This window comes from Amblyomma mixtum, chromosome 3 (assembly GCF_055824585.1).
Source record: "Amblyomma mixtum isolate Tamu chromosome 3, ASM5582458v1, whole genome shotgun sequence".
Lineage (NCBI taxonomy): Eukaryota > Metazoa > Arthropoda > Arachnida > Ixodida > Ixodidae > Amblyomma > Amblyomma mixtum.
The window spans coordinates 311192955-311264520 of NC_143014.1; the positions used below are offsets into that span (position 1 = coordinate 311192955).

General features: G+C 48.9%; 2 protein-coding genes and 1 long non-coding RNA gene across 3 annotated transcripts; 1 reads left to right on the plus strand and 2 right to left on the minus strand.

The window, feature by feature from the left end:
• Positions 1–24786: 24786 nt before the first annotated feature.
• Positions 24787–39460, minus strand: LOC149355600 (uncharacterized). The gene is made up of 2 exons (XM_089583940.1): positions 38269–39460; positions 24787–31179 (listed from the first exon to the last, which is right to left on the minus strand). The coding sequence occupies exons 1-2, from the start codon at positions 38578–38580 to the stop codon at positions 29137–29139; spliced, it is 2355 nt and encodes a 784-aa protein (XP_089440066.1). The 5' UTR covers positions 38581–39460; the 3' UTR covers positions 24787–29136.
• A 4931-nt stretch (positions 39461–44391) lies between these two features.
• Positions 44392–55792, minus strand: LOC149355601 (leucine-rich repeat-containing protein 20-like). The gene is made up of 4 exons (XM_089583941.1): positions 55628–55792; positions 49014–49157; positions 48127–48294; positions 44392–47105 (listed from the first exon to the last, which is right to left on the minus strand). The coding sequence occupies exons 1-4, from the start codon at positions 55731–55733 to the stop codon at positions 46924–46926; spliced, it is 600 nt and encodes a 199-aa protein (XP_089440067.1). The 5' UTR covers positions 55734–55792; the 3' UTR covers positions 44392–46923.
• Positions 55793–58542: 2750 nt separating this feature from the next.
• LOC149355602 (uncharacterized) lies at positions 58543–69024 on the plus strand. The gene is made up of 3 exons (XR_016291544.1): positions 58543–58763; positions 63879–64165; positions 64747–69024. It is a non-coding gene; the product is annotated as an uncharacterized LOC149355602 (long non-coding RNA).
• Positions 69025–71566: the final 2542 nt, after the last annotated feature.

The window sequence follows — 71566 nt, forward strand, 5'->3', positions numbered from 1 at the left end:
TATCGGGCCCAGGTAGCCAATGCGTGACCTTTATTATATGCAGGCATGTCGCTTGGCTCGTTTCAATGTTTCGTGCTTTAGCTCGCCAAAATGCCGCAGTTTTCCGTTGCTCCGGGTCCCGCCGCGTGGCGTATACCCCTTTTGTCCCCGATAGTGCGTATATAAGCGTCAAAATATGCATCCAGTCTTCAGGTGGAAAGAAGTACAAGGCGTGCAATCGATGTGTAGAGAATGCGCAACGTAGAAACACGACTTCACGATACCATTCCTGGTGGAGGTCATCGAACCAGCCTTCACGTAGAAGAAAACTGGACCGACTCTAAACCTACCTTTAATTATGTCATAGCAGTCATCATTGCTAAACCAAACAGCAGCGCACCAAGGCATGATACGAAATTCCGGTGTTTAAATGGCGAGAAAAAACAATTGTTAAGGCAGGCGAAGAAAAATGGCCTTCCGTGTGCATTCCGGAAATAAAAAGCACACTGCAAAGAATATCGAGGCTGCTCAAATCCACTCGTCATTTGTTTGCTCTCGACTTGTCATCCACATACCAAATAACACTCGCAGATTTTGGAATGTCATAAACCTCAACATTCACCCTTGCGTATATATTTCTAATGGCGACAGTGTCCCAGCTGCGGAACCTGTATGACCTGTTCACCATTAAGGTATCAAGTCAACACCTACTACAGGCACAATAAACAATATGAGAATTTAGCATGCTGGAACTCAATGTGAGGAGAGTTCGTATTGGAAGCATTTGTCTGATGCGCGTGGCGCCTTCAGACGCAAGAAGAATATATATAGCGAATCTTTAATCCAGCTTTAACGTGCTCACTGCGTAAACACTTTATCGAGAGTATAGAGGAGGGAATATATGGTATCCCTTTAGGTATCTATTCGAGATGGCAGTGAAATTTTATTTGTTCCGTGTGCAAAAGGTTATAGAGACGGTCTTGAGTCAACAATGCACGTCGGAAACGCCCTCGGTGCTCCTATTTCTGTTGTATGTGCTCAAATGTTTTTCGCGGACATTCTACCAGCCGCTGCCGATGGCTCTTTCTATAGCGGTCAGAACAAGGTGTGTAACAGTGTACGGATCCATGCTTATTGGAATCAGCTGTTTTTGGATGCAGTGCAACATTAGATTGGAACCGGATTCAAGAGCGAACACGCATAGAGTTTAGGAGGGGCAAACACACTTGAGCAAGAAAAAAAAAATCTATTTCCGTAAACACCTGCAGACTTGCCTTGTTTTCTACAAATACTCCCTTTTATTTCTGCGGCCATGTTGTACGTGAATATCGGCGCTTTTAGGCAAACGTTTACGTTGAACCAGAAACTTTTGAAGCAATCGCTTCACTAAGCCATGTAAAGACAAGGTCGCCGTGCTTTCAGTTTTGACCTTGGAGCAAAAGAAAGTGAAAAACAACAAGCTCCCCGCCGGGGAATCGAACCCTGGTCTCCAGCGTGACAGGCCGGGATACTGACCACTATACTAACGAGGAGTTTTTTTCCTTTATTGCATGGAAGAACTTCCGTAAAAAGGGGGAAAACTTCAATCAAACTGGTTCGCGTCTCAAGTTACCGGGCTGCTCAATACGAGCTCGCCATAGCCCTAACTCAACACTGCATCCACATCAAAACCTCAAAATTCAGGGAGGCACACACATGCATCTAGGTACGGCTGCCAGCTTGGAGGTTCTTCGCGTGCAGCATATACACTCCTCACCAAAGCACACTGTTCACGATACACAGATTTGGACGATCTTGGTGGCTCGGCATGTCTGTCCATCACACGGCTTTTCCAAAGACTGAACAGTCCCATCAACACAAACAGATCATAAGGCACAACAAAGTTTTTGCCAACAGGCAGAAATCTAATAGTGTATGGTGTAATTTCAATGTCCTTCTTAAGAGTTCGTGTGGCTACTGCGAGTCTGCGACGATTAAAACCCAAAACATTCATGACGGCATATTAAGAGAGAGAGAGAGAGCACTTTAATGAAAAATTACTTTGCGCAGGGGAGGGAATAGGGGAGTAAAGATGGAAGGAGGGTGGTAGAAAAGTGTGCAGTCATTACTGGGACCATGAGAGCCTATTTTCGCGCATACCGTGCTTATTGCATATAATTCCCAACACGTTAAACTACAGTTACCCGAAGTTTCAGTCTATTCTAAGCGGTAGATATTTTCATAACGAATTTTCTTCGTTTGTCTTGCGACCTGCTTGCTGGTCTGGCAACCTCTGATCGTTGACGCCACAAGGGCATACTCGCCCCGCGTCGTCTGCTGCAGGCTGTTCGCTTCGTTGAGGGGCTTGCTCGCACAACGTGGACGGCGGTTGCCCGAAAAGTTTTTGTTTCTTTTAACTTAGCAAAATAAGATGCATTTTCCGTGCTTTCTGTTCGGAAGCCTTCAGCTTAGTGCATGAGCTTAGTGATCCTTGGGAAAACGGACTTGCTCGTGGCGCCAGTTTTCTGGTTACTGAGGAAACAGAAATCGGTGCACCCCTGCTTTATTATTTACACTTAGAAGGGGTGAAGCAGTGCAGTGAAAAACGCCTATACGGAAGTGTCCCGCACTCGTTATTGCGTAAAACATAGGGCGCCTCGATGCCAGCGCTGCTTTTCAGGGTGGGGACAGCCTTTGTATCACCCTGCGCCGCCTCTCGGAGCCATGTTGGTTCTTTCCGACCGGCCGTCGACCTGAACGGACCTGTGTGCGTGCGTTCTGTTCACTGTCCTGGTGGGGTTGTGGAGCGATAGCTCGTGTTTTGTGTAGTGTCTTGTGATGTGCGTGCTTGTTAACACAACATGACTGGCTGTTGTGTCCCTCTGTGCACTGGATCGAGCGCGAAAGGGCAACATCTATCTGCGATGGCTTAACACTCCTGAAAAACCATCCCAGTGTTACGCTAGCAAGACTGTAGCAAGTATGAGCCTACAGTAAGGCAAGCACATTTTAACCAGATAACCTTCCCGAGAACTTATAATCTTGTTTCTTATTATGGATTTGTAATCATATTTATGTAACTAGAAGAAAAATGACACGTTGCATGAGTAGGCTGACAGAAGCGCCTATTGAAGAGGAAAAAATTGCTAAGAACATTTTCAGCAATTTATTCACAATGTTAAGCAGTCAATTCACTTTATAAGATCTCAGGAAGGTTATCTGGATAAAATGTGCTTCCCTTACTGTAGGCTCGTACCTGCTACAGTCGTACTAGCGTAACACTCGACCTCGCATATTTTCGTTGTGTCCGTCGGTGCCCAGTTGTCGCGTATTACTTGCCGCAACCTTCCTGAGAGCTTATAAAGTGAAATAACTACTTAATATTATAAATAAATTGTGTTTGATTAATGAAAAATGTTCTTAGTAATTGTTTACTCAACTAAAACATAATGTGCAAGGTGACAGAAATTTAATTTATGCAAGCAGACAAGTGCTGGACTTTGTCTTTCAGTGTGAGAGGGCTTTCAAGTCCTTTGCTGAAGCCCAAGATCTGACCCGTCTGAGAACGCCTTTGAAAGCACTGAAGAAATTTATTGGAAAGCATGTAACCTTGCCAGAAAACCCATGTTGCCTCCACAAAGATGTGATTGGAAAACTTCTTGAGCGCTTTGTCTCCACACGGCTTCGCATCTATCTGCGATGGCTTAACACTCCCGAAAAACCAGCCGAGTGTTACGCTAGCAAAACTGTAGCAGGTACGAGCCTACAGTAAGGCAAGCACATTTTAACCAGATAACCGCCTGAGAGCTTATAAAGTGAAATGACTACTTAATATTGCAAATAAATTGTGTTTGATTGCTGAAAAATGTTCTTAGTAATTTTTTTCCTCTTCAATAGGCACTTTAACTGCTGTCGGCCTACGTATACAGCGTGTCATTTTTCTTCTAGTCACATAAATATGATTAGAAATCTATAATAAGAAACTAAATTATTATTAAAAGTGCTGCGAACACGAAATTCCATCCAAGTGTAATAATAATTGTAATAATAATTCCAGTGATGCTTGTGGGGAGCATACGTGTGAAAAATGTTCATAAAAAGGGGGTAACCCCGCAAGAAAATATTGCCACCTTCAGATTACGGTACACGGGACATGTGTCGCACACCCTCTTTGGAAACCAACTGTTTATGTAAGCAGACTGCTAACCAGACGGCAGAGAAGAAAATTTACATTTACATCACGGTGGTATTGGCTTTACACGCCCGTCCCCTTCTCTCTGACCGATAGATAACCTGCCGCCGCAACAGACCCAGCGCATTCGAAAGAACCAGGATGGCGCCGAAAGGAGTGGGTGTCCCCACCCTGAAAAGCAGCGCTGGCACCGAGGCACTCTAACACAACACACCTGATAGCGCCCTCTGGTAGTCTGTTAGTATTGTTAATCGTGTTAGTGTCGCTACATCGCGACATCATTACAGGTGGCACTATAGTAAGCTTGCGGCATGAAAGGAGCAGAGAAAAGTGCTAAATGCGACTGCCTCCCCTTTGCATGTGTGCGTGTGTGTAAGTCGAGCATACATTTCTTTCGGCAAGTAGAACCCTTTTGCAGAACCAAGCCGCTAGCAGAAGCCAACACGACTCGAATGTTTCACTGCCCGTAACGACGAATAGTTGCGGCCACCTAAACGAGTGCTTCATGATAATAGCACATCATTTAGCATTTACTCTGCGTTCGCTAAATCCACCAGGAATGCGACGATTACGATTACTGCAGCCCCGCGCTGAGGTTATTTACATAGCTGTGCTCAAACAGTACCGATCGTCTGCTTGGCATGACGCAAGGTGGGCTCTCCATATCTTAAATATTGTCTACTCTTGCCTAGAAAATGTATATTGACTGGTTTAAACACTACGATACCATTGCAATAAGAGCCGATGCTGCTATCGCCTGCATGGGAAACGCTTCGCGTACGTGAGCCCCTTCTTGTAAATTGTATCTGCTTCCTCCGATGTCACCAATACTTGTTTTTAAATCACTTTACCTGAAAATACGTTTGGACTACACTCGCATTAATGAAAACAGCCAAATTTGTTGTCCACAGTCGACGCCGACGACTGCTGCCGGCTGCCGACCTTCAACACGCATGCTCTGCAGACCGGGTCACATCGGCACTTCTCCCTTAGAGCGTCCTGCGACATAGGCAGTCGTCGCTTTGAAGTCACTGTAGCCGAAACTACGCTCGACGGCTATTTGCATGCGCTAAGAGCTGTGAATTCCCTCTCCGCAATCGCCGAAATCGCACACACGAATCCTGCGGGGACTCGCTATGCCTCGTCACAAAAGGGACAGGGGGCCGGCGGTCTGCCATCCACCGAAATTTAAGAATCTGGCAAAAGTTCACCGAAGCTCACTCTTCACACTACTACGATACGCGGTCGTTGGTCGTGTTGGCGTCTTTGTCTGTTCCCGCGTCACATACCGGTGCGTCAGCGACGGCATCTGCATACCGACCAGCCCACCGACCGTCGATCGACGTCGCATTGGCTTAGTGTGATCGGACCCTACCGGAAAACTACGTTACTGTTATCGCTTTTGCGACACTAGTCACTGATATATGAGGGACGGCTGCTACTGCAATCGCCCGCGAAAGTACAGGGGACAAGAGACCTCGCTACCCACATTGCATCAACGATAGCAGACGACGTTGCACCGTGTATGCCCTAGTGACACGAGAGCATTCAATATGGTGGCCGCTGCCGGTGAGAGGAGTTTCCTGGTCTCAATTTCGATCGCAGTGTTTCGAATATACAGTGCGCACCGGGCATCCAAATTTTGGATATTGAATCATAGGCTCTTGTATTAATTGCTGAAGTACAAAATTGCTATATGAAGAACGACCCTGTCGTGGCCCGTTGCAACGCAATACTTCTATGCATGATGGCTTCCTTGGATGAGACCGAAGTCAAGTTCCATGCATGGACAGCGGGGTGATCAAGTGTTCGGCAATTTAGAGTTAGTCTAAAACACGCAAAAAACAATAACATTGCACGTCGCTACTGTCTGTAGCAGCCTGAAGGACCTAATATAGAGTCCACTGTGAGTGGCACTTGGGTGACGAACTGCATGCATTGTTCATAGTGCACACGTTAGTTGGCGTACGCTGGTCATGTGAAGAGAATATGAAGCTCAGACTCAATTGTTGCCGCAGTTGTCACAATACGGACTGCTTGATTCCTTGAAGCGGTATCGTAGACTGTTCGTAAACGCAACATTAAGCCGAAGGCGATGATAAACTGTTTCTAGATGACGCGGAAGCACCAGTAGTGATTTCAGCTGTGGGTCGATGGAATGGAGAAAGGTGTAATGATGACCTGGCGAGTTCCAGAGGCGGTTCTTTTCATCCTGGGTATATCGTTTGGCAAGTTGGGACGCATCTGGTTTTGTGAAGAAGATGTGCTTGTAGTTACGGTGCTGCAGACCCTTGCGGACCGCTTCGTCTGCACTCTCATTGGCCAGAATGCCGCAGTGAGCTGGAATCCTCTGAAAAATTATGCAGTGTCCTTCAGCAAGAGCCAGGTGGTGCAAGTATCCAATGTCATGAGAAATTGGCTGGTGATTTGTTCTCTTCAGTAGGTTGGACAAGGTTTGTAGCGCTCCTTGAGAGTCCGTGAAGGTTACCCAGCGTCCTGGGTTATGGCGCAGGATATAGGAGACAGCTTCTTTTATTACGTATAGCTCTGCTGTGGTCGAGGATGTCCTACGCTATAGCCGCCATGAATTCATTTGGCCTGACGAGGGCACATAAAGGCCGCATGATGAGGAGTCGCGAAAAGTTGAGCCTGCAGCGAAGATGCGCGTGTCTTGCGAATACTGCTCAGCTTAGTAGTTCAGAGCAGCTTGCAGCAGCGCTGCCTGCGGCACGCCGTTCTTCTCAGTGACACCCGGTATGAACTGTTTGATTACAAGAGGTGAGAGAGTCCAAGGAGGAAAAGTTGGCGCCAGTAGTTTACGTGGCTGAGTATGGCAGGACGATGCAATCGTTGCATAGCTCGACCAAAACCGGAATTGCTGTGGGTTGTATGGACTCGGTGCAAGAAATGTTTATTCCCTTGAAGTACATGACGTAGATAGGTTAGAATAGTTGCCTGCGCGACGATGACCTCGAGCGGTAGAGACCCTGCTTCCGCAACTGTTCCCGAGGAGGAGGAGCTGTTCGGGAGGCCGAGACAGATCCGTTTCGCGCTGCTTCCAGCGTCCTCTTATTTGTAGGTGACATTTTCTGCAAAATCGGTAAACTATGCTGCAAAAGACCATCAACATAGGCCTTATGAAAGAGAACCATAGAGCGACAATTGCAGCCCCAGCGTTTTCCTGCCATGAACTTGAAGATTTGTGATGCTGCTGCTATTCTCACACGGAGTTTTTTAACATAAGGTATCCAAGAGAGGTTTCGGTCGATGACAGTGCCAAGGAATCGTTGGGCCTGTACGTAGGGTTCCAGCTTCCCACGGAGAAGGAGCGGATATTTGGTAATTTTTTTCCTGGTGAATACCATGGCAACACATTTTTTGCGTGGAAAGATGCAGTCCTCGAGGAACCAAGTGCGTGTAGATGTTTAGTAATGCTTTCTGAAGGCGTCGTTGCGTGGAGTGGTGCAATCTGAATTCGCTCCAGATGCAGATATCGTGTGCATAAAGCGTGATGTGTGCCCCCTGTGGTAAGTTTCGTGTTATTTGTAGCAGGGTCATATAAAACAACAGAGGACTGAGCACAGCACCCGGTGGTACGCCCTTCTCTACTGCGTGAGACAGTGTTGGTCACGGCATATTGTGTGCTTAGTTTCTTGATCGCTTTTACGTGTTTTGAAGCGATGGCTTCACCTTAGCTATATAAAGCATCGCCATGCTTTCAGTTTCAGTTTGGCTGAATAAAGAGATTTACCAAGCTTACCATGTGAAGCGATAGCCTCTTACTAGGTTGAACCGGAGCTAAACCACCAGCAATTTTTTAACTGGAGCGTATCCGTTTAGAGGGCTCCGAAACCCTCATTCGGGTTAACTACCTCATTCTAGTCTTTTACATTGTATTCTAAAAGAGGTACGCCGATTCACGCCCTGCTGTCGTTACCGCTCCTCGTTTCTCGAATCTCCTCCCTTCCGCCGCCAACACAATGCTGCAGGCGAAACTTGAGGCATACAGCATGGTGCAGTGGTGACCGAACGGGTAAAACTTAACAGACACCTGTACAGACACCTGAAAGAACCGTCGATACCACGCTCACGCAATGAACAAGTAAAATATGGCCGCAGTCTGCTGTATTCGCCATGGAATTGCAATCACCACTTCACCGCGAGTCAGCAGCCGAGCACCACAACCACTGAGCCACCGCGGCCAGGCCCAAATGAGAAGTGTTGCATACAGGCGCAGTAAACTCTGCGTTCGCTATAGGTTTCGGAAGTCATTTTTTTACGACCAATGATGTCTGCATATTAAAACATCGTGGAAGCCGTAGCAGCAATTATTCTCTCTCTGTATTTTTAATGAGAACGATTTCGAAAGTTTAATTCATGGCCGCATTGGCCGCGTTTCTGTGAAGACGAAAAGCCGAAGCGCGTTTTTTTTTTTGCGTAGTATAGGTTTGAAGAACTCACATATCCTAAACCAATACGCCCTTCTCCAAAGGAGTTTCTCGTAGTGTAGAGAAATGTTTTTGGGAGGCGAAGGCAGACAGCCAGAGACTATCGTGGAATATACGGCTACCCTTCGGTCAGTCGAACGAAGGACCTTTTCCAGCGGTTCTTATACGAAACTTCAATTGTCGAGTCGGGATCTGCAAGACTAAACCGAGCAGAAGCGGAGCGCCTTCTAGAAGATACAGCTGCGTGTGCTCGCGATTGCTGAAACCGCCCAAGCCAGCGGTGCTGTGTAGTTTGGTAGGCGAACGCACTCGTTCCACTGAGTCGTCTGTATGGCTTTACAACCCTCCAATAAGAACGCCGAGGTAGAGCAGCCCGCTGCTGGATATCGCGCTTTTTCTTTTCGACTTCTTCTTTTATATCGTTAAACGCGGCCAGGCGTGCGCATTCGAAGTTACTTGGGCATACCAGTGTGAGTAACGTTGATTAAGCTCGGCCTACAAACGAGCTTTATCACATTCCTCGTCAACAGAAAAGTAGTGGTAGGGGTTTATTAATACAGCACCGGAAATAAGTTAACACCAGGATTCCTTCATCTCCGATACGCTCCGGGCAACACCTCCCCCCCCCTCCAAAAAAATAAAAAAATAAAAATAAAAAAGAAACAGAGTATTGTTTGTTATTTCTGCCGCGTCAGGAAAATGCAACTACAGCAGACACCAAAATATAAGCGTTGTGTATTTTTTTTCTCAGTCATAGAGCTTTTTTCATCCGGGTCACGGCTAGAACGGCACAAGTTTATTTTACCCTGAAATAATGAGTACACAGCCCTACTGTGTATGAGCCCAAGGCTGACCCGGACCCACAACTTGAAGCCCGAGCTGGCTCAGGTCCACAACTTCAAGACTACGCCCGGCCCAGGCCCAGTGAAACAGCACATTTTCGGGACCAAGGTTTCGGCTCGGCGCGAGCCCGTGCAGTGATCTAAGCGGCACCCGTGTGCTGCATCATGTCAGTGCACGTTAAAGAACTCCAGGTGGCCTAAGTTAACCGGTAGCCCTCCACTACAGGAACTCACTCTTTCTCTCCTTTAACCGCCTACTATACCCCTCCCTCACGGCGCGGTCCAGGCCCTCAACCACGCCGTTTGTTAACCTCGCATGGTTCGCAAAATTAGTTCCCCGACATTGTGGCATGCAAGCCCCAGAACGCATTACTGCTTTAAAATGCGCGTCTTTAGGATTGCATCTTCGTTCCTATCAGGCACGTATCCAAGGGGGACCTAAGGCGGCCCGGGTCTTCCCACTCACCCGAATATTATTCGCGGGGTTCATGTCGGGCATCTACCACCCAGAAGTGCCCTCCCCCCCCTCCCCCTCTCCTTTCCCACCCAGCTCGATATGCAAGAAATTACCTTGGGCTCCGACCTGCCGCGGTGCTTTGCCGTTCAGCTGATGGTCCCAAGATCGCAGGTTATTCGATCCCGGCGGCACCATTTCGATGGAGGCAAAAGACGCGGTATAGTGTGTTCGGTCACCGTTCCCATGCGGAGACGTGTCGGCTGCGCGGCCCTGGGCACCTGCTGGCAGCGCTGGCACTGTGAATCCGCGCGTCGAGGTGAACGAGGGGTGTGCTTGAGGGCGGCCTTCGGCCTCTTCTACCCATTTTCACGCCACATCGCTGTCATGAGACGATGACAACGTAACTACAGGCTAGCGGAGGCCCCCGCCTGACGTGCTTTGCTCGCTTCGCTGCCAGAGACGTGGCGGCAACTACTGCACCTTAATTTCAATGACCGAATCAGAATTGGACATTTTAGGCAGTGGTCGAAACAACTCTCCGCTACGGCTTCGATGCGAAGCACGTGAGGAACGTTATAACGAACAGTTCGCTGCCAGCACGCCGGTGGGCGGCATGTCGCTGCGAAAAGCACATGACTGGCCTGGGTGCGACGCATTCTGGCTTCTAGATTGCAGATAAGCTTACGTATTGCCATTTTCTATATATAAAACTATTTCGAAACCACCTTCGAGTTTGATATATCCGAGCTCGACTGTTATGCTACTGGCGTAGCGCACGGTGCACATGGAAGGTGCATACAAAAAAAAAAAAGAAATATCTTTGACATCGCAGCAGAAAATACATCTGGTTTCATGTTCCTGTCAGTAAAAAAAAAACATGACAGTGGTGGCGCTATGTGCGTAATGCATCTAAGCAGAGAGGAAGCTAACACGCAGGAGTGGATGTGCGCCATGTGTATTGCGGCTGCTGGTGCACAGCAAATGGGCGAGAAATTTCGCTGCAGCTTAGTGGTTATAAATTTTTAATGGCGTAAAAGCAACTTGGCCAAAGGCCACCCTGGTGCAGTGTGTTTTGGTCTACACAAAGTGAGGTCAGAGAAGCATTTTACATCACCTTTTGTGCTGTCAAATCGGTCTCGGCCCTTTCTGCTGCGAGAAAGCTGTTCATTAGGTGCCGCACGAAGAGAGAGCGTGCGGATAAAGGTTTCTTATCCTATTTAGCTACTCTCTGTGATGCATCTCTCACGCTTGGGACCTAACATTCTTGAAGACGGAAACGCCGACATTCGTACAGGCGCGGCCATAAGTAAACGGAGCGCGATATTGCGTTCGAAATGCAATCATGCTTTCTCCATTGGTAATGGAGAAGCGTTGTTTGTGTACAAGAAAACCCACCAACCTCCTCTACCAGCATGCGCGTGCCATTGCTGGAAATTTCAATTAGGTGACGCGTGAAAAATGTTCGAAGACAGTTGCGTGCTCCATTTACTTTTGTCCGCGCCTGTACATTAATGGGCGCAGCTACTGTCGGGTTTCTGGCACGGCTGGGACCCTGTGCTCACAGTCAAAACCACATCGCTAGCTAGAACTACAGCTGTGGACTCGAAGAACGGCACACCGAGGCATAGCATGAAGGTTTATTGGGTACCGTTTGTGGGGCAGTCCCAATTGTGCATATGACGGCCTTCCTCGGTCGTGCGCAGGCAGCAGCAGTCGGGCAGGCAGTGGGCACGAGGTAGGCCAGTGTCACCTGTGCAGCAGGGGTTGGCGCTTCCTCTCCGGCCGCCATCGCTCTCACAAGTCCCGACCTCAAGCTTTCGCTCCGTGCACGGCCCGCACAGCCGCCGAAGACTCGATGGGGAAAGGAGGGCCACCCACGCGACGAGGCGGGCGCCTCTTCCTGGCTTCCTCCGCTGCCGCTCAGAGGGCGCCGAGAAGAGAGGGGCCGCGGTAGGCCACGAGCGAGAGGGGGAGAGATTCCTCGGGCGAGAGAAGGACAAAGTGGGTCCCCACACTACGAAGGACGAAAAAGTCGCGATCGAACAGAGAGGACGTTTAAAAAAAAAAAAAACTTTTAATGAAACACACCACAAATACAGTACAAAAATCTCTCAGAAGAACACATCGAAGTGAAACTCTCAGAAGAGGAAAAAGAAAAAGAGAAAAAAAATGAAAGTTTGCAAAAATATTACAAGGAAAAGAGGTTACAAAACCACGAAGACGCGGTAAAAACAAAAAGTAAAGAAAGTAATGAGCGAAGAAGCTCATTATAAGCGGCGCCTCATCTTAGCGTTGGGTGCAGGTTCATCCTGACAGCCCGTGCTGCTATGTGTGCCACCATATAGTCACCACCACCCTTTGGCAAAATCTGCTCTCTGCTGCTGCTGCTGCTCTGCTGCTCTGCTGCTGCATGTCCCTACCTGCTTCAACTCTCTCTGCTCCACTCTCTCCACAAAAATTAGAAAGCGTTGCCACAAAGTTCCACAGGCAAAAAAAAAAAAGAAGCGCTGCTCAGTTCACACATCTCCTTCGCGTCTTCCGCCGAGGCGCTCAGTGCCGCTCACTTGAGGCCCACATCTGGGGGAGACGGGAGAAGGTATTGAGCGAAGGCGCTGATAATGAATGGAGCCTCATGTTTTGGTTCCTGGGCGCAGGTTCATCCTGGCACCCCTTGTCGATGTCCATCTCCAGATAACCGTCTCCACTTCTGCAATTGTGTGCCACCGCATCCCTCCTCTCCTCCGCCTCATCTTGCTGCTGGCAAATGTGGGCCTTGTCATCGTCTGTTCTCGATGGCGTATGTTTCTGTCTGCATGCTGTCCCAGTGGCGTACAAGACAAAAAAAAATCAAATGCCGACAATGTCAGTACAAAATAAGGAGAGGTATACACCTCAGTTTTTGGTCTGTGCCAAAGTCCGAAACACACACACAAGGCACTCACATCACAAGGCAACTAACTGTCTGTTGTGATAACTGTAGGCAGAAAGTTCCGCCGTCACACGCAGTCAGCGCAAAAGAAAAAAAAAAGCTGCTCTTATCCTTGCTTGTGCTGAAAGCGTCCGCTGGGGCGTGTATATCTAGATGCGCTAGCGTCGCCGTGGAAGAAGCCGCAGCTGCCGCCGTGGCAGCTGCACAACGCCGGAGACATGTCCCCGTAGTCTTGAAATCACTTAGTGGCTGTGAATCTGCCGTACTACCGCTGTGAAGTCGTCGTTGTGGCCTGTGCACGGAGCTCCACGCATCAATCCTATAGCCTCGTATCCGGTGGCACAGGGCTTTCGGAGCGGACGAACGGGCGTTGGAGGCATGCCTCCAAACGACGTCGCAGCACTGCAGGTCCACCGCAATGCTCGGTGCGCGGAGAATTCGAAGCGTACTTGCTTGGCGTTGTTCCACTTGGGCTGTGAAGCTTGCGGAGACGCTCACGCATGGCGGAATGCACCGCGTTGGTCCTGGACAGATCCTTGCAGCCCTGTGTCTCCGCGCCTGGCTGCACGACGCCTCTGCTTGCGACGCCGGCGAGCCCAGACGTACGGCGCCGCCATTGCACCGCACCGAACGACGGCTGCAGGGCAGGGGCAGATGGGTGCAGACGCTTAAACCACCCCGGCTTGGAAGGCCGCGTCAGCTTCCGGGGCTGCGATGGTTCGGCGCTGCGCGTGTCATCCCCTTGTTCGGCAACTTCGTCGTCGCTTCGCTGCCACTGCCGACCAAGATCTGAAAATGGCTCTGATGGGCCTTGTGCGGTACACCTCGTCGATGAGCGCTTTCTCATTCTTTTAGCAGGTGCTGAAGTTGTTGCGGGCGCAACGTTATTCTGATGGAGCGGCTAAAATGTCCTTTTTTCGAATATATCGTTTCCTCTTCGCATTTGGGAGATAACAGCGCCGCGCAGCGATTACAGCTACACATGTGTACGCTCTGGACTGGTTTGATCTTTTGTCGCGTGTGGTTTTCACCTATGGTCGGTTTCCATGTCAGTGGCAAGACGAATGGCATATATCGGCGTTCTTACTGCATAACCAAGGGTTGTGCGAATGGTACTTTTTGTAAACCGAATCGAATACGAATAGTGCAGCTTTACTATCGAACCGAACACGAATTGTTTAGCTCAAAACCGAATCGAATACGGATCGAATATTTTTACAAATATTCGCTGCTTGTGCGAATATCGGATGAGAAATCGTGAGAAACAGCGAAGCGCTGCTTTCGCAGTTGTAGCTGTATCTGCTAAAATACGCAGCAATGATCTCCATTTGGGGGGTCGCAATACCAAGTGAGTGTATTAAGTTTATCGTTGCCATGTTATGCACATATGAAAAGTACCTTTTGCTGTTGATAATGGAAGATAATAAACTAGCGCTACATCTTATTGCGTAAGACGGGTGAGAGGCATGGCCTCCGAGATCAAGCATAAAGGCGGAGTTTGCTGAACCCACCTGGGCACTGCCGCATCGTCGAATCTCTGAGGCCATGTATGAGGATTATGAACACCGCCACTCGAAGGTGCCGCACCGCGGCGCTGAACTAAGGTTCCCTTTAGCTGAATATCCTCCATCCCACGGATACCGATCGCGGCAGCATAATACGCAGCGTGCATATACCTGGTGTCATAGGGAAGACTAAGTAATTTTAAAACATAGGCGCAGGTAAAATTGTTTTTCTTGCGAGAAGTGATCAGGGGCCGTAGCGGGCGCTATAAAACGGGTTCAAAGTGCTATTTAGGGAAATAACTGAAATTTGTTAATTGCCTCTTCAGTTATTGCATTAGATGCCTGTTTGTAATTTTATTTATTTGGAATTTGGAATACTCCAAGGCGATTGTAGAGGATCATTAGTTAACCTGATAACCGTCGTTAGATTTACGAAAATGTAATTGTGCGCAGAACTACAGCGCTCAGAATCTCCGCTCTCCAAGACGTGCGCAACGGGTTCCGTGCGGCAGCTGAGCGCCGCAAAGTCACGCCTCCGTGTTGGGGTCACTCAGAGCTGGACACGCCACACGCACGCCGCGCTTTATCTTCGGCTCGAACTTAAAGTGGCTCGCATGGCCGCGTCTGCGTGCAGCCTTCTCGCCCGCCAAATGAGACTTTTCAGTACTCGAGCCCAGTGCGCGCGGCCGTGACTTCCGCAAAAACAACAGTGAGAAATGTGTAGTCCAGAGACCCGCAATATCGAATTCTTCTTCAGCGCATTAGCATCACCTGTTTTATCATTTCCGCCACTCAACATGGCTGCAGCTCTGTATGGCCATTTTTCGACGGCTGAGAGAGTCGACATGGCTATTGCATGCGTGGACGCGCATGGAAACCTCACTTTAGCCGCACGGCTGTACACTGCACGACACCCCGGTCATCGCGTACCATCACTTCCTTCGTTCACAGCGGTGTTCAACCGTTTTCGCACCACCGGAGCACTGCATCCTCAAAGAAGTAGGCGGCACCATGTCCTGAGCGAAGATTTTGAGACCGGCGTCTTGGTCTACGTTAACTGGAAACCACAGGCGAACGTGAGAGAACTCGCTGATGCATGTCAAAGCAATGTCGCTTCAGTTTGGAGGGTGTTGTCTAAACATCAGTCATACCCGCATCACCTATCTCTACATGAGGGACTTACGGACACAGACTTCCGGTGGAGGATGGACTTCTGCAACTGGTGTCTTATACATTGTGACCAGGATGAAAATTTTCTGAATAGTGAGCTTTGGACAGACGAGGAGCACTTCGATAGAGATGCGGGAGTTAATTTATACAACGCGCACTACGGGTCAATAGAAAACCCACACTGGCTGCGAGAACACAGGCACCAGTGGCAATTTTCTGTAATTGTGTGCTGGGAAATTTTTCGCGGCTGCATCTTTGGGCCATACTTTGTTGAAGGAAACATGACAGCCAGGCGTTCCACAGACTGTATTCTAAAGGATGCGGTTGCGGACTTGGTATCGGAACTTCCACTCAGCCTTGTGCGTTCGATATGGCACAAACACGATGGAGCCCCACCGCATTCGTCTTCTTGTGCTGTGCATTTTCTTTACGTGAACTTCCCTTCGCAATAGATTGGGCGCGGCGGGCCCATTCCATGGCCACCGAGGTAACCAGATTTCACCACACTGGACTCTTTTTTTTTTTTGGGGGGGGGGGGGGGGGGGGGCATGTAAAAAGCGAAGTGTATCAAACAGCTGCAGCAAGCCCCCAGCATCTCAAAGGCAGAATCACCGCAGCGCTGACCAACGTCCTAGAGGACATGATTGTTCGTTCTGTGGGCTCAGTGAAGGATCGCGCGCAGGTATGTATTGGCATGCAATGCCACCATTTTGAACATTTGCTCTGAGCCCCTGAGCGTTCCTGCAGAAATAAATGCTTCTTGACTGCCACCGCAGCGTATGTTTGGCTGTGTTTTGCGAAGTCATTGCCTACATTCCGGAGCGCAGAAGCCATAAAAACCTTTTCAAAAGCGACCTCGGCGGTATCACAAATCAAAACTATTCCCCAACGGGCAATGCATTCACGGGATCGCAGCTCGCGGCCGCACTCTGCGCTCGTGATGACTAGTCACACTTGGGCTTGCGAGGAGGCCCCAGCGGATGATGAACACGACGCCGATAGCCGCTGTTCGGGCCGAAGGTAAAGCGTGGCGTGCGAGTGAAGCGTTCACCTGTGAGTGACGTCAACACGGGGGCGTGACTTTGCGGCGCTCAGCTGCCTCACGGAGCCCGTTGCGCGCGTCTGGAGAGCGGAGATTCTGATCGCTGTAGTTCTGCGCGCAAGTACATTTTCGTAATTCTAACGACGGATATCGGGTTGACTGACGATCCTCTACAATTTCCTAATTACAAAGACACCTAACTGCAATCACTAAAAAGTTAATTAGCACATTTTAGTCAATTATTCCCTTAAATAGCACTTTGAGCCCAGTTTCACAGCGCCCGCTACGGCCCTTATCACTTCGCTCCAGAAAAACAATTTCATTTCCGCAAGCCTATAAAGTCTTCCCTGTCACACCCCGTATATCAGACGAGCGATCTGTTAGCGCATGACGTCCAAGCTTGTTTCTGCCGTGCTGGCCAATGAGTCGCCCGTTTTGGTCGGGTTCAGCTTCGCCTGGAAGCAAATTTTTGTCACAGTGACCAGCTTTTTACCAAGCACATTGAAAGGCAGTGAGAATCCACGCCGTGTCAAGTCATTGGCCGTCGGTCAGTGCTGCTTGGGATGGCCCTTGTTTATGGAATAGTCGTGGGAGAAAAATACAATAGGCCTTGTTCGAACTTCGCGCCAGTTATTCGAAACGTACTCGAAAACAACAGGACATATTCGATTCGTTCGAATAATCTGATAGGAGGATACTTGATTGGGTATTCGAAATTCCGAATTTCGCACACCTCTAACTAATAAACCAACAGCTATGACTAGATGCTCTTTTCGGTTTATGCTGGGCATCAAATTTTCCAGGGTGGATGTTTCGTGTAGGGACGGAACTGGCTACAGCGAGAGGCATCACTTTCTATAAAAGGCCAGCAATTCGTTCGGCGTGTTCATCGGTCAGGTACAGTCGCGGTCAGAAATACGCGGCCCACGGCGCAATGAGCGGCTGTCGGGCCGCATCGCGGCGCTGCTATCTCCGTCGGGCTCTTGCGGCCAGGGTGCGTCGGGTGGCGATAAAACTTCACCCTCACTCTCTTCTGGGCGCGTCACACGACTGATGAACTTCAAGTTCGCCATTCAGCTGTTTCGCGGCTGACGGTCAGTGCGAAGGAGCGCGCCTCCACTTTGCCTCGTTTGCCGCGCGGCCGTACTGAAGGGGAGTGCTCGCGGTTCACCGTTGCCGCCTCGATACTGCTTCGCTCTCGTATGTGCTACGCGCCCATGAATGGCGAGCCTTGGTGCACGGTGCATGGGCATTAGGGCGCTCAAGAAACAGGGCAGAACAAGTTATTGTTGAGTCAAGACACCCGTCTGTGAACTCGGCGAAGCCCTGTATTGTTCCTGGTCGTGTATTAGTACATTCTATAACAGCCGGAGCGTGCTTCGATTTTTGTAAATTCCAATAGACGTTTTTAAAGGAACGAGTTCTTAGCTTCCAGCTGTCAATAAGGGCTAGCCACACTCTACTGCGCACTAATTTGAATGTCTATTTTATGCGGGATCACGTGCAGAAAAGTGAGTGCGAAACACTGTTAGTAAATTAACATTAAATGGTTCTGCTGCTTTCTCAGCAACACCCTGGAACTAACGACGGTGATTCGTGTCAAAAACCACCATAGTCAGCCTGACTATGCCCACCGTTAAACAAATGTCCCTTCCATAATTCTCTAATTACCCGGTCTTGTGCCAGCTCCAGCCGCCTTGTATCTATAAACCTCCTCAACTCATCCGCCCAACAAACATTTTGCCGCCGTGAGAGAAATATGGTAGGCTATAACCCGCTCTCTAATTATAGCAACAGGTGAAGGCCGCAGGGGTCCTTGACGGTGGACTGCTATCACGTTTCTCAGCACTTATCACCCTTTGTCAATAAACGTTTATTCACTCACTCACTTGAGAGCCTGAACGCACGCGTGCCAACCGCCCAAGCGCCGGCCACTGGAGCGCGGCGCACACGGACGCGAGACGCACGGAAATATGGAATGCGAACTGAACTCGGACACTTCGCAGGAGCACGCGCCGCGCGTTCTGTCGAATGCGCGCCTGCCGTAGCTGGTCTGCACATAGGGAAAACGAGATATTCGAGCAGGCGCTGGCGCGGCGCCGAAAGTCATACGCAGATCGAATTGCAGAGCCCTCTTTCGTACTGAGCTCAGCCGTGAAACAGCTGAACGGCGCACTCGAAATTTATCAGTCGTGTGGCGTGCCCAGGAGAGAGTGAGGGCGAAGCTTTGTCGTCACTCTGTGCACCCTCGCAGCGGTGCGTCCCTGCAGCCGATCCTTGCGCAGGAGCCGTGTGCCGCTTATTTTATGCGAAGCATACTAGCCGCACAACCGAGCTCTTCCTTGCTGCGCCGCGCGCGGCCGCGTAGCTACCACTTGACCCAAGGTAGATATACCATGGTAGCGAAGGCTCCATAGACGACCATTGGTCCAAAAAATGGCGGCTCATGGGGGCACCCCAGCGCCCCTATTTTGGGGGGCAAACTACGTATGACCGACGTTGAATGACGCCACGCATACGTATGCTTTTGGCGCGAATTATAAAGTGGTCTTTTTATAGAGCCCGCATTTTCGAGCCGGTATCACTTGAAGGTTGCCTTTCAGTGGGCACCAACTTTTGCCAGTCAAATGTGCTCGATTTCCTGCCAGTTATGGCCTTGTTAATGTGCAATTGGGAACCCAATGAAAGTGTCTGGCAAAGAAGGCAGCATAGTAAGGCAGCAACACTTTCAGACGCTGGCTAAGCATGCATGATTCGTAATGGAAACCTTGGTGGAAATACTGGTGCTAGTACTTTTGTGTATATCAAGGTATGATGCACAAAGCACTGGCTCAAGTGCACAGTTTGCAATACAGTGTACGCCAAGTATGGTTTTCATGTTCATGGTTTATTACAGCAACCAAACAAATACAGTGATAAAGCACACCAACAAAAAATGCGCGTCACAGGCAGCTCAAGCAGTAGTTTTTTTAAGCTGGCTATTCATCTCAATGGTCACAGTGTGGATAGGAAAAAGCTTTGAATTTCCACGAACGTTGCCAAGTAGGAAATTGAATAGTATAGAAAACAATGCTACGACAGCTTCCATTGAGGCAAACATGACATGACATAAGTAGGCGCATCAACACATAGGCCATGCAGCACACAGGGATTACTCTTCACATTTCATCTCTTCAACTGAAAGAATATCGCAGCGATGTTTACACCTGCATGACAATATTAAAACAAGTTTTAGCATCAACAAACTTGCTCAACGCTAGAGCATTACACCATACATAGGGCCTGCGCACAACCTCGAGACCTCCTTGTCGCTAACCGAAGTAATTTGAAGCAGTTCTAATCAAACTAAAACATACATGAAGTGCAGTTTAAAGTGAAGTGCAAGGACATTCAATACAGCCACTTCTTCCTCGAGTAGGCACAACATCGAGACGCAGCCATCCTGGCCGCAGATCCGCAGATACGTATGTAGAAAACCAGCGAAAAGGACGCATTCATGCGTCCTTTTCGCTGGTTTTCTACATACCATGCACCAACTGGCCCAACAAGCTACGCTTCTTCAATAATACGCAGATACGTTTGGCTGCGCTCGGGTGGATGCCAATGAGTAATTACTCCCTTATTACAAATCTACTCCACCTTGGGGGATTCCCCTAAATATTTGACCAACACTGTTCCCACTTCGAGTTATTGATCAATTCGCTCTCGCCTTAACATAAGCTTGCCGTCCCGGTTAGCTCAATTGGTAGAGCGACTGCTCCGGTGAAGCGGTGGTGCCGGGTTCGATCCCCGGACCAGGACAAATTTTTCTTTAACTACGAAGTTTCTGAGAAAGCTGTATAGCTTTCCTTTGTAGCCGTATGGCTGCGCTCGGGTGGATGCCAATGAGTAATTACTCCCTTATTACAAATCTACTCCACCTTGGGGGATTCCCCTAAATATTTGACCAGATACGTAGACAGTTCGAAGTGCTTGGAAGAAATCATCAGGTTTCGCAGCTGGCACGGAGTCTTCTCCAGGCTGAGGTCGTGGCAGAACTGCATCCACGTTTTGCACCTGGACATGATGCAGCGTCCACGTTATACGACCGCACGTCAATACGCCAAGATTTATTTCACCTAAATGCAGTACGTTATAACTATGGCAGAAAATGCTCGCGCCAAGCCTCCGCGCCTCAGAGTGCGGTTACGCTCGCCTGATACCACGCGGCTAGCTGCTTTTCTATGCTCAAAGAGTGACGAGAGCGATGCAGCGAAATAAGTTTAAAACTACATTGACGGTCATGCACACGTAGAACGGCAATAACTACTGCTGGCCGAATTCAGTTAGGGCACAGTCAATGCGGCGCACATACACATGGTTGAGTTTCGATACTGTCAGTTGCGAGGGGATCCTATAATTTGCTTCACGGTGCTGCAAAACCCATTAATGCCATGCTCAGAGCTGTTAGGCAGCGCAGTTGGTTTTCAATTGACCATACGGCAAGTAGAGGGCACGTGGTTGCTCATGAGAGCCCGGTATCAAGTTCACGTTGGTGACAGTCGGCTGCACGAAACTAGCTATAAATAAGACAAATGATGGGTGTCTTTTGTACACCCTATGACTGCAAGTGCGTGCCCTGCAATTTACTTACATATCCCGATAACATGAAAACAAGTGCGTATGAAACGGTTAAAGCTACGAATAGGAGCGAAAAGCCCGACAAAAGCATATCTAGGGCAGACGACAACGGCAAGAGCTCACCTGCGAAAGTCCAGAGGGAAGCGGTGTAATATTGGTAAGACACCCACGGTACAACCCGCGCTGTCACAATGTGCCACGGAGCAAGGTTTCTTCACATGCCGCAACCTCATCTTGTAATACAGAGCTAAGCGCTTGAAACGATGAGCGCGAAGCCTCGGGAAAAGGTTTCGCACTGGCCGTACACCGAAGGAAACGCTGCAGCGGTGCAGCAGGGTGCAGATCTTGCCAAACGGTGACAGAGAAGCGACGGGCAAGGACTACAAAAACTTTTTAAAGGGGACATTTCGAGACCGGCGAGCTTAATTGACACGCTTTCCAAGGCGCGCCATAGCAGGCAGCTGGAGATAAGAAATCGCCTCGTAAGCTCCTGCAGCCATGGAGGAAAAAAAACTAAGGAGGGAGCGTGACGTCACGCGGCCAGCGTTCGCAAGCCGAGTTGTTTTGAAGTCGTTTTCTCCCTCAGTTTTTCGCTCTCCGAGTCTGTCCTTTATGTTTTGATTCTGGTATGTTTTAGTGCGCGCGTATGCGGGACCCGCGGCGCGGGCGTCTACAGCAAGGAAGTTGATCTACAGTTAGTCTGCCGCGCTAATCGGCGCATGCGCGCGCTCAGCAGGGCTAGACTTTACCGCACGCTATCACGTGGTGCGATCACGGGGGGACACACTCTCTTTTTTTGCTATATCTTTACTTGTTTAGACTAGGCTTCAAGGTTGTCGCCGGACGCTCCCTCCTTAGTTTTTTTTCCTCCATGCCTGCAGCCACTGTGGCCGGGTACCGAAACAAGGCCTGCAAAGTCGCGCTGCAAATGCACCGTACACTCATCAACAGAGAGCGCAACAAGAGCGTTGCAAAAAATTACGAAATTCGGCGTAATGTTTTGCTAATATAGTTTACCTATTTTATAAAACGTGGCATTAAAATATTCATTTTTTTGTTGTTTTATTGCATTTTTATTTGTGCTTTTGAATTTAATTATATAAGTGTTTTGGCCGCCCAAAGTGGCTGTGCTGCAGTCGCGCTAAACCGTTTTTGGGCCCAGCCTTCGCCACCATTCTACATCCACCTTGCTTGACCTACGTCGGCGCACCACGTGATATGACGTCACAACAGCTGTGAAAGTTGGGGCTCAACTCGTACGCTCGCTTGCGGACGCGCAGCCTCCGCCGGCGGCCTAACTCCCGCTCCTTCCGCTAGGGGCGCTGACGTCACAACAGCTGTGAAAGCTGGGGCTCAACTCGTGCGCTCGCTTGCGGACGCGCAGCCTCCGCCGGCGGCCTATGCTTCGCATCCTAGGCTTAACCATAAGCTAAGCCAGGCCATTTTTTGACCGCGACTGTACATAATGGCATCGTACTGAGGCCCATCTCGCTTCCTTATAATTTGGAGGTTGGCTGCTATAGAGTCGAATTTTCATATATCTATCTCGAAGGGGTCCGAAAATTTGTTCGAATTATTTATAGTTCGAGCTAAAGGGAGCCTCATCGAAACGAGTATGTCATGCGCTGGATTGTGCTAGTAACTGCAATGAAGATGCATCACTGCTTGCTGGGCGTTTTCGTACGTATGCCGCAGCTCAGCAGCCATGGCAAGTGTTGGGCCTGGAACAGCCTGTGACGTAGGCCAGCACCGCGTCGGGGTTGGTGAGCTTATACCAAGACGACAGGGGCCGGAAATTCTACAACGGCAAAAAAGAAAAAGAATGGTGTTATACCCCTGTCAAGCGCACAAGTTAAGTGCACTTACGGGGAGTGCGCTTCGGCATCCTGAGTGACGCTTTGGGCTACGCAGTGCTAAACGGGAAAGCAAAGTGCACTCTTAGTAAAAAAAATGGCGGCAGAAAATGAGCGGAGTTTCTGAACAGGACGATGGAAAAGAAATAAATACTCATAATATTCAGTTGCTTAACGTGATAGCGCAAATAAAACGAGGTTCAACAGTTTTTAACGATGAAAACGAAATGAAAACAGAAGAAAAGCCAAGACCAGCCAAGACTATCCAGAATTTCGACAACAAACAAGATGGCGGCGGGCATCGATGTCGCATCTGATCACGTTTACTTGTTTTGTTGCTTCGTTTGTAGCTATAACCAGCGAACTATTTTCTGAAAACAGTGTTATAGCACGTAAAATAAAGTTGTAAGTACTTTTTATGCACTATAAATTTTGTACCATTGGAACCACTGGCGTCGAGGCTACGCACTCGGCCAGCAAAGTGTGGTCCGTGAACGCACTCATAGCGAAGTGCACTCTTCCGCGAGTGACACTCACTTGCGTCGTTTAGATGCGGCAAAGTGTACTTACAGCGTAGTGCACTCTCCGTAAGTGCACTTAACTTGCCCGCTTGACAGGGGTGTGAACATACATAACTTCATTTGTTTCGACTGGGCGTGTACAGAAAGCGAAAAAAAAAAGGGACGCACGTAGTACGTTGCGGAATTTTCCAGATTCTCTCTCTGTCGAATGAGTTCTTTGCCTGTGAGCTGTTTCTACAGTGGCTCAGATTTAATTGTCGGAATCTCGCCTAAATAACGACCAATACTTCAAGAGCTAGGACTGTGACATCTGTCAGTTTTCCACTCGCCGCAGAGCTGGCAAGAGCCACCCACTACGGGAGATGCCACCGTAGATAGGAGGTCAGAAATCAGCCGTCCTGCCAGCTGCCATCATAGTGCAGCCAGGATTTTTTTTTATACTGGACAGAGAGCGGTCAGTGTCTGAAAATTAAGCACCAATTGTTGCATCTTCGTAGAAGCAGTAGCGTCTTTTCTTTCCAATTCCCCGAAGTGCCGCTTGTACTTCGACTGCCTTCAATGATTCAGCTATTAAGAGTCCAGCCTTTTCCAACTTTGTCATCCTTTCCGTCAGTGTTCAGAAGTTTGCACTGATGTATGTCAGGTCTCTTTTCAAACTCGCGTGTTCGAACAGCTCTTAAAATGATCACACATGCAACGTCATCCTTGATTTCCTCAAAACAGATTTGGCCACTTCAAAGTGCCGTGCATATTATACTGCTGCGATTATTTATGTTCCCGATCGAGTCAAAACAGGCTTTGGCGGCAGAGGAATGTCAGGTGCTGTGGCACGGAAAAACAGCAATTCTTGACGGAGATTTAAGAAACACCTGTTTTGTGCTAGAGACTAACGCGTCCACTTGAGGAAAAGAGAGCCGGGCACATTCGGCTACATGATGTATTGCATGAACAACGCAGGTCAAGTGAACTGTCTTGTTGTATAAAAGCGTGAGTCCCTTTCCTGACTTGCACATGCAGGATGCCCCATCCCAGACGAACGAAAGTACCTTCTCATACTGAATATTTCCTGGCCATAGATGCTCCACAGATGTAGTGAAAAAAAAAACGCGCTATAGTCGAATGGCTCACCTTTTCAAGAACATCTGCGTTGAGCAGGATTGCTTCGAAGAACTTCTTGCTGGCCTAGATGGTGCATGTTAACAAAATAACTATAGCGCAATGTCGAACACAAGAAAGGACCACACAGGACTAGCGCTAAACTTCATCTAACTTTATTCCCTGATAGCGCAGAAAATATAACGAAAAACCAGGACATGCGCAGATACCAGATCCCACACAGCACTATCAACAGAACCGTTCAAGATATGCCATTTCCGATTTGAAGAGGGTCACATACGCATTGCTAGCCCAAAGTACACCGCTGTTTTTCATATGAAATGCCTCCAATAGTTCCTTTGCCCTTGTATCTTTGCTTGTATCTAAAATCTTTATCTCAAGAAACCGTGGTTGGCACTTTTTGCAGTAACCCTCTAACCCGTGCATTTAACCCGTGCCGAATGTTCCGCCGCACGAGGACACTCATAATTTGTACCATAATATATTCAGAAATAGCAAATACTTCTGTTATATTTGAGATACTTTGAATTGATGTGAAAAAAATTGAAAGATCGTCTCTTTTTTTCACTACTCCAGTTTAACGCCAGTGCTCAGAAAAGAATACATGTTAACTTATAAGCCGGTCAACATGTGATTCTAATAGTTAACTTTTTAACCGTTACAGTTGGACGCCTCGTTGCACTTATCGATTTGCTGCTGACTGCTATTATTAGCCACATCAATATTTAGAGCTCCTAGAATGTGATTAGGCATCGGCGATATATGGCGCAATGAACTGTGGATATCGCGCCTATGTCGTGAGAAAACCGCATGGCAGTGGAGCGCGCACGGGAACGCCCACCAGTACACGTCATTCAAAAGCGTGAACTTTTTTGTTCCGCTCGAGCAGCGGCAGAGTCGCCCGTGGCCAGAGAGAAGCACCAGTGGCATGTTATGTAAAGCGGATGTTTTGCACAGCTTCAACGCTCGATCACTGCACTACACCCAGAGCGGTCGTGCCTCACAAACATTAGCCAAGCTGTCGACGCGAGCCGCGTTGTGCGTGGCCAGACGCACTGGTGACCCTTTCGACGTCCGCGACGACACCTGCACACGTTACAGGGTAACGACAACTGCACACGTTACTAGGTAATGGGAATGTCCATTTTGGGCAAAAAAGGTACCGGACCTGCGGATACATAATGGTCCAAAGAACGAGCCCATAGGGACCGGGCAGCTGGAGGGGTAGCGCCCCCTCTCGACGCTTCCCTCGACGCCGGCGGCACATTGGAGTGCGCAGTTTGTCGTTGGTTTCTGGGGAGTTTATTTCGGTGTTGTGCGTGAATATGCCCGGTGAAACGAAGTCCAGGCAGATGTGTTGTGTTGTTGGCGGCACTAGCAGCTACTCAAACTCGTCGGACGCTTCTAAGCAGATAAATTTTTTTTCCATTTTGGCAAGCTCTTTCAGGGTACGAATTATCTGATCAAGAAACGCCGAAGCTTGAAAGTTAAAACCCCACAGACCGAACAGAACTAGCAGAGCTATCAAATTTTACCAATAGGCGCAAGGTAACCAACGTAAGGAAGTTTAAAATGGAGAGAATGGAGCACGCACTAAAGAACGGAGGCGGCCTAAAAGCGGTGAACAATAAACTAGGCATAGGCAAAATATCAGATGTATGCTTCAAGAGACAAAGGGGGCAATGCCATTAGCAATATGGATAAGGTAGTTAAAATAGTCGAAGAGTTCTACACACATCGGTACAGTAGCCGATGCAATCAGAAAGTTAATGAGAGACACAAAAGCGGACAGCAATGGGACCTCCCGCCAGTAACAAAAGAGGAAGTACAGAAAGCCTAAGGAGCAATGCCAAGGGGGAAAAGCAGCTAGTGCGGATCAGGTAACAGCAGATTTGTTGAAGGACGAAGGAGAGATTATGCTATAAATATTAGCCACCCTGTATACGCAACTCCTTATGACCTCGAGCGCACAAGAAGCTTGGAATAACGCTAACATCATGTTAATCCATCAGACAGGAGACGCCAAGGACATTTAAAATTACATACCGATCAGCTTACTGTCTGTTGTCTATAAGGTATTTATTAATGTAATCGCTGATAGAGTCACAAAAACTTCAATTAACTTCAATTAACCAAATAGACCATAGACAATAGACCATAGTCACACCATACAGATATGCACACTATCAACCAGGTGATAGAGAAATGGGCAGAATATAAACAACTCCTATATAGCGATTATATAGATTACGATAAAGCATTTGACACAGTTGAAACCTCAGCAGTCAGGCAGTCATTGCGGAATCGGGGTGTAGAAGAGCCTGTTATAAAGATACTGGAAGATATCTATAATGCCTCCACGGCTACTATAGTCCCCCATAAAGTCAGCAATCAAATCCCAAAAAAGAAAGGGCGAAAGGCACGGAAACATGATCTCGCCAATGGTATTTACTGCCTTTTTAGAGGAGGGAACGAACGCGTGTTAATGACAGCCTAGTGGAAATCAAGAGGAAGAAATGGGTTTGGGCAGGGCATATAATGCGTAGGCAAGATAACTGATGGTCCTTAAGGGTAACGCATTGGATTATATACAGCAATGCAAGCGTAGCAGGGGGTTGAAGAAAGTCAGGTGGGCGGATGAGGTTCAGAAGTTTGCGGGGACCGGGTTGACGCAGCTGGCATAGGACGGGGTTAATTAGAGAGATATAGGAGGGACCTTTGCCCTGCAGTGGATGTAGTCAGGTTGGTGATTATAAATGGCCGTTGCTTGCAACCGTAGAGCCCTGGTGGTGTCAGAATGGCACATGTATAAGCCGTGGTGCAGCGGGGCCTCTAGGCATACAACTCAATAATTTTTGCTACGCGGATTTGAGCTTGGAAAGGAGTCTCAAAAAACATGCAAAGATCTGAGCGAAGAAGGAGGAATGATTAGTAAGATAGAAAATCAACCATTTTGCTACACCTCGGCTTCTTCAGGCATGCCTACCATGCTGCTGCTGCTTCTTGCTTAGATCACAGAGTTCAGTGGAAATGCGAGAACAGTGATACCGATAGAAATAGGAATCAGTGAGGAACTATCCTAGCAGAAATAAGAGCCTTTTTTGTCCTTAAGTGAGGCTCTAGCGGTACATTAGTGTTGTGGAGTCAAATTACGCGACAAGGGCCGAAATGTTTATGTCGTATTTCATTGCCACACAAGTAGCATGGCGGAAGGTGCAAGAATATCTGGATCTGGACAGACCGGTATTGGAAACTGGGCCTGCTACGTTTAACGTAAGGACTTTTTTCGGTTAGGTTAGCCTAGCTGATCTCTTTGTGAAGCTCTTAGACATTACTTAATGTGCTAAAGTAACCAGTCGGGATAGTTGGTATGTGTATTCATGGTCATTTAGCGCCAAAAGCTACTCTACTACGGGAGTATGCGAGAACGCGTTGGTAACAGAGACGTTCTCCTTAGTCCAGTCACTGAGAAGTCTTGCGTGCAGCTTTCTGAAGAGACAGCTGTATTTTCAAGCGTCGTGACTTGTTGCCACGAGAAACACTAATTCGGGTGAGGTGTGCTAGGAACCTTTCTCGTGTTGTCAAGCAAAGAAGTTGCTTTCGTGGATAACACGTGACGTGTGCGTGTGTTTTCTGCGTAGCTTATTAAATTTCTGATGAAAACCTAAGTTTAGTGTCAGTGCTTGTGTAGTCTGTGCTTTGAATTTTGTAAAGCACTTGAGCCCCAAATTAAATGTGGTGTCAGAGGGCTCCGAGAACGTGACGAGGCGTATAGTGTTATAAGGCGCGGATACGTGTTACTGCGGCTAACCAGGAAAGGAGTGATGTATTCAGACATAACTAGAGGGAGGAATCTCAGCAAATTACTGATGCCCTAAACAAGACAAGTACTAGCGGCAAGCGCAAACTTTGCAGACTGCAGAGGGTGGTACACTCTTAAGGTGAACACGAGAATCCATGGCCGCGCACTTCGAAGCGCCAGTGCGTTCGAAACGGCCGCCCATCGAAGGAAAGTTGAACTCGCTCAAATGGACACGAAAGTGCTGCTTCGCGTAGTCTACGACGTCAACGTGTGGCTGTGACGGACGCACTTGCGCTCCGAAGACCATGTCCGCGCACACACGAGTTCACGCTAAACGCGGATCACTCATGCTGTACAGCCGGCAGCTACTGTACAGCATGTGAGAAACCGCTACACGTTTCACTTGGAAAGCGCGTTGGGAGAGCTAGAAGTTCCCATGGGTGGAATACCCTCGCCGGCCGCTGTCCGCTTCACCTGCAGCATTCACACCCACATTTCACGACGGGCCGTGCACATGTCCACAAGGCAGTTTTTGCGCGTACACGAAACTGCAGAAGTTTCCGAGCACTCAAGCTATACATGTACAAATCATGAAGCAAAAAAAAAAAACATCGATGTGTGCTTGCAATAACACCAAACAGCTGCCCGCTGCAAAAAAAAAAAAACAGACAGTGTCAGCGGCTAACCCCTATCACCGTAACACTCGAAGGCTCTCCTGAACTCCACGAGTGCCCTGGCAGCGATGTTGCAACGTTGCTCCGCATCCCCATAGAACTCGCCAATGTGGTGTCCGCTTGTGCACAGGGCATAGCAGGAGGCCAAGAAAAAGAGCCTGTCAGCCATGGGGCTCGATTTCGCGGAATGACTGTCAGCGGAGCGTCGGATTAAACCAAGCCTGTAGGCCTTCAAGGCGCCTAGAAGGGCTTTAATGTCCACGTAATGAGGGGACCACTCCTGCAGGTCACCGTCAGTCTCGTTGGCTTCACTGAGGAAATAGTCACGAGCCACTTGCGGCTGGTCTTTGGGGGGTGCGAAGAAGAGCTCCCTAAGAACTTCATCAGCAAGCAGCCTGCCTGCACCGCCGTAGTTGACTGCCGGCGGCAGGTCCGGATGATACAGAGGGAACACGAAGTATTCTTCAGAGGCTGTTAGTGCCCCATGCACACTCCATTTGTGGCTCCGCACGGACCTCGGCTTCACGATGTTGCTCAAGTCATGCTGTTGCAGCCGCCACTGAACTTTCATCAGTTGCACCCAGGTAGTGAAGAAGCTAGTGCCGGGGGTGGGCTCTGGCAGTACGGTGAAAAGATATTTTTGGACGTCCGACTGAGAGGTTTCATTCCTGGCGGTCATGCGGAGCATAGCACCGCTGCGACGCATCACGACACCAAGCAGAACGTCTCGGATATCTTTAATCAGTGTGTCGGCTCCTAGATCTTTGGAGAAAAGGTTGAACCAGGCCACGCCTGTCCTGCTTTCAACCTCCATTAGGCAGCGGCGAGAGTGCGATGACCAAGGAAGACCAAGGAGTTGAAGTGTAGCCTCAGCGATTTCCCGATGCGCCATCCAGCCTAGCTCAGTGACTACGCGGAGCCCCAGGCTGAGGGTCAGTGCTTCCCGCGTCTCGGACTTGAGCCGCAGAAGGTACCCAACAGCCCTGAGCAGGCTGGGCTTCTCCGCATGTACCTCGATGTTAGCGGAATAGCGGCGAGCCCAAGGGAAGTGCGCGTCGACAAGGAGGGCCCAGCGGTCGTTGGAGAAACCGGGAGTAACGGCATCACTCAAGTTCATAATCGACAGCCGCAAAATTTTCTGTTCTGGGTCTGCAGTGGCAGGTGCCAACGCTTCTAGAGTAAGCATATCCATTTCTTGGATTGTAGAGGCCAATTCCGAGGTTCGCAACTCGCTAACGCCGAAAAGAGCCAGCATGTTCTGGAGGTACTTTTGGTAGCGGAGGGACGGCTCGGTTCCCCTTCGCTTACCGGCGAATGTCCGCATTAACGCCATCCAGGCTCCAAACATGGCGCTGCTTCCGATCTTCAGTAAGGGGTTCCCCGTCCCGGCTTGATAAGGGGTGAGATCGAGGGTCACCTGGAACCATAGGTGGATGTTCCAATTTCCGGAGAGGTCAAACAATATATCCAGCAGGTCTTTAGTTGATGTCATCGGCCATGGTAGGTGGTGTTCGGCCATAAACGTTTTCAGTTCGTCCAAACCGCTGTTAGAATGCCTCATGCATGACCTCACCAAAGCGGCTACCTTTTCTTGGGTGTTCCGTGCTGACCTTGTTGAGATGCCGCGACTTGTGGCGAACCGCGGAGCCCAATTGACGGAATTTAATGCGTCGGTGTACATTCCGTCTTCGGCGACATCGAGAACGGAGGCCATGTGGTTGTTCTGCCTCCAGCCGTCACACACAAATCGGTATAAGTTGTCACATGGGTCTATAGACCAGTTCAGGGAAGATTGTATGCCAGCCTTGTACATCTGGCACGCCGTACTGCTGCAACCAGGGAAAGTGGACAGATCCGCGGGGTTGGTGTGCATCCTTGGGGTAGTTGGGCGGTAAAAGTCGCCGTGCTGAACGATAATCCACTGCGTAACCATCAGATAGACGACTGGAGTGGCGATGAAGACAAGTGCGGTTCCTAGTATTGCCACCTTAATCCACAAGCTTACACCGCAGTTTCCTTGGCTGGCGAATACTTCAAGACGGCCGTCATCCTGCGCACGAGAAAAACAAAAAGGGTAAATTTTTACTGCCTTATCAGAGCACCCACGATACAGTAGTGGTACGGGTGAGGCAGTTTATCTGATTTATTAAAACTCCGCAAATTATGTTCCGCCATGTCTCATCAGAGCTTGGAACTAATCGAATATCCTCTTGGAACTAATCGAATATCTTCTTATTTGATTCGTCGAATGAATCAAATAGCGCACGTTCAAGATTATTTAAAAGAGCCGAAAAAATTGGAAATTTTTTCAATACTTTCCAACTAATTGGCATGAAGGTGAAATAAGGCATGTCGCAGTTTTTTCCGTCGACTGTTTTAAGGGAAGAGCCCACTCCTACGCCTCACAGCGCTCTGCCGCCATCTTTCTGCGCGGGAGGCAGAGTTATCGCGACATGGTCCATTTGATTCGCGGTTTCCTAATGCTCATAACTGCCTCCAAGATTGGGTGATGCAGCAGGGCTCAGGCAGGTTTAGCAAACCCTGCAATGACCCCCGACCTCGGAGGACATGGCTCAAGCGTCGCTCCAGCTCCTCTCATCTACTGGGTTGTGGTGCTGTCATCAGTAGCAGAAGGTAATTTTCCCATATGTATAACATCACGATCAGTTATTATATTGGATTCGTGCAGTCTATCCCTCAGTGGAGATCAGCTATGGCTATGGCTACTCCACTGAGCTATGGCTATGGGCAGCTATGGCTACTCCACAAGTTGTAGAGCAGTACCGCAACTGCCGTTAGCAGTTTGGTGTTTCGCACGATTATTCGCAGTAGTAACGAATATTTTAATATTCGAATCGCATTCCATTAGGGTCTATCACAATTCGATTCATTTTCTGTCCAGCTTTTAGTAGTAATATTCGTATTCGATTCGGTTCTGAAAAGTACTATTTGCACCCCCCCCCCCCCCCCATATTTGGATACAACTTGGAAAAAAAAACAGCGGTTGCTGACACTGGGCCCAGGTACGAGGCGTCCTGTATGTCAACCGGAAATGAAATCAGGTTTTTAATCTTTGATTCTATTAAAGAAGCTAGGTATTGGAATTCTAGAGCTTGATAATTTTTTTGTGATTAGCTTCTTATCTAGGTGACAAGAAAAACTTTGAAAACGGACTTTTTTTCGTCGTGGAGGAATTCATTGCACGGAGGCTGAATGTGGGCGGAGCTTCACTGCAGACTTAAGTTGTATCCGACTATAGCGACCTTGTTTAGACCTTTGTGCAAAATTTGAAATATAATAATAGGGCGAAGGGGAAATTGGGGAGTCTATGATCCTATTTTCACAAAGCATTATTTAAATAATATTTCCCCGGAAATGGCGCATAGTGTTATTTTATCATCTAGAGAATTTCGCGCTTCGGAAAAGGGGAAGGGAAGCGTTCATCCTCGTCAGCACCGTGTTCTTAATTCCACCCCTAGCGTTTGCTAAAGCCAGACTCAATGGGAGTCAAAAGGCTATGCGTTTTTTGACGTCCTCTCTTCCGGGTTCAAAAAAAGCTGGTGAAACTCAGAAAGTTTGGTTGGTTAGGTTTATTGTGGTTTAACGTCCCAAAGCAACTCAGGCTATGAGGGACGCCGTAGTGAAAGGCTCTGGAAATTTCGACCACCTGGGGTTCTTTAACGTGCACTGACATCGCACAGTACACGGGCCTCTAGAATTTCGCCTTCATTGAAATTCAGCCACCGCGGCCGGGATCGAACCCGCGTCTTTCGGGACAGCAGCCGAGCGCCGTAACCACTGAGCCACCACGGCGGGGCTAAACTCGGAAAGTAGTCTAGGAATAAGCATTCTCTGTCCTGGACAGTAAAGTGCTCATTCAACAAAACCTGAATGCTTATATGGACAGCACAAGATTTTGGCACTCCGGGGCATTCCGACGGCGTCCCTATAGTCGGCAACTTTGTTTCGAACATAAAGCATACACGACTGCACTGTGGCGATGATATGGTTACTTCGCCTCCCGCCTTTTCGTCGATATGGTTCCCTACCAAACGAAGGCTTAAAATGGCATCCGCTGCCGGGCGTCGCCGAGCATGCTTTCTTGTTCGGAAATCTCCAACTCGCACCGTCTTGTAATCCCTACACGGGCGAAGTGACGCGTCACTTATTCGTGGTCAACCGTTCAAAGAACGCCGGAGGAGCCAGAAATAAAAACTCTTAGGCGAACCTCGGTGCATCGTTATATTCGAGGTTGACACATTAAAGTTCGTTATATCCGAGGTCAGCACATTAAGGTTCGTTATATCCGAGGTTAGCACACGAAAGGTCGTTATATCACCCTGCCCACCCGGTTGTGGGCAACCTGCTTTCCCCAGGTTACCGAGAGACAGCGGTCGCCATTTCCGCTCGCACAGAATCGTCTAATGCTCACGCATTAACAGTCTTCAGTGCCCTGACACGTGAGAAGAAATGCTGCCGCCCCGAAAACACCCACTGGCAACACCACGTGTTCGTTATTATCGGCACCTGCAGGTGAATATTATATTTGGCCAGTGAGAGCGCGGGAGTTTTCGAAGTCATACAATGCCGTCAACGACGCCTATTACTACGGATAAAACCCCTCACACAGCTGACTTATAAGAAGTTAAAGGGTCCCTGAAAGGGGTGTCTGAGGTTGGCAAACAAATACTTGCATTATGTAGAGCGTAGGCCACTGAACGTTCATGCCGCGTACAATACATCAAAGGCGAGTAGATAATTTACAATACATTTTCAAAAACTACCTCTCCCGAGCCTCGCGGCGACCAGCGGCGGTGAACTTCCGCCCGAATCCGTACTCATTACGTCAGTTTGTACTCTTTACGTCACAAGTGCTGGGCTATGATTGGTTCGCGGTGCCAACGTGAAATCACGCATTTAACAAACTAGAAGCTCTAGATACTTCACACTCTTACTCTTTTCGGAAACATTTCGCATTTCAGCAAGCAGAGTTGTCGTTTATATGCATGTTTACGCAGTTATTGTGTGTTCGGTGTCAGAAATTAGTACTGCACTTCCGGTTTACAATGTTTTCGTCTGCTCGTGCCGCTTGTGTCACTCCGCCGGCGCCGACGTCGAACCGAATCGAGAATCGAGGTGCGATTTGGAGTCACCGCACTACTGATTTCTGTCGCGACCTCCGTCGCATGCGCAATCAAAATGGACCGGCCGTGCTGTGTCGTTGGTTGCAAAGCCAGGGTTCGGCAAGATGTTGCCCTTCGGTACTGTCTGCCGAAAGATGGAAGTGAGCGAGCCGTCGTCGTCGTCAGGATTCAGCGCTCGATTTCTGAACGGCGTGTCCTTAAAAGCTTGGCCGACGCGCTGCACCGATCGTCGCTTGCGAACTGCCGCCCCACTACAAGCAGGGAGACACGGGGCGGTGAGCATCGCTGCGCCGCCCTACCCAAGCTCCGCTCACAACCGGTGTCGCACTTCGCCGCCGTGCAGCAACGCCTGAGCGCTGCTTGGGATGGTGTACAAATATCACAAGGCAAGATCGCCTTGTTATCAGAAATACTTCTCGAGCAGCGACAAAGCACGCCTGCTTATGTTGCGAGCTTTCGGCAACGGCACCGCTCGCGGGCGCTCAGGGCGACGAGCTCTGCTGCTGCCTGGCTGCCGTGGTCGTCGCTAGGCCTATTGCCTCTTCGGCATCGAAGCTGCAGCGGCCGGCGCTTCGGAAGTCGCCTGAGCTATAATACAAGGCTTACTCTACACATCGCTTTTCAGTCAACAGCATCATCTCACAATAAAATAATAGTATGGTCACTTTCCGCGACTCCTTCTGCAGCGAAGCGAGCGGGCGCCAGGCGAGTCGGAGCCCACGTCGGGCCAGCGGCAGCTGCGAGACGGTTGTGGCAAGAAATTTGCTCGTATCACAGTCGTTACCTTTACCAGCAGCTCAGTATTGGTCAGCGATCCTCAAAAATGACACATTTTTCACATTTCTTATCCCAGGGTTTATTATTTACGTCAAGAACACACTTTAGCTCGTTTTTATGTCGCCGGCAGACGGGATCCAGGCTGGCCGGCCGGCCGGCATGCTCGGCGTACATCACGTTCGCACAAGAAAATGCAAAACAGCCATGATACCAGCGAGGATGCTTCCTAGATTCGAGCAACGAAAATATGTCTGTGCAAAAGTGGATCTTTCGGCAACGACACCGCCTGCGGCAACGCCGCGCGACGAACTGCGCGCTGGTCCCAGGCTGCCCTAGTCGTCGCTAGGCCTATCTGGTTTCGCATTGAAACCGCAGCTGACGGCGCTTCGGAAGTTGCCTGCGCTATAATAAAAGGCCTACTATTCACATCGCTTTACTGCGAACTCGTCCCATAATAAAAGATATGTTCGATTTCCACGATGCCTTCAGCAACGGAGCTAGCAGACGGTAGGCGAACCGCACCAAGTAGCAGCAGCACCAAATCGGCTGTTGGATGAAATTTGCTTGTATCGCAGTCATCACTTTTACCAGCAACTCGGTATTGGCCAACGATCGTCAGAAATTATGCATTTTTGACATGCATCTATCCAAGGGCTTGCTATGGACGAGAACAAACAATACTAGCGCGTTTTTCAGTCGCCGGTGGCCGGCATCAAGGCTGGCAGGCCGGTCCGGCGTGGCTCGGCCCCGAGCGCCCTGAGCAGCGCGCTGTACGGCATCATGACGCTGCCGCTCTCCGCACTCGTATTGGCTCCCGCTTCCCGTCGTTGCGTTTTCCGCGCGCGGCTTGTCGTAGACATCCAGCAGGTTGGACGCAGGCGACGAGCTGCGATCGGTTGTTACGACGTCGTTCACAACGGCGCGCCGCAGCGAATCGCACACACTTTTCGCACATGTGTCCCCGCCTTAAGGCTGAAATCCCATTTCGGCACTCATCCGCAAAAGTCGTTCCTTCAGCTCGGGGTCTATAGTACGAGAGAAGCCGCAGCGAGGGTTGCGAGACACAGGTGAACATAGCAGACAGCGGGAAAGCGAGCGAGCGATCGAGCGAAAGAGCGCGTCAACCGGAAGTAAACAAACCGATCTCGTCGATGACGTATTTGTGGGCGGAGCATGGTCCCGGCCTGTAATCTTTATTTTTTTATGGTTTGCTCCGGTGTACGAGTTGAGAGGGAAAAGGCTGGTGGTCATTTTTAATAGCCATTATCTCTGGTTCCGCACAAGGTAGATCAAAAATTTTTGCGGTAGGATGATGGATCGTTCAATGTCTATCAATACTTCGACTTCTCTTTGCCTACATGGACACCGTTTCAGGGACCCTTTAAAGCAGGCGACGCTATAAAGACTCTCGACCCAGCGGCGATTTTCTCTTTGTAGAGAAGGACGGCTGACCGAACAGGCGTACCGGCCGCCGATTCGTCAACTGCGGTCTGTACAGCCATGAGGTCCCAAGCGGTATATTAATTAAAACGAAGCAAACTCATAAGTACTTCAAGAGCTGCCCTATAATAGATAACACACCCAATTAAGAGAAACAGTTAAATTGAATCGCATGGGGAAATTCTGAGCCCAAAAAACAATACTGTATACGCGAACTCAAAAGGAGAGACCGCAGAAAGATGGCACCTCAGAGCTTCTTTATTAGCGTAAGGGGCGTTTCAGCATATTACCTAAATGACGCAACCAGGGTCGATTTTAAGTAAAAAAAAAAGAACGGTAAGGTTACTATCAGAAATCTCCCTCCAAATGGTGACCAAGAAACGTTGCTGATCCACAACAACTTGGCCCCCACTACTGCACGACATCGAAGCGAACGCTTCCTTCTGCGAGTGCTGGCAACCATTAGGCTGAAACGGCTGCCACCCGCGTGGTACTGCCACCTCTTCCTACACCGGCCGCATTTTGGCAAACAGGCATACGAATACAGAACTGGTAGCACTACAGATGTGCTACATTTTGGCATGACTGCTCACGACGCTGATTGCGAATACTACCAGAAATAAAAACTCAGCGCAGCAGGTGGAATAGATCCAGTAGTACCGCGAGCACTGTAGATGCGCACCCTTTGTCAAAAGAAGAGTCCAGAAGGGTCGCTTACCTTCAAAAGATTTAGAACGCTTGCGATGCATAACAAGCCACACAGCATGGCTCAAAACGAAATTTCTTGAGCTCCAGACTTTTGAGAAGGGCCATAGGTGTACTGTACGCGACGCCTGGCACATGACATGAAAGCAATCGTAGATTGTGTATTCGATCGACAACGTGAACACATGAGCCACAAGATGCCATTTGTTAATCAGGCCCGATAAGGTGCCGTATTGGAGGCAATATTGACCAAGGATATTTAAAAAAAAACGAAACGATCTTAGACCACCACGTCCTTAAGCTCTCTCTCTCTCGCGCACACACACACACACACACACACACACACACACACACACACACACACACACACACACACACACACACACACACACACGCACACGCACACACACACACACACGCACGCACGCACGCAAAAGGAGCTTTAACCAAACAGTGCACCCCACCGACCTATCCCACACTGTAAGAGAATAGTTGCATCTCACTGACGCAAGAGAAACAAACATTTGCTTTCATGAGCGAAGCAAAGGCGCACGAAGCAGATAATCGGCTTCTATCTTCTGGCTTCGACCGATCGGTTATTACCACTTCTGCTCAGAAATCCTATTCGTCGAGGGAAAACTGTCTTCGCATGCTTTCCGGACGGAACTGACAGGGCCCGGACAAATGAGAAGTGTACATCTGAATAATGCGTTGGAAAATTTTGCGCTCGGGAAGTCTGTAAAACTTACGCTACGCAGGTCTGGATAAGGTGTCCTGAGTAATCGCGCATGATGTTAAGCAAGAGGTAGATTTTGCATACTACGGCAGGCTTTGTAACCGGCAGTTCGTTGCGGTTAGAAATGAAGGTTTGCCAGCATTACACGCGTACAGCATCGGCAGTGCTGAAGCGAAGTTTTCTCGAGCCTAGTCGCGTCCATAGCGCACTTGTTGCCTCCAGCGCGCTCGTAATGCGTCTAGCCGGCCTCCCGTCCGTATGAGCACAGACAACGGAGCCAACACCAGCAGCAGTCCTAGCCTAGACTTATCGAGAGCAGCGACGACCTGTTTCATACCTCGTCTGCCGTTGGGAGCTCTGGCTGGTGACGTGCCGCGGATGAAGAGGCTCCGGCGGCGACGGGGACGTCTCCCTGGACAACGTCCCGGGCCACAGGCAGCCAAGACTTCCACCGGAGACGGATGAGCTCCCGGATGCTGCGACGAGGGGGCAGGTACTCCTGCGACATCACGATGCCCCGGCCACCAGAGAATGCCTCAAAGTCGGAGTCCGAGGAAGCGGTCGTGGTTCCACTGCGTGCAACGCTCGGCACTTCGTTGCCTGGCGCGACGTTGCAGGATCCACTCGTTCCGACGGTGGGCATGGCCATGGCTGTCGCTGTGTTGCTCGAACTCGAGTGTGCTGGCTCGCAAGAAGTGGATGTCAAGCCTCCGCTGCTCTTGCCCTGACTCGGTCAGTTGCCGTCACCGTTGCTGCTGCTGCTGCCACCGCTGCTGCGTGCGCCAGGTACGGGATGCAGCGCGTGGCGCCTGCGCTCTAGCGACCACCTTATTTTCTTCGGAGTGAATGAAGAATACTCCTGGCGACAAATTCAGCCGTCATAGTTACCTTGAAACCACAAGGTTTAAAAATGATGCCCCTTGTAAGCACAAATCTTCAAAAACAAGATAGAAGACAATAAAATTAAATGAAATCGAAACCAAAACTTAATCCAAAGCCTTTTTTCGAAAATTTTAGAAATGTAGTCGCACTGGCAAAGGCCAGACCAATCAGTGCAAATACCAGACCGAAAAGAAAAAAAGTTATAACAAAAGAAGAGAAGGACCGAGGGCGGTGTAAAATAATCCGTTTGCAAAGGTCGGGAAACATAGGCATTTTCATACAGATATGAAAATGAATGCAGGAAAGCACTAATTCCTAGAGTATAATTCACAGCGCTTTACCGTTTCCTTGCTCCAGATAGCTTCTAAAATTTGCGGTTATACGCTCATTATGATGCCAACACAAGCATCTGCGTGTGACAAACTAACGTACCAGCAATAACAAGGGTCGAATTCATACCAGTTTATTTGCGCAGCTAAAAGGCATCGCGATGTTTCGGCCGGATTGTAAGTGCACAGGAAGATTTTACTCTGAACCAGTGGTTGAAAACACTGAGCAATAAAGGAAAGCTGTATAGCTTTCCTTTGTTGCCGTATGGCTGCGCTCGGGTTGACGTCAATGAGTAATTACTCCCTTAGAAGAACTTGTTGTTGGGCTAGTTGGTAGTTATTCATAATTAAATTCAAAGGCGCCAAACCATAAGCACACACACACACAGGAGAAGGCGCTCTGTCTCGTCTTTCTTCTCCTGTGTGTGTGTGTGCTTATGGTTTGGCGCCTTTGAATTTAATTATGAATTACTCCCTTATTACAAATCTACTCCACCTTGGGGGATTCCCCTAAATATTTGGTCAAACACTGTTCCCACTTCGAGTTATAGATCAATTCGCTCTCGCCCTAACATAAGCTTGCCGTCCCGGTTAGCTCAATTGGTAGAGCGACTGCTCCGGTGTAGCGGTGGTCCCGGGTTCGAACCCCGGACCAGGACGAATTTTTCTTTAACTACGAGGTTTCTGTGAAAGCTGTATAGCTTTCCTTTGTGGCCGTATGGCTGCGCTCGGGTGGACGTCAATGAGTAATTACTCCCTTATTACTGAGCAATATGTTTGAACCGTCCCTCTGGAATGTCGGCTTGTGTTTACTGCACGCCACGAGACGGGCCTGGACTGCATGTGCACGATAAACAACTGTTGTCTGAGCTGAAGGGGGATATTTGACACACCTTAACACACACATGTAGACCGGATGAAATTTTCTTGACTGTCGGATATCTAATTGATTATTCCTGCTTAATATGAGGGCCTGAAATGGAATGTTGGGTATTCGCAAATTATTTCCCGAAATAGTTTTTACTTTACGTTGTGCCTTCTAAAAGCATACATGGCTTGAATCATTCGGAAATGGTTTGCTTGGGTTTAATGGACTTTGACGTCCCAAAGCGACTCAGGCTGTGAGGGACGCCGTAGAGGAGGACTCGGGAAATTTCGACCTCCTAGGGTTCTTTGACCTGGTGCTCTCACGGGCGCTGACATCGCACAGTACACTGGCCTCTAGCATTTTGCCTCCATCGAAATGCACTGTTAGCTGATAGCTACGAAGATTTGCAAACTCTGGTTAATTGTTTTGAAGACGAAGGAGACGCTCTTGGTATCAGTTTTAGAGCAACTAAGTCAGGTGCGATGATTTTCAACGACTCAACTGATTAGGCGCTTACAATGCAAGACCATGAAATACCCAGAGTGGCTGAATGAAAATATCTCGGGATATTGCTAAACAAAGGGCAGATATACACGGAAAAGCACGAACAGTCTCTTGGGGCGAAAGGGCAAAGGGATGTCGGGGTAATGAAATATAGGGCATTAGGGGGGTACAATAAATATGAAGTACTGAGAGGTATTTGGAAAGGAATAATGGTGCCGGTGCTTACTTTCGAGAATGAGGTTCTGGGCTTAAGGGCGGAAATTCAGTCGAGATTAGAAGTTAATCAGAGAGCTGTTGGAAGATTAGCATTAGGTGCCCTCGGCAAAACCACAAACGAGGCAGTACAAGGAGATATGGGCTGGGCATCGTTCGAAGCACGGGAAGCTACGAGTAAAATACTATATGGAGAACGCCTGAGAAAATTGGACGGTAACAGGTGGGCAGCTAAGGTATTTAAATACTTATACAGAAAGAGCGCTGACTTACAGTGGCGGAAAAGAACTAGGTAAGTAACCAGTAAGTATGCCGCACACGAGGGCGGAGAAAGAAAGAGCATTAAACGACAGGTTAAAATGCGGAAGTTAAAAAGTGGATTAATTTAATGAAAAGCCGCCGCGGTGGCTCAGTGATTATGGTGCTCGGCTGCTGACCCAAAAGACGCGGGTTCGATCCCGGCCGCGGCGGCGGAATTTCTTTGGAGGAGAAATTCTAGAGGCCCGTGTACTGTGCGATGTCAGTGCACGCTAAAGAACACCAGGCGGTCGAAATTTTCGGAGCCCTTCACTACGGCGTCTCTCATAGCCTGAGCCGCTTTGGGACGTTAAACCCCATAATCCATTCATCCATAATTTAATGAAAAAGAAGCATAGCGCTGAATGATATCGATACTGGAAAAGGCAGATCAGGATGGAATTGTTCTATGATAACTCAAGAGGCAGTGCCCTACTCTTTGAAGCTTGGTCAGGGTGTCTTAGAACACGCAGCTACAAAAAGAAATTTAACGAAGAAGAGGACACACTTGCTGTGTGGGGTATATATGTAGAAATAATTGAACACCTCATACTGAAATGGGATGGTATCCATCCGGATGTCGATGCAGGCACAGTCACTCTTCCTGAGGCCCTAGGGTTGAGAGATATAACAATGGTCATGTAAATAAATCTGCAGTGGAAGTCAGCAGGAAGCGATTGGAAGACTGGGGGCTGAAAAACAGAGGTGACATAAGATTAGAAGTGTAGGAAACTGTAGTGAAAGAAAATAGCGAATTTTAATGACACTTTATAACACACTTCAGCCAAGTTTTGGATTTTGAAAGGTAGATACCATTGTCCCTATTCGTTTCTTATTGTCACTAAAACAGAGTTTTTTTTTTCTGGCAAGGCATGACTAGCCAACGAGACTTGTTTTTCCTCAACTGGCGCTCAGCATTCAGATCAAATATTTTACTTATCAGATATATGTGGACGCTATATATGACGCCACACAGAGAACCCTCGAGTATTCGCAATCCTTGCGCGCATCACCACAGAGCTGGACACGGAAGAAGCACACCATAGGCACACAGGACGCCAGAAATCTGTCAAGCTTCGCACCGTTTCGTCGCGCTTTGGCATGGGACACAAACGTTGTGTTGCGTGCCTTTCTTTTCTTTTTTTTTTTGGGGGGGGGGCGGTTTTAATTAGCCGTGTTTGTTCTTACAAAATGCCGCAATATGTCAGTCTCTGACGTTATTCTGTGTTTCAGGTTAGAAGAACATGCTTAGGCACATGTATTTGTTTACTCTCTCAGAACAGTTTATAGGAACGCTTCATATTCGATGTTTGACGCGTTTTAAGAACGTTTTGATGAAGAACACAGAGTGGCACAAAGTGCCATCATACAGGGCCATTAGTCCTGGATAGGGCTCTGAAAGAGTGCACGCTCAAGGGATACAAAAGGAGGTCATGAAAGTGCTCTTGCTGCACGTGGTGACTGAAAAAGATTGTGCCATACCTTTGTCCTTTGGGAAAATGTATGTGGGACAAACGGGCAGGTGCTTGACCGAGAGACTGAAGCAGCACCACTGCAATACCATGCTGTGCGGCAGATTAAACGGCATCCAGTTCCGCAATTGTCATCCTAACCTGGACCTGACAGGCCACTATGAAGGAAAACTGAGTGAGCACGCCATCACTACTGTCGCTGGAAAAAGAGCTAGTCTTTCTATGTGATGCTGACCCATGCTTCGGCGAATGACACCCAAGCATGCCTCATCTAGCTGTACCGGGGCAGCGGCATCGGTGTTTCCTGTATCCGTAGCAGTTTTGTTATTTTTTTCGATACTCCCTCCTTACGCGCTGGCTGATAGATATTGAAATGTGCTCATACGAATGAAGAATACTGACTTCTTCGTGGTTTCACATCCTGGGCAAATACCTCAGCAATGGGATGCGCTTTTTTAAGGCGAAAGCCTTTAATGTCTCATCGTTGTAAGCAGCAGTTGTCTACAGAAATGTCACGCTTTTCAGTTGGTCGAAACGGTCGTGACGTCACAGTGCGCGAATTTCAAACGGGGCCAATTGTACTTTGGCTAGTAACCATGGAACCAATTGAAGGGATCGTATAGTGATGCTCCAAGTGGGACTGAGCTTAGTTAATTGTTTAATTACCCAAGTATCCTAATTAACTTTTCTAGTCAGGCCATATAAATAAATAAAACCGAGTAGGAAATTGGTCGAGCTCGGGAATCGCACCCCGGTCTTCGGCATGCGAGACGAGCATGCTATCCACTCCGCCATGCCAGCGCGATGGTTTGGAACGAACAAAGGCGCGTCTAGTGAATACGGTGTCTTCGCTCACTCCCATCCTCCTCCCTTTCCTCCTGGCGAGGTTTAGGTGTCCACCGAGGTATGAGAGACAGATACATTTCCTCTCCTCAAAAACCAATTTACCGACCAGCGAGGCGTAGAACCGAATGGGCGATGGCGTTGTATGGACTCCCTGGCAGCGTTGCAAGACGCTGTCGCGTTCCACTCTTAGAGGCGAAGCTTAACATCTTAACCACACATCAGTGCCCACACTTTAGGTCAAAAAAGTGCCCCCCTGAATTTTGACGGCTGTCCATCGAGATATGCGAGACAGTTACTGTGTAATTTCCTTTCCTCAAATACAGTTTTCATTTTCTTCATTACGGGCCCTCTTTGTCTTCTTTCACTCCCACTTCCTCCCTTCCTCTACGGTGCGATTCAGGTGTTCAGCGAAATGACAGCGAATTACTACGCCATTTCTTATCCTCAAAAAGCGTTGTGTTCAAAGGGCAAGGCATCGCGCCGAACAGGTGGTGGCGTTCCGTGGACTCCCTGGCAGCACTACAACACGCTGTCGCGTTCCACTCGTACAGACGAAACTTAAGCGTCATTAATTAGCAGTGAATTAGTATTCAGGCATAAATCAGTAATTAAGCATTAATTAGTGATTTGTCATCACTTAGTAATTAGTACTCGATTATATGGGACGCCACCAGTGTCACAGAAGCAGCGAAAGTGGTGCGGAAAACGCTTTCGCCTCTGCGCACTTTAGACAGTCAAAGTGCCCCTGAATTTTTTCTTACTGCAGTGTAGTGGCTGCAATGTGCTCTCTGAGCAGTTAGCGCTGCTCAGCACGTTGCTCACCTTGGTATGTACTCTGCATTCGGGCTTTCATATTCAGTTCTTTTAATGTTTATAGCTTTTAACGACGTGCTCCGTGTTGTGTATTGTTCTATTGTACTGCATGTTGTATGTTGCTGTTAGCGTGCTAAGTGACGGTTAAGCCCGCTTTCAAGGGATAGCCGGTGTCACTATATGAGCCACCGACCTCTCCTCATATGTGCACGTCAATAAAAACCATGAGGCAGCGATTTCTCTACAAAAGATGCATCGTTTATTGCGCTTCCAGCGTCACTTTGCATTATTTTCAACAAAAGATCGGCTGATCTTGCAGCCGACAGAAGTTGACTACAAAGGTTGTTCAAATCATGTCGTGTACAAACTCAATGTATTTGCAACCACATGAACACTGAACAGAAAAGAAAAAAAGACATGCAAGAAAAGACGCACACACTAAAGGGTAACCACTAAACACACAATACATGACTTGTGCCTCCTGCAACCTGCTGTCTCTGAGTATTTCCTCTCGAGAAAAACCGTTCTCACTCGGCTCTATGCGGAAAGTGCTGCTCCGTCGCAGGCCCCGCTACGCTTCGCGGCAGGCCTCCTGTACCGGCCAGTGTCGGGCCGTCAGCGGACCAGGCTTCACGAAGCGGTTTGCACGCTTCGTGGCTGGCCGCACAGCGGTTGTTCACCACGAACGGCCTCCGATTTGCTTGCGCTCAGGTCTTTGAGACAGGCTCTTCGTAACGTAATGGTCGGAAAGGCCCTCGCTATACCATAGACCACCCCCAACGAAGCTGTCGCAGAAGCGTAGTAATATGGCTTCTCGTTCCTTTGGTGTACGCACAGGTATCGGAAGCTATGCGCTCAACGCGTTCAAATGCGACCAGGTGGTTGGCTTACATTTCACGCCGGTCTTGATTTGGCAGCACATTTATGACTAGAGTGAGCGGCAACACATCTCTGCCCACAGTGTACAAAACACGGAACGAGCACAACATCACAACACGGGCGGGCCTTCATCTGAAGGAATCCAGCTTCGCACTGGGGAGCGAGATGAACGTCACACCATTCGTGGTCTGGCAACATGGAATGGCGTTCCTCCGAACGGCTCGATTCGCATTAACGCCTCCTCTCTTGGCATTCCACTCCTGCTTTGTTCTGATTTGGGCTTCTACAGAATGAATCGAAACATGGTGCATTTTCAAATCTAACTCAGGTCATTTGAAGACAATTTTTGGCGCACTGAAACCACAACAAGTAAATAGAAATATGACAAGAGCGCATGCGGTTTCGTATACTTGTCCTCTTCTAAGTGCGCTATAAAATAATGTATTCAGATGATTGTAACCAACTGTTCCAGGTACATATATTCTCATGAAATTGTCTCCACTTGTGGCAATTCAGTATGAGCGAGCTCAGTTTCTTCATCAGAATCGTTTTGTCTGCTTTCACACCACAGAACCTTTAATGGCATTTTCGCACAATGCGACGCCGTAGAATTTCCTTCACATCATAGCCCTACTGCAACCTTCGAGATACGAGCCCCTGCTGCACCTTATTGTATTGCGAACAAATGGACCTTGGTGTTTGTTACAAAAGAAATTCTGATTCTACGACAAACATTGCAGTGTTGTGACCTAGGGTTTAAGCTAATTTCAGTGCAAAGGTCTACGTAATCTAGTCACATAAATGTTTTCAGTGAGTCACAAGTGACACTGGGAATGAGGCTTAATGCACCGACTGCTTATCCTGCGTTCGATGCACGAAGCAAGTCTCTTCATCTGTACTGAAATTTGCAGGCGAAGGCCAGCGGCGAACTGCGATATGGAAAAAAGGCGGGGCGCAAGCCACACTCACGAGCCATACACAAGCTCTGAATCTGAGTATCTCTTCATCGGAGTATGCAAAATAAGTATCTGTATGTACACAGAAATAAATACCTCAAATGCCTCTACGAACATATGTACAGTCCTCGTCACAAACTCGTTTGACTCAGTATTTACAAAATATGATCACCCATGCGCGCCAAACACACCTCGTCAAAGCTGAGGCGCCGCTTTCCGTGAAGTGCCGGCCGGCTTTACTCGCTTCAGCTATGCATGAGATACATTTACCGCTTAAGCATCTAATGCCACCTGCGACAGGCTTGGTATACCGCCATGATGCGCTCAATAAAGCACTCATGCCACGTCCTTGTAGCATACACTGTTTCTATTGAAAGACGGGAAAGTGATCACAAGTATGGTTCTTAAAAAGTTCGCGTTATTTCTTTTTACACTTTAGGAACATGGTGCGCTTGAAAACGAACGATTTTTTTTTCTCGTCTGTTTACCGGTAAAAACTAAATGCAAATTCATCCAGAATTGACGTTTCTGTTGGCGCCGATTCTGGGACCGTAACGTATCCCGCAGCGCACTGAACACGTGATGTGGCGCTAAAACTACCCATGGGCGCCTCGCACCTCTGTGCAGGCGCCGTTTAACACGAAGAAGACCGGTCTTCGTGCGAGATGAGCGCACAGTGACTTGTACTACCACTTTTTTTTTACGCTTACTTAAATGAGCATCGCATAGTGACTTTTTTTTTCCTTCTGGGAGCTACGGTGCTCGAGCTTTAAGCGAGGCCATGAGAAGGACGACCACAGCTTCCGCGCACCTTGGTAGGGCAACGCGTGTCCCCGCACCGGGTGTCCGCAGTTTGTCACAGTGGCTGTCTCAGTCTGCGATATCACAAATACGGCGGCAGGGCACTTCCGGAGTCGCCGAGCGGGGCGGCGCTCACTTCTCGTCGTCGCCCGAGAAGTCGTCGTCGTCCGAGTCGGATGAGCCCGGGGGCGTGACGTGGACCACCATCTGCGAGATGTTCTCCAGCCGGCGGCAGGCGTCCTCCGACAGCGGGTTCTCCTCCAGGTGGACCTCGCGGAGCGTGCTCACCGAGCGCAGCCGCGATGCTTCCACGTCTGCGCCCCAGAAACCGTGGGTCACAATTGGTCGTGCACGCGTAGCTCAGAAGTTTCCGGCCGGTCCCTCCGGAAACAGCTGAGCTCGTCCGTGCTGGACACTAGCTTTTTATCATCGCTAGACTGCGGCAGCGCGAAGGCGCAGCAAATTGTCGAATCAGGAGAGAAATGTTTCGGTTGCCGAGCTAAAGCTTATCACTTTTCACCGTTTAGCAAAGGAGCAGCCTTCAATACAGCAGTGTGGGCTCGGCCTCCAAGCGCCTGTGTTCTCTAGCAAGCGTAATAGGTATTCCTTATGTATACAGATACAATTCAACATTCAACTTGGTAACTACATGTGGCCAAACTTAATACGTTGAACAGATGTTCAAAGACTCCCGTAACTAGCGTTAAAACAGCTGAAAATGTTTGGTTTTGCAACCATACATAAAAAATAAAACAGCCAAGGAATCCAGGAGCACTGTGGGAAGACATACTGGAGCACTACGGGCACCTACTTCCTTTTTACTAGCCCTAGCCTTTAGACAACTAGCCCTACAATGTTCCTTAGTCAAATGAGTTCTTTTAACTGTCAACTTAAAAATGGTGCTTACCAAATGTAAATGGTGCTAGTTACTGCAGTTCCTCTCGGCTTAACGCGTTGCCGTTTAAATGCTTAAACCTAAAAACGCTCAATATGATGCTGGTCTCATCTGTCTGAAAAGCGCCAATTTATTTAGAATCGCTCTCTGTGAGTACTTGGGTGATTTTCTTTGTTATTTATCACGCTTACTTTCGATTCCGGTATTCCCACAGTCAGCTGGAGCCTCCTGCTCGTGCAGCCGTTAAGGAGATAAAGGGACCTGTACGTGATCTGTTTAGCCCGCATCAGTGTAAAGATGCAGACGATAACCGCTTATCCCAAGGAGCATGAGCGTCACATTCGGAACCCGCAGGTGGGGACTCCCTCACAAGAGAGCCATGGCTTCCGGGAGGGAAGCCGGCAGCATTGTGTTATATCAGGTGATGAAGGGCAGCTCACCCGAGATATAGTTCTTGCGGGCGTCCAAGTAGGTGAGCCTGGGTAGGCGGAAGATGACCCAAGGCATGGACATGTAGTCATTGTACGAGATGTCCAGCCGCCGAAGCTCTGGCAGCTCTTTCAGCTCCTCTGGCAGGCTGCTCAGCCGGTTGTGCGACAGGTTCAGCTCTGCGTGGTTGCATCGCAGGAAACTCAATCGCGCCGTCGGAAGCACTCAGTGGAACAACGGTATAGGTCACTGTGCGATACAGGACCTGGCCGTGAGGCCGGCCAGGCCTAACACAGCAAACATTCTTCAGGGTAACAATGCAAAAGACGGGGACGAAAGAGGGAGGAAGACAGCGCTCGTCCCGCGTTCTTCCCTCTTTCGTCCTTGTCTATTGCGTGGTTGCCCTCAAGAATGTACACCCAACTCGCCCGTTTAGCAATAGTATTGAACAGCAAACGAAATGAGCAATGGGCGGGGTGGAAGCTTTAGTCCGCTAGCGATCGTTTCCACAAGACTAGTCTAGTCGAAACTTCGGCTGTAGTAGGATGCAGCTCAAAGAACTCAGCGGCGAATGCCCCTCAAAGGAGCCCCCTCCAGCCAATGGCACCGACTGAATTTTATCGCACCTCGGTGAATCCTCTTTCAAGCCCCCGTACGACTCCACGCTAGCAGGTCAGAGAGGATTGACCACCGCGTCACAAGAATCGGTCGACGCCATTGGCTGGTGGGCCTCCTATAAGGGATATTTGCCACTTCGTCCTTGAGTTGTATCCTTCTATAGCAGACTGAGGCTTCCCTCCGGCCCTTTGTTAACTGTATGTTTTCTAAGTATGCCGTCTTCCCTGCCCACTCTCTGCCGTGGGTTTAACCAGGTAAAGACGCACAGAGTGGCGCGCACCTGTAATGTGGGTGAACTTGAGCGGCAGCTTGGGCGGTATCTTGCGCAGCACGTTGCTCGACAGGTCGCAGGCCAGCACACGTGTGTTCCTCATCAGGTGGAAGATGGCGTCCGGAAACGACATCAGCTGGCACTCCGAGAGATCTGCGAAGGTTCACATGTCAGTGAGCAGCTGCGCCAAGCATGCTTGCTTGAATATCGGAACGAGTGTCTGTAAACGTCATCGTAGACAGTATTCTCGTATCAAGTGAGCCTCCGTTCCTCATATGTGATGCTCGAGTTCCCTTGCAACTAGCAGCTTAACACTTCAGTCAGGGGCAACTGGGCGACTTGTCTGAAGCAATTACACGTCATGGGTTAAATAACCTCAAATGTCAACCTCTGGCTCTATTTTTCTTTCTTTCTGGACATCACGGGCTGATGCAAGCTCTTCTTAAGCGGGCATGAAGCGGCCCGCTGTATGAAAGCAGATAAAATATAGGAGCGCTGGTCAAATTATTTATTTTCCAACTCGCTACTGCTACAAGTGGAAAGCGTGGCAGCGGTACCAGCAGAAACGTGTGTTCTGCTGAGCATGCGGGCAGTGCAATTATTTTTCTTTAACCCAATCTAATCTCTGTTCAGCTGAGGAACTGTTCTTTATTCAGTCATCTAGAGGTCAGTTAGACGACAGGCGAACAGCACTGAAAGGAGGGATCAAAACACTTAATAATACTTTTTAGCGCAGTGACCAAACAAGAAAAACAAAATACACAGCTGGCGATTGCTGACATACAAACTACTACTTGTTTGTATAGAGCGTGACATGAAACCAAGCTATCCTTCGTACGTTCGGTTGCCACTTCGCGACAGTGCGCAATCGACAAATACTGAAGAGAATCAAAGTAGGCAGTCGTGTGCAGTCTCGAATCCTGTAGGGCGCAACATGCAGTGCGCCTTGTCCGAGTTCGCCTTCCTTTGCTAAAACGCTAAAAGAAGCGCCATTTTGGCCAACTTCCGTGTCTTATATCCCCAACGTGAGCATTGTGGAGCCCGATTATTTACTAAGAGCGCGATGCTTCGCTATTCTGGCCACATGCAGTGAAACCCTTCGTCAGTTGTCGCCGGGCTCTTTTGACTGCAGTGGCGCGTGTCTCAGAAGTGTCGGGACATCAGAGCAGGCGCCTCGCAGATGGCGCTCCCTCAAGTGCGCGTCCGCAGGCTTAGGTGAGCTGCGCAGGGAGCAGTTGCCGGGCCAGCGGTCGGAGGCTTTCCGTCACTCGGCGGTCCGGCAACAGGCCGCTTATTTTAGAACGGGCGCAACGCTTTTGAAAGACTCGGCCGCGCGCGTCAGACGGACCCCCTTGTTCTTGAGCCGCTCACCCTTATTGCAGCTTCCTGACGACAATATGCGCGCCTCGGTTCGCTTGTGCATTTCGTTATTTGCGAGCGTCTTGCGGTTTGTTTTGTCGTCAATATGCAACGGCGCAGCGACGAAGAGCGCCGTGCCAAGCGCAGCGAGGGAGATGTTGCGCACTCCGTGTTCTTGAACTCGTGCCCAGGGCGCAAAAGCCGGCCCGTTCCTGGCACTCGTTTCCGGCGCGGCCTCTCCGTTTGGGCGCTTTGCTTCTGCGTCCTTTGCCAAGTCCTTGCGCGACGCCACTCTCCCCCTCGCCAGGTGTCTGCCGTCGCGCGTCATGAGGCACCGCACGTGACTCGCTGGGCGGACCGAGGAGGTTCCGCGAACTGAAGCTGCGCCAGCGCTGGGTAGCAAGAGCACGTGTCGCTGTGGGCGCCGTCCTGCGATCGCCTCCAGGGCCGCGCTCGATATCGCACCGCACAGCGAACGAATCCGCGTCCAGCAGAAAGCCCCCTTCAACACTGCTTGCGCGGGCAGCAGGCGTGGAACAGAGAAGAAAAACAAAGCACCGCCTGCCTGCAACTCTAACTTGTATACAACAAACTTAACCAAGTCATAATGCAAAATATAGTGGCACGAAGAAGGCATATAAGAGGTTTTCTGGACCCGCTCGGGAAAATTCGTATAAAAGGGCCACAGCTCTCTCTTCTCGACTGCAAATAAGATTTGCTAAAGGAGAGCGCCAATTACTCGGTTCACTCTGCATATCGCCGTGTCCTCGCTTGCAGAACCGGGCTTTGCCGCTGGTTGCCCCTTCCGGTGGCGAAAGCCCGGCAGTGTTCCAAAGGGCGTGGGAGGCCACTGCGTTTCAAATTCTCCGTTTTCCCCGTACGCACCACGTTACGGAGAAAAACATGAACACAGCCAACGGGGTTTGCTTCTGGGCCACGCAGTGTCGCGTGTTTTGCGTCCGGACCGAACGAAATCTCCCGAAGCCGATAGTTACTCTCGTCATCCCACTTCCGCAAGTCATCCATGGGTGCTACAAGAGCTCCACTGTACTCGGCTGAGAAGCAAAACTCGATGTTTTTGACAAATGACTATACCGATTTTATGTTATGACATATGGCCGCCACCGGAATAGCGTTTTTTTTTTATCAGAAGCCTAATTATCCCTGGGCGCCGACCGGAGTCTGGCGGCGTACCTGCTTCGTAGAGGTAGATTGTGCGGCATGCGCGGGAACTTTTCTGCTCCAAGGAGGGGCTGCCAGGTGCTCTTAACGGCTTAACGCCTGGTGCGCTTAGGCTTAAGCACTAAGCTACACGCCGTATTGAAGGGAGCAGAATACCAGAACAAGAACCGTTGCAACGTACAGACCTCGCCCTGACGCCGCCTTCGTAGGCATGGCGACCTCAAGGAAAAATTATTCGTCTTCGAAGGAGGCATGAAAGAAATTCAGTGCCCTTTGTTATAGTCTACACTATCGATGACTAAGAGCTCTCACGCTGCTGTTGGCAGCGCTCCTATCGCTGCCTGCAATACGATTAGCGCTCAGCTCTTTGCACTCACCCTGCAATCACTTAGTTTACAAATCCAGCCTCTCCGCACTTGCGTTACTGCGTGTTTTCATTGCGCTGCCACACAAAAGCAGGTTATAAGGTGTACGACGCAGTTTTCTGCCAAGTTTCAAGCACCGTCGCTGGTGGCAAGTGGCTTCAGCGCACCGCACATTTCAAGTTTTTTCCAAGCCGCCGGGTTCGTACCTGGGCTATACAGCGGAGAGACCTAGTCGCGCTTTTGGCACAGTGGGGAAGAGGAGTTTTTTTTTCCAACTACACGAGCCGCACTGCGGGGCCAGACTGGGTGGCCTGCGAAATTTTGAAGGTGAACATCATGTCTCGGCCATAGACTCAGTCTGCTCGCTGCAGCGGGCAAGGCGTTTTTATATTTAATTGTTTTCATAGCCCATACAACGTATGTCAGTAAAAGTGGCTCTTTGAGGTGCTATTTTTGCTTTAAGGAAAAAAGGCTGATTTTGCCTGTTTCTTAAGTTCTTATTGCTATACTGTCTTTGACGACTCTGATGAGGCGACGCTCTGAAAACCGCAGTCTTGCAATTCAGCGAGAGCCAGTAGTGATCTAGTGCAAGTTTTTGATGTGGCTCTGAAGGATGTAATGCACGTGAGCCTGAGAGCGGAAGCGTTTAGAGAGCGAGGTTCAAGCACAGCTATCGCTCTCACTTGGCCACCCCGTAGGAGGCGAAAAGTAGGGCAGTTTTAATGCATTCTGGACCTGCACTTCACAATTTTTGTGTACCCAGAACGGCATCCGGATTTCAGCCATTGGGCTCGCTCTGGATGATAACTGCGGTTGGTAACACAAATTTGCCATCAATGAAGCCGCATGACACGCACGCAGTAAGTTTTAAAGAAGGAAATTGCGCCATTTCTCTCATATTAAGACGGCGTTACCACATTTTGGCCGGTATATTAGGGGACCAGTCGCGAGCGACGTTTAAAACTCACGCTTTGTGTCGAGTAACTGGTCGGTGCACGTTAAAGATCCCGGGTGGTCGAAACTATTCCGGAGCCTACCACTACGGCGCCTCCTATTCTCCTTTTCCTTTCACTCCTTCCTTCGACTATTTCCTCACTACGTGGTTTGATGCCCACCGAGAAGGGAGGCAGTTGATGTGCCCTTTCCTTTCCTCAAAACAAATCTTTATTTCAGGGCCTCCGTGTACCTCTCCAGACGCGTCCTAAGGAAGGAAGCGCGTTGTTTTCGTCGACGAGCGACATAGGGTTCGTGCAAGCGCAAGAAAATGTCTTTCTGAATTTCCTAAACGCAAGCAGTGTCCGCGGCTAGGTCGTCCTGGATCCACTGGAAAAGCTCTCAGCGCTGCACGACAGAAGTCGTCGCGGTGGGGGGCGAGTGGGGACGCGGTATACCCGAGACGCCGGCCGTCGAAAAGCACCCGCGACCGGCGAGCCGATAGTGACGCAGAGAGCGGTGCGGGATTGCCTCTCCCTGAGTCAGCACAGACGGCACCAGCGCCCTAAGCCCGCCGATGTCTGCACATGAGCGAATTTTATTGTTCGTGCAGCGCAGCTGTTGCTAGCTCTTTCCTGGTAGTCATGGCGTCCGCAACAGACCACCTCCTGCGCCACCTGTCAGCGCGTCCGCCGTAGACGGAAGACGAGAAAGCATGTATTCGAACCACGACTCGAACGCTCTCGATGGCGGGCGCGACTGTTTACTCGTGGCGGCTGCGTCTCTCCCAGCTGCCGAAGCAACGTCACCACCTGGCTCGAGTTGTTTCGCGCGCTTTAGTTCTCCGTGCGCTGGGATGAGTCACTTTCGCCCCTGCCTCCGGGCTCGCGACGCCGGAGGGGCGAGGCGAGCACTGTGTAAACCTTCTTACGCCTGGGTAGGTACTGATTCTTAACTTTTTTTTTTTGTGTGCTTCGCGGTGCATTATTGAGAAGAAATGAATTCTCCGGCTTGCAGACGACATTTTTGAAGACCCATTTTAAGGTATGCACTCCGCGTCAACACTTCTGCATCAGTAGTGTAGAGCTCACCCGGACCTTATTAGCGAACATGGCCGCGTAGGCAGAAGGATAGCATACTATCTAAGTGAGCTTGAAAAAATAAACAAACGAAAATAGCCTCGATAGATTTCATAGGAAACTGGGTTTTAAACGTTGCATACAACGTTTCACGTGTGGCCTTGGCAATCTTTTTTTTTTCAACGAGTATTTCTTTGGGATTGTTTCCCGCCAAGAATTAGAAGTTGCTATAAAAATACAAAGGTGAACATTCAAGGACCTAATTAGCTGAATTTCCAATCGCTTAATTACAAGACAGCTTAACGTTACCGTGAACCGACTGCGCATGGGTCGCCATACATCGTAAGAACACGGCAGGGTACTGACGGAGTGACGCTTTGGCATACCGTAAAGTGCACCCTGGTGGCGGAAATGGAAACAATAAATAACCTAGTAGGTAATATAACATCTGCGCGAAATCACTTTTGTTGTGTGGGCGCATGTTACAATGCTTGATGTGTCAGGCCCAGTGAACAGAGCAAGCAGTTATGCGCTACCACGGGGCGATATCCCACCTTCAGCACCTTCACCCTGCCGGCGGTCCTGCTCGCTATATTTTGCCGAGTGCTCCGTAATCGCCACAGGAAACACGGCCCAGACTGGAGCCATCGGCTTCGTGCCTCATGTAACCAGCAGGATGTTCGGAGCGAGGCAGTTGTGTTCACGTATATACCACCGCCTCAATGCGGCAGGTTGCCAGCATACGAACCTGTCTCTAAGGAAGTTTGACAGAGAAGTTCATGCGCCCAAATACATCGGTAATGAAAAACCAGTTCTCGAGCTTCGGGTGTCGAGCTCGCACTGATGGACAAAGTTTGTTGGCGCTTTCAATAGGCGTGCGTTCACTTCATACGCACGCCACGTCCATTATACGTCCATTACCGGAATCCCGGTAGTGGACGGGCATGCACTCTCGTCGTAAACGCAGAAGTGCTGTAAATCGGTATTTATCGGGCCGTCCGTGACGCCAAACTGGGAAACAGAGCCTAATCTTATAGCCAGATTGCCCCAAAGGGTATGCTTGCTGTTCATGCAAGCCGCCACTGCTATGCGGCCCATATTCAGCAAGTGGATAATGATAGGACGCCAAGCCAGCAGATCGACAGCGGTTTTGACCGCAAGAATGATAATATAGAGATTTAGCATAGCGGACTATGTAGACGCATACCTGACTACCGGTTGCCTACTGCGCACGCGTGGTAGCAGCTGCATGGCCAGGTCAGGCGCGCGCCTGCTACTGCGCGTGCGAAGCAGACAAACGGTAATAATCGAGCATACGTCTAAGCTATGCTAAAACTCTCTTTGACATCGCTCTGGAGGAGTGGCAAACCCATTCTGATCAGAGCCCCATCCCGCTGCTGGTCGTCCACACTCGCATGGCAATAGAAGGACGACATGCTTTTCCATACCAACAAGCAACCGAAAGGGGCAGGCACAATTTGTACATATCATCGTAGGTCCTGGGCGCGTGTCATGTCATCTGACCCGTTTCTTTTTCCTCGTCGGCGTATAATTATCGACTCCTAGGCAGCCTCGCGTATATTCCTCAAGTTGACTCGTATCCTGTCATGCGAACGAACGGAATGCGTCGCCCTTGCCGCAAGCCTCCCGAACGTGAGGAGGGCGTTGAGCAGGCTTGCGGGGAGGCACGTGGAGGTGCGCTCACCCAGGTTCTGGTTCTCCGTGGCGTCGGTACACCGATGGACCACCTTGATGACGGCCTTGCCGGCACCGCCGACAATGTCCACCTGTTGCTGCGACGGCGGGGGCATCTTGCTATGCACACACGACGAAGGAACGGCGAGTTTCTGCTCTCTGACGGCGCTGGTCCGCTAGCCGCCCTAAATATACTACCCGGCGCCCCCTTGCTCCCTGCGCAACGGGAATCAGCTGACCTCGGACCCGAGCCAACGACGGAAAACCCGGGGCTCTGATCCTGGAAGGGCTTTGGCCACCCCTTCTTTTCTGCCTGTTTTTCTTGGTTGAGGTCGGCAGCCCCGGGTTTCGCAGCGCACCCTTCTTTCTCACCCGCAGCGTTTCCCGGCGGCGGGTGTCACACGAGGTCGAGCCGGAATTAGCGCAGGGAACACCTCGCCTCCCTGCGCCGCACGTGACGCACGGCAGACTGCTCGGCTCGCTCCCATTGAACGCACTTCCTGCCGCAACGCTTCTTCGCAACTTAATTGCTTGCGAAACGGTTTCCGCGAGGGACGCAACTTGCGCAGGCAATGACAGCGCACACGAGGGACAGTTTGCCTCGCGTGTTGCCGCCCGGACCCAAGTCCGCGATGAGTTCTGTACCAAGCGCCGACTTACAGATTTATTTTCGAAAAGCACGCGCACGTGCTGGCATACCTGGCTGCCGCTGCGTACCACCACATGACACACGTCAACAACCTCGACAATGCAGAAAAGCCAGCTAGAAAATGGGGTCAGTCCATCCAAGTGCGCGCTCAACTATACAGGCAGCTTCTGGGTGATCTTACCAGCCTTCCGCCGCCACATTCCTTCCTCTCTGCAACCGAATCCCGAGTCACGAAAAGTGCAGATGTCCTCCTCACCACTGCGGCGCGTCTTCTACCTTTACAACTTCCGTCTAGACCAGTCTTGTTCCTCCGCTACCATTGGCTTCTTTGTCCCGCTCCGTCCCATTATTCCTTTCTCTTGGCTTGCCTGCCTCGAGTCCTCCGCACCGAAGGTTCAACTGGCCCTGGTCCGCCGACTTCCTTGACGCTTGATTTGGCAGCCAAATCAAGTTCATCACTACAAAGACAGTACACACGCGGTTCCTAATTCATTCATGTTTTTGGCCTCAACTGATTCGCGCTTAGCATGTTCTTGCTTGAGGCCAGGAAAGCACATTTCTTCCAAGTATACAGTCGCACTGGTCCGATTTACGGTGCAAAGCAATCAGGCCATCTCTCCACCTGTAGGCCTTTCCGAAAGCACCTTGCTTTCCGATGCTTTTCGACGCATGCGCACATGAGAACGCACTGGTGTTCTTTGCTTCTTTTTTTGCATCTGGTTGTGCATTGCATGCGGTGTCACGGAACTCTATAATGAAGTTTACATGCCTTTTTGTCTGTTTTTTACTTACATTGTTATGACCGTGGGTAGCCCTCATCCCCCCCCCCCCCTCTTTTTAAGCATTGCCCATCCCAGGACCCTTAAGAGAGAATAAATTATTACGATGATGGTGTAGGAGCTCGCCTTTTCAAGATTTTTATCCAGTAAAAGCGATGTCATGCGGTGGTATGTTGTGGTGGCCTGGCACACTTGCACGTCCGATTTTACGAAATGTTTCCTTTTTTTTTAAAAAATTAGTGCTTTAGTTGTCTTCCTTTGCTGTGTCCCTCGTCTTTTTGCTGCGCCGCAGCGTGTTGAAAATGACGAACCAACAAGCCCAGCTGCTAACGCTTCACGATGAGCTTCGCGTGAAGACATGCACAAGCATGGTTGATAGTTTGTTTCTTTGTACGAATAAAGCCGCTAGTGGAAACTTCTCCCCTGGCAAGCCTTCCTTGAAACGCACATCAACAAGCCCCCGGGGTGCTTGGCCCGCGGGGCGTGTGTGCTGGACACCGCTTTCAGCGACTAGCTGGCGCCATTTTGTACCACGACTACAGCGCGTAGCGTCGGGGGCCTTCACCAATCATCGCGCTGTCAAAAAACATGTTGCGATCAGCTTGCGAAACGCCACGCAAATGGTGCCGTTTGTATATGGTGCTGTGTACCGCAGTTTTCTCCACTGTTTAAATGTTTAAATGTTAAAAATTTAAATGCTTAAATGTAAATGTTCAGACGTACAAATCAGTTGGATGAGCTAAATCCACGCGCCTTGCTATTACAAACCATGGCTGTCTATATGTTATGTGCCATTCCGAAATTTGTCGGCTGTCACACACTATTGCACCCCTGATGTGAAGGTCGGCACACTGCGCCCGTAAAATCGTCGGTTGTGTCATCCACCGTACCCAGAGAAGACCCCTTCAGCTGCACGAGAAGTGCGCGAACGAAAAAGTGGTCGCACAGCTCTCCCGAGCATTCATTGTACATTTTTTTTGGCCGCCAAACAAGCCTCGCCTCGAGCTGGTTAAGCTCATCGAGCAATATAACGCGACGCATCGATCCTTATCCTTTAGGCACCCCTCCTCAGAGAACTGTTTAACTTGTCAACCGGGGGACTTTCCATCTGTATATTTCCTGGGGTCGACCTTAAGTTGTAAGAATGGAGTTAAAACGGTTAATTATGGCTCTCCATCAATGCAAATTATGACATCAGAGCACGGAGGGCATCATTCGAATTATGCCGCCTCGAGAAGCAGATAAAGTGCAAGAGCTGAAGCCGAACACCAAACGTACTGAAGGCTAGCTCTGTCGACTAGACATCTTGCTAGCACTTAGCAACCAACTTTTTTTTTTTTTCACTCGTAGGAAGGAAAGCACGCTTGACAACGGTTTTGAAATCACTCAACTTGGGTTGTCTGGTGCAACAGTTTCGTCCGAGAAACCCGGGTGGCATATTTCGCAAGTGTTTCTCCGCCGCGAAGGTCGCGCACCGCCCCGTCTGCCGGCGGCGGCGGCAGGTGCTGAGGAGGGCGCTCGCTGGCTCGCTCTCGTGACCTCGCAATATCGCGCACGTGCGCCCCGTTTCCCCGCACAGCTTCTGGCGCGGCGAGTTGATGTCTCCAGAACCGCGGCTCCTGAGACACCAGCGCGGGGTGCAGTTCATCCACCGTCGGATGAGCCGTGAAATGCCCGGTGGGACCCCATCGGTGCGGTGAACACGCGGCGGTTTCATTGTGAGCCTACGCAGAAAAGCGCTTCAGCCGTGTTTTCCTCGTGGCGTCGAGCACAGCAAATTATGTCGCGTGAACTTACCGTTGATTGTGTCTGTGGTGCTAGGAAACGAGCGATATCATCTATTTTCTTTTGCAGCGGCGTTTTCAGTCAGCTGATGATGATTTTAAATCCTTTTTTAGCCTTTGTTACGCACGGCATGGTTTAATCTGCGGATGAGTTTGTAAAGTACGCCTTCCGCGACGTTTCCTTGGCATCATCGTATCCAGTGCTGCTCACGTTAAGAACGTCCTTTTCCAAGGCTTTTTGGGCGTTTCAAATCGCGGCAGGGATGCGCAATGTTTTCGCAGTTTGAAAGACAGGCAGATCTAGAAGAGACGTGCCCATGCTATACTCGAGGTCAGCAATGCGGGTGGCGAAATAAATGCAGTGGTAAATAAGTGGTATAGGGTATTGACTCATGTTAAACCGAGTAGACCTGCGAAAGCATGTGTTTAGCCTGGTTGGCTCATGGTTTTGCGTTGATGGGCGGGTCGGCATGTCTGGCGACGATATTAGTTCGATAGTAGTAATAGTTTATGAAGACGACGGCGTGCAGTGCAAAGTGCGAGAGTGTATTGCACTTTAACACCTAGTCATGATCGGCTGCGGCGTTAGCATATAGTGCACTCGTGCACAGGCTAGCGCAGCTAATCTGTTCACGCCGCCGCAGGTTTGAAACTCAGTTGCCGCAATATTGCTTCATTTAGTTAGGCTCACAATGTAAATTCAAGGTGAGGCTTCAGCGCTGAAACGGCCTTTGCAGCTTTGGTCATGAAGTAGGGCTTGCGCTCTAAATAAAGTTCAAAAGGTGATTATGCATGTGCACTACCGCATGTGATGAGCGCTAAAGATGGTTCACCTTGTGTTCTTGCAATTTTAGCATTTCCGTCCAATGCTGCTGCCACGCGTGAGTTTGTGACGATTGTGTTTCTCTTTTGGGTGGGTTACAGCGAGTGCTCTATGTGGTAAGAAATGTATGGGGAACGTAGTTATGAGCTTTCTGTCAAGCAGCGCGTTTGCGGGCAGGTTCCCGATATAGCTTTCGCCATCTTTTCGTCCCGCCGCACATTTGTGGCTCTGCATGGCCTCCCGCATACGTGGCAGCGTTTAGAGGCCGATGCCCCTCCTCGGATGCATTCGTGGCCCTCCCGCAAAGTTATTGATGTACTGTAATGTTGGTGCTTAGGCTTTATTGTAACTGCTGCTGCTGGCGCAGGCGCGCAGGGTGCCGCGCTTTCAGGATGTGTTCTCGACCGGCGTTTCAAAGCGTTTGGCGCCATCTGGTTGCGACCGTGCGCCCCGACCGACCCCATGACGACGAAGTTGGCGCTAGCGCGCAGAGAGTGGCCACGTGACCGCGGACGCTGGATGTTGACAACGATGCTACGACTACTACGCGGAGGCCGGGAACCTTGGCTTTAACAGCTGACGCTGTATAGAAGAAAAATGCCTGACGTGGAGAACACATCCTTGGTACCAGATGCCATTTCTAGATAGTTGATAAATGAATTGAGCGGAAATTGACAATTTTATGTTGCGAATACTTACGTGCGCTAATATCAACTTTTTGCTGGAAAGATATTCAAAAAATCGCTATATGAAAATCTGTGTTGAGTAATCTGATGTCCACTTGGATTTGAACTCGAAATTTAATAGTGCTCGATTTCTAGCCTCGAATTCTGAAAAAAAAAGATCCCCATTTATAGATTCTACTCCTCACGGCGAGAGAAAAAAATATGCTTTCCTTGGCCTCTTTTCAACTGCGCAAGAAAGGTCTTTCTACATCGTTGTGTGGTATAAGGGGTTTAATGTTCCGAAGTGAAATATACGGTATGAAGGACGCCGTTGTGCAGGGATCTGGATAAATTCCGACCACTTGGTGTTATCCAACGTGCGTTGGCACTGCACAGCACGACCAACCGTGCTTCGGCATTTCGCCTCTATCGAAATGGGGTCGGCATTCGATCCCGCGTCCTTGGGATCAGTTACATTTTACTGCCATAAAAGCTAGGTGCGGCTAATTAATTTGTGCTACACAGCCACCGCGGTGGCTCAGTGGTTATGGTGCTTGGCTGCTGAACCGAAAGACGCGGGTTCGATTCCGGCCGCGGCGGCCTTATTTCGATGGAGGCGAAATTCCAGAGGCCCGTGCACTGTGCGATGTCAGTGCACGTAAAAGAACCCCAGGTGCTCGAAATTTCCGGAGCCCTCCACTACGGCGTCTCTCATAGCCTGAGTCGCTTTGGGACGTTAAACCCCATAAGCTATAAACCGTAATTTGAGCCACACGACACCGATGCTGCTGAGCCGCTGATTTCAGTGCTGCACTCTCGCATGCATGACTGGATTTTTTCCGAGTCTGAGTGCTGAAGGTGGCGTCTTGGACCTGTAAAGATCACAAGCACGTCGATGTACTGGCAGCGTGCTAATGATCTGTCCACACTAGCTGTTTTTCTTGGTCTTTCTGAAGCACACGACTATCATCTTTAGAGTTGCATACTGGACAGCTTGTTGGGGCTGCAGGTTAAGGGCCCTGCTGCTTCAGGTAATTTTTTAATGTGTTAGCCTTATTACCTCCATCTTCGCAAAATCTGTCCATCTGGTGGTGGTTGATGCCGCCTCCGCCATCCCACCCCCCCACCCCCCCAGAAGGCCTCCGCCCACCACCAACCAAAACCCCCGCCACAATCCAGAAGGCCTTACCCACCACTCATACACTCCAACCTCTGGACGCCTCCACCAACTAGAAGCCTATACAGCACTGGAACGAAAAAGCGGTGTTAAAATGCAATTCAAGGAAGCAACCGGGAGGCGATCGTTGCACAAGCTAATTACGTACAACCAATGCTGCTAACGCACATCTGTCGCATCACATCGTATGATCGCCTGCGGACTTATCTTTTTTGACGCGTGCATTTCGCCGTGAGATGAAAAAATGTTTACACCTAAGCTTACCGGCTTAGCGCATTAAGAAGCGAAAGCTGATTGCCATTACAGGCCGGGAGGTCTAGAGTGGCAGGTCCATTTTGAGGTTTCAGAGGCGACTGTTCGGTTGGGCGTCTTACAGGCCCGTCTACACGCTCACGTCCACACTCGGGCTTCTTCCATTTGCGGTCTTAGATTACACCGCTTTCCCGGCACACTTCATGGACTACAGGGCCCACTTGCACGAAGCAAATAGCGATTTTTTGAGGAAGCGACAAGCGCGGTAATTGTCTCACTTCTCGGTGGACATCTCAACCGGGCCGTGAGGGGAGGGATAAAGGAGGGAGTGAAAGAAGAAAGGAAGGATGAGGTGCCGTAGCGGAGGTCTCCGGAATAATTTCGACCACCTGGCGATCTTTAACGTGCACCGACATCGCACAGCACACGGGCGCCTTTTGCATTCCGCCTCCATCGAAACGCGGCCGCGGTGGCCGGGTTTGAACCTGGGTATTCCGGCTCAGTAGTCGAGCGCCCTAAGCACCGAGCTACCGCGGCCGGTGAAAGAGTCTAGTTCCCAGTGTTGTCTTATTCGCAATCTAAACATTAGGGTCGATTTTTAGGAAAGGAAAGGCGCGTAACAGGCCCAATGGGTCAGTGGGTACCTCAATCGCGCTGTGGGGTATGAGTGTCCACCTGACGCGTTACACGGCTGTCGTTCTGCCCCTTAAATTGCTTCTACTAAATGGCTTGAGCAAAGCTATTACAGCTTTCGCTGTAAAAAGGAAATCCGTGCTCGTAAACGGAAGTAATCCAGTAAAGGAATTTGGTATTGAATAAAACAAAATTGAATGGGTTTTTAGCAGGGCTTCCTATTGTCATTAACTCTCCAGGTTACCCGACTGTACGGAGCCAACTGAAGCAGCCTATCTGTGCACGTAGCGTAAGTTTTGAAGCCACATTATTGCTCATTTATCTGACACCCGCAGTGACTTCAGGCAACACAAAAATAAAAAAGGGCGGGGAGGCTTTCCACGCAAATAAAAATAAGTGTGCACACCTATAAGATGCAAGACATGGCCGCTGAATTTAAACTACGCTCCAAAATAAGATCTGCAGATAAATGAACTCCGGTTAAGTAAATATAGGTCTAATTCTACTGGGAACAGTATAGATTTCATAATGAAACAAAATTCTTTATGCGCCTGCAAGCTCCAAACTTTGAGAGCACTTTATATCGCGGGATTACCATCTCAAACAGACAGCACATGCGAGTATAGGTGCATCTACATAAGAAAGGAATCCCTTAATCGTGACTGCACGTTGAGCTAAAAAGATATGGCTCGCGAGGATAGCCAGCATATTCGCACGCGCAACACATGGCTGTCTGTCTCATTCTGCAGAGACGATGGAAAAAGCCATATTACTATAGTGACGCCACGACCCTCAGAGAGCAATAAAACTCGTCACTACAGTTGAAGGCAAGCGCTTCAGAAGTCGAATTGTTGTTTGAAAAAAAAAAGAAGCAGCTAAATAAATGCTGTACCAAAACAGTTTTACTCGCGTTTTTTTTGTCGCAATTAGCACGTTACGACACGTAATTAACTAAATATATGTATTGTGAGACGGGAAACAGAGCGCAGGATGGATCGAGCTTTAATGGCACCCGCAAATATGGCGACCAACCCCTCGAAAAAGAAGAGCGATGATGATAGATATGTACAGATGAAGACGAAGGTCGCATGTTGTGCTTACAGTATTATCTTGAGATCACAGTTCGGGGGGGGGGGGGGGGGGGGGCTGAGGGGGTCACTGTCGTCGTCAGCTCAACAGCGTCCAGTCCTAGACAACGACCTCTCTCGCTGAATGCTTCCATTAACCCTGTCCTGTGCAAGCTGCAGCCGCCCTGTACCCATAAGCTTCCTAATACCTGACTCTATGCCGCTCCCTGCTACGTTCCCCTTCTCTATGAATCCACTCAGTTACCCCAAGAGACCATAGATTACCTGCTCTCTGCGTTACATGCCCTGCCCGTTCTCATTTCCTCTCTTGATCTAACTTGATCGAAATTTGTTCAGACTTAATCAAAAAGAAAAGGGCGCGGTGGGACCGCCATGGTAGTCCCAATACATCCCTCTGTTCTTCTTGTACAGGTCACGCTGCCGACTTTGAGCGCTTGCGCACCATCGGATACTGCCACATGCAGTTTCATCACACTACAAGAACATACGGCTGCCTATGCAAGACCAGGTCCATTGACGCAGCCTATCAGCAAGACGCCAGAGAGAGCGCCGCCGCTAGTCGGGTTATAAAACCACCCTCAACCTGAACGCCTTCAGAGAGCACGACGAGACCGCCACGGGCACATGAATGAATCACTTCGTTCTTCTTGTACAAGTTGGTGCGAAAACGTATTGTGCTGTTCACACAATGACAACAGGTACTCAAGTAACACTTGTTGCTGGGCTAGTTGGTGCATTTTTCTTCGTACAAAAGCTAGCGCAAAACACGACACACACAAGAAAGGTAGACAGGACAACGCGCTACTGACAACTGAACCTTTATTGGAAAGAAACACGTAATATATAGGCACACCGTCAACCCACCTATCAGCTGCAGCAAACGTCACAATGATGTAAAGGGTCATAAAAGCGATAAAAGACACAAAGACTGAAAACACGACGTAGCTAAAAAACGATAAAAAATGACGAAAGAACATTAAAAGCATGACACGTTTCATGTTTCTTTGGCCTTATACACCACGTGTCATGCTTTTAATGTTCTTTCGTCATTTTTTATCGTTTTTTAGCTACGTCGTGTTTTCAGTCTTTGTGTCTTTTATCGCTTTTATGACCCTTTACATCATTGTGACGTTTGCTGCAGCTGATAGGTGGGTTGACGGTGTGCCTATATATTACGTGTTTCTTTCCAATAAAGGATCAGTTGTCAGTAGCGCGTTGTCCTGTCTACCTTTCTTGTGTGTGTCGTGTTTTGCGCTAGCTTTTGTACGAAGGACAACAGGTACATTAAGTGTCTTGCTATCATCGAGCACACTGTTCCGCTGCTTTTGCTCGCAGGTGGCATTGAACGCAACCCTGGTCCGTTTGAGGATGAGATCAAAACAGTATTGAAAGTCATGAGGTCAGCCTTGCAGGCTTCAACTGATAAAGTTTATGCTTCGCAATCAGGGTTTTCGAAAACAACGAACAGTAGGTTCTTCGAGTTGAATGAAACACTGAAAGTTTGATAGGAACGCACCGAAGTATAGTGCAACTGAAAGTAGAAGTTTCTTCGCTCGAAGATCTTGCGAACGTTGAGCAAAAGAAGCTCACTGATCTCGAGGACAGAAGCCGCCGTCGGAACCCTGTAATTTTTAGTCTGACAGACGATCCATATGAAAACCCCATCCGCATAAAACAGAAGGTCCTAAAAGATGTCTCCCTCAAAAAATTGGAACTATCAATTAAGACAGTTCACAGAGTGCACAGAATAAGGAATAAAAACAGAAAGTACAGGCTAAGACCAGTGATAAACTTTGTTATTATAACGAAGAAATTGATGTCCGGCAAAACTGCTCAAAGCTGAAAGAATCAGGAACTTCTAGCAACGACGATTAGAGCAAAACAACGTTCAGTATACGATCGAGACCATGGCGGCACGGGAAGCCGTTAGAAAGTGAAGGTCGAAAAGTCACTTTGGACAATGATCGCCTGCGTCTAGATGATGTTGGTTACGTTTGGGGTGAAACAACCTCCAGACTGGCAAAGCTACATTAGGCTGACTGAGCCAAGCCACCTTGTTGACATAATGACACGTTCCGGATTGTCTTACTAAACGCGAGTTTAGTCAACAAATTCAGTCATTTGGAAGATGTGCTCTTTTGGCATAGTCGTTTTATATTGGCAGTCACTGAGACATGGCTTTCGTCAAGCACTTCGAACTCAGAAATTATTCCTCCATCACACAAAATAATTATGCGAGACAACACTGGACAAGGAGGCGGTGTCGCGCCAATAGCAAAAAATGAGGTCGCGTGTTCGGCTCCATGATGTTCTTGAATACGAAAGCGTTTGGTGTGAGATTAGTACCGAAGTTTTTCTGGTGTTGCTGGCATCGTTTATAGAGGCACCCAAAGAACCCACCATCCTAACCGCAACCCTTAGCTAATCACATTCTATAAATAATCGACCCGAAACGAAAATGAACCTTGACCGGAGATTCTAACTTGTCTTGCATAATCGAGAACCAAGTCAACACATCAGGACCTCAAAACGGCGATAGCGCGCGGCTACTTTTAGGTCTGCCTTTTTTCATGGTGTAACTCAGATGATTTCAGCATTAACATGTGTCACGTACACATCCGAATCTATCCTTGACGATATACTTTTATAAACTTTGCTGCAAGTGTGGAATAGAAGCAACGGATGGCATTTCAGAACACAGTTTGATTCACATCGGTATAGGCGTAAAAGCTGAAATAGCAAACCCAGTGGCCCGGAATTTTCTCGTCTCTTTATTATCTGATGACAAATCAGTTCTATAGTAGGATACAACTTAAAAAAAAAAACAGCAGTTGGTGCCATGGACCGTGGTCGGCGGGGTCATGTGTTACTCCGCTGACCAATGAAAACAGAAAACGGAATCAGATTGTTAATGTTTGGCTGTGTTAACCAAGCCAAAGGCATCAAAATTCTTGAGCTTATAATTCTGTATGGTGGTTAACTTCTTGTTTAGGTAACAAGAAGAGTTTTAACAACGGACTACTTTTTTATCATGGCGGAATTCAGTGCGGAGTTCTTCAACGTGGGCGGAGCTTTACTGCAGACTTAAGTTGTATCTGACTACAGATAGTCTGCACTTACGTCCGGAGGAACTTGAGAATGACATTGATGTGCCACTCATTTTTAATGGTTTAAGTTCCTGTCAATGAGATGCATAGACAAGCTCGGCCCTATCGGAAGAAGAAAATTAAACCGTGCCAGGATACAGATCACTAGAGAAATTATACACCTGTAGCGGCGATATGCGCGAAAGCGAGAGACGCACACGACAAACACAGCCGAGATCGCAACTCTCAAAAGCGATTTGGCTCAGAGGTTAAGACACGTACGAGTGCAGTTTTATGAGCACACGCTGCCAAATTTCCACATTTCCAAATTTCCAAGTCCCATAACAAGTTTTGGCAATTTTTCTCCGACAAAAAAAGTCCCTTCGACTAACTTAAAATAAATGGCAAAATGACTACTAATATTAAAGAAGTCGCTGATGTATTCAAAGGCACATTTCAAAAAGCCTTCACAAACCCTGATTCCCTATCCGCGCGTATTATTAGTCACAACCTGATTTCTGATGAACTGAAGATTTCCGACAACGCCATTTCTCGTTTTTGCCGATTACCAACATGGGCTTCGTAAAAATGCCTCCACAATAATACAACTGGTTCCTGACATTGTTTACGCTATCAATAAACAGCTTCAAATTGGCTCTGTTTTTTTTTTGATCAGCCTAAGGCATTTGACTACGTTCCACACAACTTAGTAATAGAAAGACTACAGAAAATAGGGCTCCTTGACTCCCTCGTTAACTGGATAACCGCATATCTGCATTACCACGACCAGTTTGTAGAAATTGAAAGAAGTGAATGAAACAAATCAGGAGTTTTGCCTAGAGTACCACAAGGTCCCGTGCATGGCCCGTTACTACTCCTTATTTCTGTTAATGAGATTGAGAAAACCGTGAATGATTGCATAGATGTGAAATTCTTTGCTGATGACTCTGTTATTTACTCGTTTCTTGAGAATGCGTCCTGCCAATTCTTGCCAATGAAAACCTTTGTAAACTTCAGGACTAGCGCGAGCATAAAGGATTGCAAACGAACTTTACTAAACGTGTTTCCACGACCGTATGAACGAAAACGAATCCCCTCAATTTCAATTATTGCACCAACGGTCGCGTACTTGACAGATCTACGTCAGTTAATTATATGGGTTTGTTGACCAGCAGTCAAATTAATTGGTAATTACCCATTCAGAGCTTATGCACAAATGCTTACCACAAGTTATACTTTCTCCGCAGAGAATTAAAACGCGCCCCCTCCAACGTTAGGCTAAAGGCTTATCGCACCTTCGTTTCCCCGGTCGTCGGGTACGCGGTGTGGGAGCCCTGCTATTCCAAAGATGTCACCAGGCTGGAGCGGATCCAGCGACTTGCTGCCAGGTTTATCTTGTCAGATTGCAGGCCTATGTCATCGGTTTCTAACATGCTGAAACAGCTTGGACCAGAGCCACTCCAAGCACGAGGCGATACAGCAAAATTAAAATTCCTATACTTACTCTACCCTCCGAAAACAGGTTTACAAAGAGGTAACTATTACTTTCCTCCACCGAAATGATCGTCACGTCACCAATCCAAAACAGTGCTCGCGTATCTTGCCAGGAGCGAACTACCGTATATACGCGGCTAAGGCCGCACCCGTTTAATGGCTGCTCCCCCCAACGTGGAGCCGATAATCAGAAAAAAAAAAACCGGGTGATATCACTTGCTTTGCGCGGGCGCTCGCGCTCCCCGAGGAGCTGCCAGATGATGACAGCTGCCCGCTTCAAACATTATTGTCACTTTAGAGCATGCACCGCCGTGTTGCTGAGTGCTATGCGAGTGTCTTCAAGTTTCGTCCGCGCAGTTAGACATCGTTTTCATTTGTCCTGCATCTTGAGCCATCCGTTTTGCTAGTCTGCCACAGGTGACAGTTTCCGATAGAAAATACATAGACGCTTATCTGCGTACGATGCAGCTTTCAAGCTTGGAGTTCCCGCATACGCCGAACTACGCGGAAAGCGGGCAGGTCGACGACGAGAACGTGCACCGGTAGTCTGGTCGGAAGAAAGACCTCGCCGCAACAAACAAATGCAGGAAAGCATTCCACAGAAGGAAGCACTGTAGGCACTATATACAGATAGAACTCTGCGCAAAATATAGCGTCAGAGCGTAATGTAAAATAAAGCAGTTTCACTAGAATACAGCTTGAAAGCTGAAATGAAAAATGTCGCTTTCGGGTTAGGGCCGCACCCCCTCAATATTTCGAAAAAAAAAAGCACGGCCCCTACCCGCGTACTTACGCTATTTGAAAAATTGTTGATTCCATACACCATCGAACAATAGAACTGACTGCTGTGTTGAATGTGCTGATGTCGCTATGTTTGAGCGCTCAGTAAAGACACTCCTCTTGTAACCGCTCCTGCCTGAGAAGTGGCGCTGCCTGCAGAATTGTAAAATAAATAAATAATAAAAATTGTTCCTTAATCCACTCTGCTCTCTTCCCTAACGTTTTCCTTCATAGTTCGCTGCGCTGTCCTCAGTTTAATTTCAAGCGTTTCTCTTGGCCTCAAAGGTAAAAATTCAGGGGGCACTTAGGCTCTCTAAAGTTCTGCAAGCGAAAGCGTATCCTGGCGCATTGTTCTTTTCTATTTTTTTGTTTTTCATATTTTATTTATTTTATTTTATTTTTTATATTTGTCTCTTTTCTAACTTTTCTTTTTTATTTTCTTTTTTTAAATTTTATTTGTGAAACCCGTGCATTCAATACATGCGCCTTTATTCATTCCCAAATTCTCAGCCTTCTGACATTTTTCGAGGCGCTAAAACAACATGTACGCGGAGGGAACAGACAGGGACGAGCGCTACTGTCGCACTTACGGAACACAAAACATTGACGAAAGGGCCCGTTGAACTAGAAATGAAGTTCAGAAGGGTAGCGGATCGGGCTAGTTGGTGCAGTTTTGACATTTTTCGAAGCGCTAAAACAACATGGACGCAGAGGGAACAGACAGGGACGAGCGCTACTGTCGCACTTGGGGAACACAAAACATTGAAGAAAGGGCCCGTTGAACTAGAAATGAAGTTCAGAAGGGTAGCGGATCGGGCTAGTTGGTGCAGTTTTGACATTTTTCGAAGCGTTAAAACAACATGGACGCAGAGGGAACAGACAGGGACGAGCGCTGCTGTCGCACTTGGGGAACACAAAACATTGAAGAAAGGGCCCGTTGAACTAGAAATGAAGTTCAGAAGGGTAGCGGATCGGGCTAGTTGGTGCAGTTTTGACATTTTTCGAAGCGCTAAAACAACATGGACGCAGAGGGAACAGACAGGGACGAGCGCTACTGTCGCACTTGGGGAACACAAAACATTGAAGAAAGGGCCCGTTGAACTAGAAATGAAGTTCAGAAGGGTAGCGGATCGGGCTAGTTGGTGCAGTTTTGACATTTTTCGAAGCGTTAAAACAACATGGACGCAGAGGGAACAGACAGGGACGAGCGCTGCTGTCGCACTTGGGGAACACAAAACATTGAAGAAAGGGCACGTTGAACTAGAAATGAAGTTCAGAAGGGTAGCGGATCGGGCTAGTTGGTGCAGTTTTGACATTTTTCGAAGCGCTAAAACAACATGGACGCAGAGGGAACAGACAGGGACGAGCGCTACTGTCGCACTTGGGGAACACAAAACATTGAAGAAAGGGCCCGTTGAACTAGAAATGAAGTTCAGAAGGGTAGCGGATCGGGCTAGTTGGTGCAGTTTTGACATTTTTCGAAGCGTTAAAACAACATGGACGCAGAGGGAACAGACAGGGACGAGCGCTGCTGTCGCACTTGGGGAACACACAGTTTTGTGTTAAAACATTTCAAAACTGCACCAACTAGCCCGATCCGCTACCCTTCTGAACTTCATTTCTAGTTCAACGGGCCCTTTCTTCAATGTTTTGTGTTCCCCAAGTGCGACAGTAGCGCTCGTCCCTGTCTGTTCCCTCTGCGTCCATGTTGTTTTAGCGCTTCGAAAAATGTCAAAACTGCACCAACTAGCCCGATCCGCTACCCTTCTCAGCCTTCGTGGCAGAGTGGTAACGTTTCCACTTCAGATGCCGAAGGCCCTGGTTCGATTCCCAGCCTCGACACAGTCATTTTTTTTATGTATAGTGACGCTGAAACGCGGACAAACTTGCTAACATTCCTTGGTCATGCCAGTATGAGGCATAAAAGGCTTTCGCCTTAATTTCGGTCTCTTATTCCCTGTCATTTTCCAAGGTAATTCCCTATTGTTTTTCTTCTTGATTTGTCATTAAGGACGACTAGCTTTATGGAAACTTTTGCTAGGAAACCAAAGTGTCCATATTAACGAGACGTGACTGTATTCCCTTACCTCTTACAATGCATAGGACTTGGAGTCGGGGAACTTCCTATGCCTCTATACAACATACGCTTAGCCCAACGCTACAAAAGTGTTCAGGAGATATTCCCTTTTCATTTTACACGATCGAACATGTAACTTACGCACCGATGTGTACTCACTGCGCTGGATAAAGTACCTTCTTCACGTACGCCGCAAACTAACAATGGTGACCAGATGCTGTGACATTCTCTTCCATCACTTTTTAATATATTTGCAGATAACGGCTTTGATATCCGCACCTGTTGTAAAGTTGACATACTGTGTTTCTTCGGTCTATGACTATTGGCTCCCTCTGCGAAATAATATATGAAGTGACCCGTTTCGCACCATCATCTTATGTCAGCAGGGTAATTTGGGTTGTGCTCGTTACAACGCCTGCATTGCTAACTTTTGATAACTCTTTCGGTCTCTCCATCGTTTCCAGTTCGTGTGAGCTCGTATTGTTGATTTCTGTCAAGACTGAGTGTTTATTCGCCTGGTCAATTTTTTTCTGACTTTAATTTGCCTCGCTCTATGTTTGTACTCACGTCGCTGCTTTTATGCCCATTTTTTATACAGGGATCCGCGGCAGAGGGACCACAGGGAAGATGGGACTCAAAATACAAAATAAACAAGAGGCGCG

Excerpts from the sequence above, each read along its gene's own strand:
- LOC149355600 (XM_089583940.1), bottom strand. The coding sequence starts at position 38,580 with ATGGCCATGCCCACCGTCGGAACGAGTGGATCCTGCAACGTCGCGCCA. Across the intron at positions 31,180-38,268 it reads AGCTCCCAACGGCAGACGAG|GATGACGGCCGTCTTGAAGT; the intron begins GTATGAAACAGG and ends TCTCGTGCGCAG.
- LOC149355601 (XM_089583941.1), bottom strand. The coding sequence starts at position 55,733 with ATGCCCCCGCCGTCGCAGCAACAGGTGGACATTGTCGGCGGTGCCGGC. Across the intron at positions 49,158-55,627 it reads CACGGAGAACCAGAACCTGG|ATCTCTCGGAGTGCCAGCTG; the intron begins GTGAGCGCACCT and ends GAACCTTCGCAG. Across the intron at positions 48,295-49,013 it reads CAAGTTCACCCACATTACAG|AGCTGAACCTGTCGCACAAC; the intron begins GTGCGCGCCACT and ends GCAACCACGCAG.